General features: G+C 42.8%; 4 protein-coding genes and 2 long non-coding RNA genes across 9 annotated transcripts; 2 read left to right on the top strand and 4 right to left on the bottom strand.

Annotated features, from left to right (window-relative positions):
• Positions 1 to 4,197: 4,197 nt before the first annotated feature.
• LOC113027764 (NHL repeat-containing protein 3) lies at positions 4,198 to 9,007 on the bottom strand. The gene is made up of 3 exons (XM_026177552.1): positions 8,478 to 9,007; positions 6,332 to 6,534; positions 4,198 to 6,238 (listed from the first exon to the last, which is right to left on the bottom strand). Exons 1-3 carry the CDS (start codon positions 8,764 to 8,766, stop codon positions 5,639 to 5,641), a joined length of 1,092 nt encoding a protein of 363 aa, XP_026033337.1. The 5' UTR covers positions 8,767 to 9,007; the 3' UTR covers positions 4,198 to 5,638.
• A 2,467-nt stretch (positions 9,008 to 11,474) lies between these two features.
• On the top strand, positions 11,475 to 19,831 carry nrbf2b (nuclear receptor binding factor 2b). 2 transcript variants are annotated; one of them, XM_026177551.1, is made up of 4 exons: positions 11,475 to 11,584; positions 14,556 to 14,640; positions 15,195 to 15,235; positions 16,627 to 19,831. In XM_026177551.1, the coding sequence occupies exons 1-4, from the start codon at positions 11,516 to 11,518 to the stop codon at positions 17,326 to 17,328; spliced, it is 897 nt and encodes a 298-aa protein (XP_026033336.1). In that variant the 5' UTR covers positions 11,475 to 11,515; the 3' UTR covers positions 17,329 to 19,831. The 2 variants fall into 2 exon arrangements, with proteins under 2 accessions (XP_026033336.1, XP_026033335.1); XM_026177550.1 differs by having other exon boundaries at positions 11,519 to 11,725.
• A 1,407-nt stretch (positions 19,832 to 21,238) lies between these two features.
• LOC113027760 (uncharacterized) lies at positions 21,239 to 24,458 on the top strand. Its single transcript, XM_026177548.1, has 3 exons — positions 21,239 to 22,383; positions 22,661 to 22,943; positions 23,108 to 24,458. Exons 1-3 carry the CDS (start codon positions 22,154 to 22,156, stop codon positions 23,216 to 23,218), a joined length of 624 nt encoding a protein of 207 aa, XP_026033333.1. The 5' UTR covers positions 21,239 to 22,153; the 3' UTR covers positions 23,219 to 24,458.
• Positions 24,459 to 24,596: 138 nt separating this feature from the next.
• Positions 24,597 to 60,427, bottom strand: reep3b (receptor accessory protein 3b). Of its 3 annotated transcripts, none has more exons than XM_026177545.1 (8): positions 60,017 to 60,424; positions 47,426 to 47,498; positions 40,783 to 40,859; positions 39,934 to 40,054; positions 39,726 to 39,839; positions 33,113 to 33,275; positions 26,567 to 26,700; positions 24,597 to 26,440 (listed from the first exon to the last, which is right to left on the bottom strand). In XM_026177545.1, the coding sequence occupies exons 1-8, from the start codon at positions 60,046 to 60,048 to the stop codon at positions 26,369 to 26,371; spliced, it is 786 nt and encodes a 261-aa protein (XP_026033330.1). In that variant the 5' UTR covers positions 60,049 to 60,424; the 3' UTR covers positions 24,597 to 26,368. The 3 variants fall into 3 exon arrangements, with proteins under 3 accessions (XP_026033330.1, XP_026033332.1, XP_026033331.1); XM_026177547.1 differs by lacking the exon at positions 60,017 to 60,424 and adding an exon at positions 48,758 to 48,954; XM_026177546.1 differs by lacking the exon at positions 47,426 to 47,498 and having other exon boundaries at positions 60,017 to 60,427.
• A 5,828-nt stretch (positions 60,428 to 66,255) lies between these two features.
• On the bottom strand, positions 66,256 to 66,706 carry LOC113027762 (uncharacterized). Its single transcript, XR_003273127.1, has 2 exons — positions 66,471 to 66,706; positions 66,256 to 66,389 (listed from the first exon to the last, which is right to left on the bottom strand). It is a non-coding gene; the product is annotated as an uncharacterized LOC113027762 (long non-coding RNA).
• A 2,961-nt stretch (positions 66,707 to 69,667) lies between these two features.
• On the bottom strand, positions 69,668 to 70,177 carry LOC113027761 (uncharacterized). Its single transcript, XR_003273126.1, has 2 exons — positions 69,893 to 70,177; positions 69,668 to 69,811 (listed from the first exon to the last, which is right to left on the bottom strand). It is a non-coding gene; the product is annotated as an uncharacterized LOC113027761 (long non-coding RNA).
• Positions 70,178 to 71,059: the final 882 nt, after the last annotated feature.

The following is a 71,059-nucleotide window of genomic DNA, read 5'->3' as shown; positions in this document are numbered from 1 at the left end:
TAAGGTGTTTCTGCTGACGTGCTGTTCGGTTTCCTCCAAACATGCAGCCGTGCATCACGGACAAACTTTGGTGTGAGCTGTCCAAACAACATCGTTGCAGACGTTTGGTCCTTTGTTCAAATGCAACTTTGTGCTTTGTAGAGAGAAGTGGCAGGCCTTCCAAACACATCATACCTGTTCAGTCAGAACTTAAACATGTGGCATGCTAACTGAAGTCTGTTGAGTCTGAGACCTCTTGTGATTTTGCAGTTTCTCTGATCATTGCCGTCTGATCTTTGGATAGATTTACTGGAATGTCCACTCCTGGGAATTCTGAATGTTTTCCTTTACTGCTCATTGGAGAATAATAGACGTTAAAATGTTTAGAATCAGCCTCGTAGTCCCTCCCACATTGATGCGCCACACTGCAAAAACCTGTAATATTCTGGCACACGGGCCACCAGAATTATACTGGAAATGTACCATCCCATAAAAATAAAGAATTTTCTCCATGATCTAAAAACAAAAAGTTTACGTAATAATGAATAATGTAAAAGTTAATACAAATAAATAGTAAAATGATAAATAGTAAATGAAAATACCCTAGTTGTTTTTAACTGACATAAAATCTAATGTGTTTTAACATATTTTTTCTATATGAAATAAAATGTAGTTACATGTGTAAAAACAATAAAATGACCTAATAACATGGTCAGCTGTTCTAATATAATTAATCAGTGCTGTTATTAGTTTGGCTTTATTTTCTATTTCATGTGAAAATTCAACAAGTGTAATAATAATGTAATAATCTGATTCATTAAACCAAAGTCAGAACACTCACTGTTATAATTACAATATAATGACAAACACAGAGCTTATCAAGTGCATCCTGATGGAGGGGCTTTATTTTGTGTGGTAATGCTATAACACTGCTGCAGCTGAGAGACTTTATCTTTTTATATAATGACATAATTTAGAGAACGACGAGATTCATTTTGCAATGACAAATCTGAAACGGTAAAGACACACTTACTTTCTGTGCCTCAACTTTTAATTCTGTTAACAAATAGACAGAAACAGAAAACTTTAACCAGTTTGTTGTGAAAACAAACATGCTCTGATTTTAATGAGCCATAAATAACAGAGTTAAAATCAAAACTGCCAGTGATCAAATGAAGGGTTCCCTCACACAGAGCATGTTTCCCTGGTGCTTCAGACCTAAAGATGTTTGGATACGTTTAAACAGCAGAGTTACGTTTCAGTCTTGGTGCGCTTGACAACGTTTAGGTTCACTGTGAAACGCTTCACAGGAAGTCTATCAGGATGGCACGTTCAGAGGTGCAGTTTGCAAGAAGGTTTTCTGTGTCTCCAAGCACAGTTTCAACAGTGTGGTAGATACATGAGGAAGGCAGGACAGGACTGTAGGAGGGACAGAGCACACACTGCCAATCTATTAGTGGACTGCTCACAATCCAGCACCAGAGATGATGTAATAACATAGTAATAACATAATAATAACAATTAACACTGCGGACTAGGCTACATTAACTACAGTCCTTTTCATGTCTGTCTACAAAGAGTGTTACATTATGACACACAAAATGAAAGCTGATGGTGACAGTAAACAAGACAATTGAAAGCACTGTATATATACATACACATATACATATAATTTCATATACAGGGCCTTTTAGGCTTTTCAGTGAAACATCAAAGCCTGACAAGTGTAATTTCTGAAAATCCTAAAAAGCTCTTGGTGCAAACTCGCCTTTTTAATAACCGTTGACACCAACAAGTCATATAATGAATCTGCTTAGAGAATAAAAAACAAACCTGTGTGAGTTCAGAGGACGTGGCACTGATGCAGTCTTGGCTCTCTGGGAGGATTTTACCTAACACTGAACCAACTCTGACTGCTTTCTACCTGCTTAGTGTTTGTAAGAAACTGTGTAAAATTTAAATAAAAAAACAAGAAAATCAAACAATCGTACATTTGAATGTAATTCAATTCATATATTTACATACGTGGCCTTAATTTACTTAATAGACTGATATTTAAATTCTAAGCTTACTAAATGGTTAATGCGTGGTTTGTGTCTTGAGGGTTGCTGTAAAGTTTCCACTGATATTTAGAGTAAACATGTTAAAACAAGTAAAACTATAAACCAGCTGTGAACCTGCTGTTAGCCTGTAATGGTATTAATGGTTTGGGCTAAAATACGCCTTTGACAACATTAACCCTACACACTGAAACATCATGTTTAAGAGCTGACAGACAGCCATATTCACTGCTGCCCGCACTGGTGCATCACGTAACCAAAGGACACATCGTGTGCGCTGTTTTCCATGGACACGAACTGAAATCAGACTGTTATAGTGCAAGTGTGCAGGACGAGAAAAAGCATGTTCCCTTCTTTCTATTCACCCAGGGCACCGACAGCTGAAGAACCAGAGTAACACAAGTCGCAGCATAAGGGTAGCTTTAATGTAATTAGAATCAGAAGACTTTATTACTCGCTGAGGAAATTATGTACTATTACTATTACAGCTTAGTACATGTAACATGTAACATCACCACGTTACTGAAAATGTGCTGTGATTACAGAGCACCCACACACCGCATTTTTCATCTGCAGTTTGATCTTTATGAGCGAAGCTCCTGCAGAAATGACACCGTTGTCTCCGTCCTGCTGCTCGCCGGTGTGTTCTTGAGCATTGCACTCATTTTGGTCGGAGTTATAGCAGGTAAACATTTCCACCTTTATCTCTGCTCCTTACTGAGTAACTCACCTTCATCAGTGGGACTGGCATGGGATTTTTTGGTGCTCCTCAACTTGAATTTAAACCTGACAAAGTTATTTTCTTATCCCTCTGCATGATGTGGATTATAAATGGTTAAAATGACTCGAGAAGCCAAACAAACACACACAGCTATAAAATGTCATGTTTGTTTGTTGTCTGAAATAACATTTACTGTATGATATGTATATGTTGTATATACCTGTTTTATAAAGTATGTAGAATAAGTCCAGCCATGCAATGTTAGAATAATAGGAAACAACTCACTGCACACAGAAAAAGTTGGAAAAGAAATCTTTGTTTCTGTAATACAAAGTGCTCGTCTGTCAGGTGCTGCCCAGGCCGCCTCTTAGCGTCGCTCTTGCTTTTCTTCAGTGTTCCTGCCGATCTCCATCTGAGGAACGCAGAAAATGAGCGCAGAGCTCGAGGGCACACGACACACGATCGGATTATTCTCACAACTGAGTTTGAACAGGTGCAACAACACTAAGTGGTCATGGATGGGTTGCATTTTGAAGGCAAGTGAACAAAATGTGCTAAATGATGCAATTTGTGTTCAGAGATTTGCAAAACTGTGATTTAGAATATTTGACCAATGGTACAGTGCTTAGAGTTCAGCAGCTGGAAGTGATGTTGTTGGTAAGTCATGAAAAAGTTATGTGCAATAATGAGAAATCACATGAGGGGAAAATACTGAACACGGTTATTTAAATGTATTTAATACTTGTCAGTTTGAAGAGGCGTCCTGTACGGTGAAACTGTGAGACTGGCAGGTAGAATCCAAACACAGGACTCCACAAACACAAGGTGAAACAGTTTTATTGCTGATCTCTTCACAAGGAAAACCAGCGAGGAAAAAACCAAACGATCATTCTTCACAGGAAACACTCACAAGGAAGGACACAGCCACCAGGGAAGACTGAGACCACAGACACACAAAGAGAATAATGAGGGAACAGACCACAGATTCAAACACAACCGACACTAACTGAAGACTAAAGGGACAGATGAAGCACAAGTGGCCAACGTGCACGGCTTGACCCACAGAAGCTGAAACACAGACTGAGGGAACAGAATGGGATATAAAGGTAATAGAATAGAATAGAATAGAATAGAATTCAACTTTATTGTCATTGCACATGCACAGGTACAGGGCAACGAAATGCAGTTTGCATCCATCCAGAAGTGCTTTAGTGATATAGATATATTACAATATATATTAGCAATAATATAGATATGTAAGTATATTACAGAAATGGGTCTATTATGGTATGTTATAATGTACACGGTATGAAGTATGTTGTGAATATTCTATAACTATAAGTATGTACAGGCTGTAGTGAGTACAAGCTATGAACAGGCTATGAATCTCTCTCTTCTTTTTTTTTTTTTTTTCTTTTTTTTTTTTTTTTTCTAAAGCATGTCTCATCTGAGCAAAGCAGATTCTTGCACTGCACGGTGATGATGGTGGCGGGTGACTATTACCGTGCAAAGCACAGCATAACTCAAAGTGAATGACTGTGGAGAAAAGTCTTTCACAACATTTAGCCAAGTCAGAAACTACAGTTAGGAAACACCTTGATTCTAGATGTACAATCCTGTTTCCAACAACATGCAAACCACTCGTTGTGCTCAAGGAACAGAGGCCAGATTAGACTCTGACCACGTGATGGACACAGCTTTATGGCTGCTCGTGTTCAATGATGAGTGCTGACAGCATTAGGATGGATTTTAATGTAAATATTTTGCAGCATTTTACACATCTGCTGTGTCAAAAAACACAAATCAATCATACATGAATTAACAACATTATCAGATGATATTATCAGAACAGCTCCAGCCAAAACACACAAACTTAAAGTGTCTGCAGCAAAGAAGGAACACATCTCAGAGAGGCTCTGATCTGCTGAAACAGTGCAAAATCAGAACATTACAAATGGCACGTGACTACAGCGAGGACCGACAACAACAGCCTGATAAAACAAATCACCATGATACTCTGTTTCACCTTTATCTTATTTTGACAAAAGACAAAATCTGAAAAGTAGCTGAAAGAACAAGACGTTGTTGTAACGCAGGATCTAATCATCAGTGATTAACTCTGGCTCGAGTTTGTCTCTTTGCTCTCTTCTCCTTCAGCCGCCGGGCCGGAGGGGCCTGGTTCTGCCTGCTCAGAGGGGTTTCTGTCTATTACTGTCATATCGTTTTTACATCACAATATAAAACACTCTGAGGCAACTGCTGTTGTAGATTGGCACTATGTAAATACAACTGAATTCAACTGAAGTGAATCTGAGACCAGTCTTTGCTTAAAGGAGACCTCATTTCATCTCCCCTCTTCGTGCGTGTCTACAAGACTAAACTGTTTGTTCACATTTAATGAGGACAGGCTTCAACTAAGGAGGTAAAATTAACTCCACTGAGCAAAAGGCTGTGAAATTGTACTACTTTTCAGTTTTAAAGTTCACTTTAAAATAAAGGGCAGTTTCTTTAACCCTCTATTAGTGATTGGACCCCAAGTCTAGCCCTATATTCTAGAGAACGTGTTAGTTTGTTTTTGGTGAGTGGTTTGTTCCCTGATACTCAGCAGAACATTTTCTAAACCACAGAAATATCCGGACTGTCTCCGGTTAGAGTTTAAAGTTGGGGCTGTCATGGATTAAACTTGGGCCTCAGTGGGCTTACTGTGATCATGCAAAGCTGCTGTAGTGGAGTCCCAGAAAGAAAAAGAGTTGTAAAGTACACGATAGAGCCCCTTTTGATTTTTGATTCAAGCCAGCTAATTAAAAGGATTAAACATCCTGTTTGTTGACGCTCGATCATAAACCGTTTATGATCAGTCAGGCTGTTTTAGCTTGTGTCACAGGAAGTTTTCACCCAGACTAAAGGGGGTGAACTTCTGTGCTTGTTGAGCTCCGATCTCAGCCACATACAGAGCCCCAGTTTTCAGGTCTAGGTCTACCAAGTGGGGCTTCACATCATCAGCCAACTGGATCACACTGACCACTCTGCACTGGCCAATCATGCCTACAGGCGGCGCATCCAGCAGTGAAATCTGATTGGTGTTGAGCTGGACAACAACAAAGTACTTTTTGTCTGGGGTAAGGCGCACAGAATAGGGTGCATCTTCAGTAAAGCAGCTCCCCCACGTCCCCAGCCACTCCCCGGTGACAGAATTAAAAACCTGGATCCTCTTGTTTCCTCTGTCAGCCACCCACACCCTCTGGGCCGTGTCCACGGTCACGCTGTGTGGGATGTAGAACTGAGCTAGGCCTTGTCCTTTCTCTCCATGCATCCACATCACCTTCTGCTCTTTGGACAGCTTAATGAGGCGGTTGTTCATCCCTCCATCACCGTCCACAATATAAATTTCCCCAGAGTCGTGGACAAATATCTCGGCGGGCTGATCAAACTGCAGGGGGTCCAGTCCAGAACCTGCTTTTCCTGGCGTTCCAAGCACCTGAGACGAACAAATCGAGAATCAACAGGATGTTTTCTATTCCTAGAATCACACTAGATACTTCAGAAACAGCTTTACTTAGCACCAAATCACCTGTAGCAACTTTCCTGATGGCGTGTAACGTTTGATGCAGTGACCATACGGGCCGTTCCCCACATCTGTGATCCACACGGTGGGGTTCGATGAAGCTGCATCTGCTAGAAATATTCCATGAGGCTTCTCCAGGGTGGTTGTATTCCAGGACATGAGGTAATCTCCGTCTGTAGTGAACACCAGCACCTTCGGGGCGTTGTCACCTAAAGGAAAGTAAATGCAAGCACAGTGACATATATGCTGCACTGCATCAGACTCCACATGCAGCCAGCATTTAACAAAGCTTGGTGTCCTTTAGTTTTAGTCCCTGCTGAGGACGTATGGCTGTAAAAGGTCAATGATGTGAGCTGGTGTTTGTCCATGAGGAGCTCTACAAGTCAGCTTGATGCAGCGACTCTCTTACTAACAAGATCTGCATGTGAACTGTATGATGCTGTGCATGTGTGAGAGAGGGAGAGGTCGCAGCGGTGTGGGATAAAGATGTGCTGACATGCTGGGTTAAATGGACTGAGAGCTGACATGTGCTTCATTTAAAGGAGGAGAAGAGAAATAACTGCTGATTATTACACGACTGACTCCTGACCACAAAACTGTGACACTGCAGAATTTGTTTGTCCACAAACTGATGCACTTGTTAAACAGAGAACTGCAGCACAATGTCAAACCCCTCGTGTGTACTGACGTTTTGTAATTTTCTGAGTGATTTTTTCTTTTTTAAAATCATCTTCTTCTTTCGGTGTATCTACTCAGATTACAGATACCTTGATAATACATTCACAGATTCAAAACTGCGCTGTATCATGTACTAAATACCACACACAGATGTCCCTCCACACCACAGCTGACCAGCCTTCGGCCGATGGTGATTTTTCGTTTTTATGGGCCAAGGTTTTTTGGTTTTTGCTTATTTTGTAATGGCATAAACAATGAAAGGTGGTTGATTGGACAATGTGCCATGATCAATTCTGAAATGGACCAATTACAGCCGAGGAGGTCAGATGCACCCGCCCCCTTGTCTTATCACAGATACACAGAAGAAAATAGTATTGATTCGTCCCAGACTTCAGCTACAAAGCTGGATTTATTCTGTCTTTACGCTGCACAGCTGCCTCTTCTCTTATCTCCCCCTCCCTCTCCTGTTGCTACTTCAATCATGAAACTGATCAATGATCAGCTGATCGGCTTTTCTCTCTTGTTTGTTTATCGCCCACTCTGTGCCAGAAAGAGGAAACCAGCAGATGTCGCGCTAAACAACAGCAGCACGTTTAAGCTTGATCAGCTGTTGTTAGAATGTATTTAATATTAATTTCTAGTATCAGCTGATGTTTGCTGGAGCCACAGCTGTAAAGCTGCTGGTCATGATGGTTTGGTTATCTGGTGAGAGGGAAACATGAAGATGAAACCAGGAGATGTCCTTACTGGATCATCAGAGCTGTGATGGAGAAACAGGTTTACCTTTTAGGTGACATGGATGAGTTGAAGTTATGAACTGTTTCTGAGAGACAAATAACACCAGGATCCTTTTCTAAGTAGCTGACAGCTGGTGACTGTGCAGGGGCGGGTCTAGCAAAGTTTTGCTAGGGGGGCAGGTAGGGCATTAACAGGGAGAGGGGGGCACAAAGAAATACTTTTCTGTCTTATTCTTATTTAAAATGTCTCACTTTTAATAAATATTTATCTGAATCTTTAAACTAAAGTGGTCATCTGATGTAACCTGTATAGAAATCATACATATACCAACAAGACTGTACATCACTGTCACTGCAGTGTTTCATTCAAAGGCTTTGTAGCTTTTCCTACAATACCTGGGGGCTCTACTCAAAATGCCTGGGCCCATTTTGTGTCCCAGTCCAGCCCTGCTCCACACTGGGTTGCGTTGGCAACATCTATAAAAGCATCGCTGCCACCTGGTGCCCTTACACTCTGATACAGTGAGCTACTTCATCTGACCTCAGCAGCACTGTTTTACTAGCTTTATTATATTTGTTGTGTTTAAATTAACTTCTGTAATGAAGCAGTTTCCAAATGTCGACCTTATCGTAACAGATAACAATTAAGATCATCTTCATCTGCACTGACACACTGATGACGCAGTCACCATTATGATGTTTGACTCTGAAGTACTTTACCAACAGAGTGTGATTACCTCTCTGAGCCACATACACCACCCCAGCATACTGGTTGACTGCCACTCCAAACACGTCTCCGGTGTAGAGCTCCGGGTTCTTGGGCCAGCTCAGATCCAGTTTGTACAGGGGTCTGCCCAGCAGCTGGTAGTCGTGTCTGAGGCTCGAGCCGCCCGGCTGCTGGCTGCTCATGGTCCCGTAAAGCACCATCATGAGCAGGACCAAAGAGGCCATGCTGGAAACTATCAAACACGTATGACTTGTCTTTGTCATCAGCATCAGTGGTTTTGCTGTTGGCGTGTACTTCATTTAACACTCTCGTTTTAAAGCTGCCAGGATGCTGCGTACGTGTCCGCGCAGGACGCACAGGCGGAAGTCGGCTTAGCTACACGGGCTACGGAACAAGCAGAACCTTCGTACGATACCTGCTAAGATATTATACGGTTAAAAGCTCGCGATTGTCTTATATATTTGAATCCCACCGACCAAACAGAAAGACACTTCCTCTTCAGCACTAAACGAAAACAAAACAGGCTGTCACGTGAGACAAGCACGCAAAGCATTTCTGTTTATTATGTCGCAATAAAACCGCGTGAAGAAAAAGAAAAGAAAAAACTAGATTCATTCGAGTTCAGAAATAACCACTGAATAAAGATGAATTTAAAAAATAGACCCATGAGATTTAATATATAACGTAGCATAAACAAGCTAACATATGAATATCGTTGAGGTTTTATTTTTACAGAAACATTTCTATTTCCGGTCGCTTGAATCAGCAGCAGGAGGAGGAGGATGCTCGGTGATGCCTGTGTTTCCCTGTCTGGTTTTATGTGTAATGAATGAGCTGTAGTCAGCGGGATTTACAGACAGCGTTAAAGAAATGACCTCTTTTGCGTGTATCTTTATGACTCTGCGTTATTTACATATCTGTGTTACAGCAACAGAAGACCACAGTGGGGCCCCCACAGTGGGGGGCACAACTGTCAGCTAAGAACAGGAAACTGACGCCACACTTCGGACTCACCAAAAAGAAACAGAAGATTGAAAAACACTCAAAAGGCCTCCGCAGTAAACAGATCCGTGGGATGTGCTCGGAAGAGCAGCTCTCACACAAAACTGTGACTCTGTTTGTTGCAAGGAAACCGGGTGTTACTGTATTTGCGGTTACTGTTTAAGACAGGAAAAAACAATACAATTATTATCTAAGGACTACACTGTGAAACAGTAGAAGAATGTTAAATTCCAGAAATACTAACTTTCTGTCAAGGTCTGATGGCTCTTCGTGTATTCACTGTGGAATTCAATGAGTCTTGAAGCCAATGGACAAGAATTTTACAAAATTGTTTCAGAATTGTTAGAAACGCCTAATTTAATATGTATTCAAGAAATATGGTTGAAATGACAGTTTGATTGTGTCAGATATTGGTATACAATCAGGAGTCACAGACAGACTAGAAAGGTGAAGAATAGGACATACATGTGGTATGTCTTATCCCAGAATAGGACATGGTATAATATTATGAATGTAATCAAGGTATGGACAGATAAACATAGTGTGACGATATCATGTCATTGTGTGGTCTATTATCATAATCCTAGCAACACACCGAGAACTGATATACTGAATGACGTTGGTGTCCCCATCAGAGGAAATGTGATGTGGGGAGTCGTAGCAGAACTCGTTCATGTGAATGAAGAGATTGAAAAAGTTCATAAATGATCATGATTGTGTGTATATTAGTAAAGGGCACAAGCTATCCCAATCCCCTCAATCAAACCAAGCAGTTATAGTGTAAATAGTCAATTCAGGTAAAGACCCAACAAATCTGTTAAGCATTAAGATCAGGGAGCATAGAGTTGATGATAACAGAGGCTCCTCATCAAATGTGGTGAGGGACTTCTGCAACTCAGAAAACAAGCAGTAAATAGCAAATTGTAAAAGTTGACATTAGAATTCCTGTTTGGTAGGACAAAAGAAGTAAAAATAGGTGCCGACTGTCGTATGATGTGTCGTATATTACTTAACATAAAGAATAATGACGTTTTTGAAAAGACTGAACAAATGTAAAGACTTAACTATGTAAAGCACTTTGTGCTACATTTTCTCTGTATGAAAAGTGCTTTATAAATAAAGATTGATTGATTGATTGAAATGTAGGAAAATTGCGTTATGCTAAAGATGGGGCGCACTGGGTAGAAAAATGGAATGTCTCTGAAATAAAATGCAGCCTGCAGGAAAGGAAGTAGAAGACTGTGCAAATAAGTCGGGATTTATCCTATATTTATTTATTTTATCAGTTAAAAAAATCATGTCTTTTTAAAAAAAATACTAAAAATCAGTACATTCATGGTTACAGGTGCACGTGGTGAGATTTCTACATGCTTGTTTGATGAGAAGCTAAACTGGTGTTAAAGAAAGTTAGACACAAGTCTAGTTTCTGCTTTGTGTGTGTCTCAAGTCGAAGTAGACGGGAGGAAAGAAGAGCTTATCTGCCCGTACGTGTATGTGTTCAGGGAATATAAAGGTGGACTTGTTGGCAAAAATGAATTCATTTTATAGAAAATTAGCACCAAAGGAAAAAATATAATTCATAATCATATGCAGAAGATTTGATATGAATGTTGAGATAGTGGACACACAAATACATCTACAGAGAATCCATTAAGTAGTAAGTAGTTTTGAACAGCATGCAGGGCAGGAACCCAAAGCAGGAGATCATATAGGACTGACCCATACACTACACCCATCAACACCCCGTCTTTACTCTATTATGACAGAAAGTGTTAAAAATGCAATAAGTGCGAGTGGGGAGAGATTTAGTAGCGTGATTGAAAGGATCGTAATCAGAACTTTACATGTTAGAGGAAGCACCACAGATTATGTTATTATTACAGGAGCATCTTTGAACTACAGGATTGAGAATACAGCTCGTTTCCTCTGCTAATCTGTCCACACGCCAGTGCAGGCGGTGATGCTGCTGCATGCTTTACCGACGCCGTTAAAATAATTAACAGAAGAAGAAGAAAGCCGACCCAGCACCACAGTTGACCAATCAAGATGCAAGCTAGCTGTGATGTCACGACGCTGCTGTGGCTGTGCAGCGAGGCGACTCTTGCTTCCTTTACAGTAATTTTCTTGTAATTATTTTATTCGAGCTTTTGAATCTCAGTGCGAATGACAGTCAGTGAGGGACAGAGGCGCGTTTCATGTAGTGTAAGCCGTCGAAGGATCGACTCCATGGAGGTCGTGGACAGCCCGCTCAACCTTGTAAGTTTGATGTTGCAATAAGAGGCTATCTTTACAGCAGCTAGGAGCTAGCGGCTAGCCGCTTTGTGGTTAGCTTTGCTGCTGTTGTGCTGCGACCCATTTGCTTCGTAAGTCAGATGTTGGAGCAGAGACTGGCGTTACTCTCAAGGCGTAAAGTCGGGAAAAACAAGAATATATGGATCTGTTTTACTCGTTAGCAGAGCCATTCAGGCATCACTAGCAACATAGCGCAATGCTTTTATGCCTCATAACACACCGAACAGAGGCTAAGCAGCGCTCTGCGCATGGTTTATTTAGTCGGTGACAAATACACAACCGTGGCCGAACAGACCGGCACGGTTGGGTTGCTGTTTACACTCATTGGTGGAGCTACTTCGACTTTCTGAGTTGGAAATCCAATTTATGGGAACGTTTCAGTTACTGTTGGTGTTTTTATAGACTTAAAAAAGGCGTTTGATACAATTGATCATTCTATATTAATGAATAAACTAGAGAGATATGGCATAAGAGGGATAGCATACAAGTGGATGAAAAGTTACCTGGATGAAAGATATCAATATGTCGAATTCAATAATGTAAAATCTAAGCAGTTGAAGGTAACTTGTGGTGTTCCTCAGGGCTCTGTGCTGGGCCCTAAATTATTTATATTATATATAAATGATATATGTAGTGTTTCCAAACTGTTAAAATGTGTATTGTTTGCTGATGATACCACTCTGTACTGCTCAGGTAAAAACTTAGAACAGCTTCTGACTACAGCGGAAAAGGAGTTAAATATATTAAAAAACTGGTTTGATGTAAATAAGTTATCATTAAATATAAAGAAAACAAAATAGATTATTTTTGGCACTAGACCAATGAAAAATGTATCTAAAATAAGGGTTAATGGAATTGAAATTGAAAGAGTGTACGAAAATAAATTTCTTGGAGTGATAATTGATGATAAGTTGAGTTGGAAGTCTCATATAAACCACGTGAAAACAAAAATGTCAAAAACCATTGCTATTCTCTATAAAACAAAGCATGTCCTGAACAAAAAAACATTATACACACTTTATTGTACTCTGTTGCTTCCATATATGACTTACTGTCTGGAGATATGGGGTAATGCATATAAAACGAACACTCTTCCTATTTTCAAGTTACAAAAAAGAGCTATAAGAATTATAAACCAATCAAACTATATAGAACCAACTAACATTTCGTTTATTAATCTGAATACCCTGAAATGTTATGATTTAGTTGAATATAAAATGGCACAGACAATGTATAAAGCACAAAATAACTTGCTTTGCCCCAGTACTCAGAAGCTGTTCAAAGTCAGAGAGAGTCAATATGACTTAAGGGGAACAGATTTCTTTAAAAAAAACAAGATAAGGACAAATATAAAGCAGAGATGTGTTTCTGTTAGAGGAGTTAACCTGTGGAATAGTTATGACAGTGATTTAAAAAGGTGTAGTTCATTTTCCTTGTTTAAAAATATGTTTAAAAATAGAGTATTAGAAAAATATATAAATCAAGAATGAAAAGAGCAAAAAGGAGAAAGAAAAAAAAAAAAAAACAACCTCTTGATTCTTTTGCTTTGATGTAGTTACTTATCTAAGGTGGAAAGTTTTTTTTTTTCTTTGTTTTTTTTTTTTGTTTGTTTGGTTTTTGCTTTGTTTTATTATTTTCTTCAAGCCCTGTGTACAGGAGCTGCATACAAAAAGATATTTTGTGAAAAGGGTTGGCGTAATAAGCAAATGCTTCAGCCAATACCTTTTGATTAGCCTTGTCTCATGCTTTCTTTCTTTATGGTAGATTTTTGTTCTGTTTTCACTGTTTGTTTGTTTGTTTGTTTTTTCACTGTTTTCACTGAGATTTGAATTTGAATGCTAATCAATAAAATCAAATCAAATCAAATCAAACCTCGGAAATCAGAACCAGAGCCGCGTCATCCCCATTCACTCCAACGGAACGTTTCGTTTTTTACAGCAATGGCGGATCATGCAATAGTTAGCAATATACGCTAACCGCACCATAGAGATGCAGAAGTGAAAGAGAAGATGTTTAAAAAATAAAGTGCACCCAGGTCAAATTTACTCGTGGGGCACAAATCATCAGGAGATGTAGGTGCTGTATGTACACAAAGGATATATATCAGGATACTGAAGCAGTGGACAGAGCCTGGTCAGTTTCCTTCGTATGGTTTATGTAGTGAGTCACAAATACAATAGTGGGATTACAGATTAAAATCTTTACCTTCATTGTCGCGATCCTTGTTTGTTAACTTAAGGTTCTTGTGGCTTCTCCGACTTTCCAAGTATAAATTGGTTGAGGAGGCGTTCCAGATGAAAACGGCACCTTCTGACGTCAGCTGGATGCTGACTCTGGCCCGCTTGTCAGCATTTAGCAGACACATAGGCCATCCATGTCAGCAATGCACAGTCAGGGTTTTAGATGATTGATCAGGAGCATGTCTGCGACACATGAAACCCTTCTCCATTTGATCTTAATATTTCCTCCTAACTTAGCTACAGCTCTGAAACTCGGTCATCCAGGATTACAGTAGAACTACCAGCTAGTGTAACATGTCAAGAACAAAAAACACAGTAAATCACATAAAATCCAATTTATCGGATCTGAAGACTTAAAGTCTTCAGATTCTATCGGATCATCAGTCTCATTTTCATAGCATTAATGTTCACGTATGACAAGAAGTTTTCTTACAGTAAAGAGGGGAAGCTAGTCTCTGTTTCGTATTTTTGCTTCATATATTATCCCTGGTTTCATTCCACCACCTCTTTAACATTCTCGTAACACATTGCATTCCCTGTCTTACGTTCTTCAGGCTCACCAGCAGTGCAGACAGGCCGACCGTTTGGTAGCTGCTGGGAAGTATGAAGAGGCCATCTCCTGCCATGGAAAAGCAGCAGGTAGTCTCAGTTTCACACACACACTCCTTACAGTCTTCTTCGACCACAGTCTTTCTCCTTACAGTCCTGCCATGTAGTGCATTGCTCCTCTGTAGATGCTCTGCAGAGCGGAGGTCGTTCACTGAATGTGCTTTGGACTCTTTCTGGACTTGATCTGCTTTTATGCAGAATCAGGAAGTAACCAAACAACGAGTAGAACGTTACAGTGCTGACTCCCCTCACATAAGCAAACTGCATTTCACTTCCTATATACTTTTATGTTGTAGCCATGGTAACATCTTATAAGAAAGCGTCTGAGGAAGGGTGGTGTTGTTGGGTTTGGGTTTTTTTACTACATCCACTTCACTCCAATCCAGCGCAACAAATACTGTCCCTGTCTTATTGTGATGACCATACATTAAACTGATGTTTAATCCAATATACTGTGTGTGTGTTAGGTGTGTATTCTGTCTCATCTCTCTCTCTCTCTCTCTCTCTCTCTCACACACACACACACACACACACACACACACACACACACACACACACACACACACACACTGTCTCACTACCAGATTTTCTGACTGAGGCAATGAAGGCACCCGTGTGTGAGCAGGTGAGACACTCAGTTTTATCTTTTTATCTCTCTGTGTTTGATCAGTGATGGAGTGAAACATATTCTCTGTCATGTAAACATGCTGATTCAGATTCACACACAGTTCTAACACCACCTGTAGCATGCTGTAGATCATCTAGACCAGCGGTCCCCAACCTCTGGGCCGCGGACCGGTCCGTGAGTCGTTTGGTACCGGGCAGCGAGAGTTGAGGCTCGGGTGTGAAATTTCTGGTTTTCAGGGTTTTTATCGTTAACTCTGTTTCCCCGGGTCTTTTCCCGTGTTGTAGTTGTGTCTTATTTTGAAAGAAATATTTACATGTTACCATAGCGACCAGAGAGCATTAAGGGGCAGAGAGGAGGATGTTACTCTCAATGTTGTTGGCGCATTTCAGGAGGACGCTGCTAAAAAAGTTACACAATTACACAGTGAATTCATGTTTATTATTATATTTACCAAATACCAGTTTTTGTCTCGGTCATGTCATTTTATTTTGTTCTATTTATCCGCGACACCTTGAAGGCCGATGAGTGAAAATATTGTCTGACATTAAACCGGTCTGTGGCCCAAAAAAGGTTGGGGACCGCTGACGTAGACCCCAGAGGAAAACTGAAGCCATGACAACTCAAGTTTGTTTGTTTTTTTTAAAGCAGCAGCTGAAGTTAAGGGTCACTTCCTCTAAAATGTCCATCTTATCATCAAAGAAAAATTTAAGGGGAAAATAAACTTAATGTAATGTTGAACATGTAACATCAGGAAGACAGCGAGACAGTGGGTGAGGTGTAAAAGCAGGAATGACAGACGGAGTTTCAGGCAGGAGTACATCAGTAGCTCTGATGGTCAGTGGTCATGTTGACAGTTGAAGAAGAGCAATGAAAATCAGTAGACGTGAGACAGAATGCATGTGTGAATGAGACGGGTGTAACCGCAGACCCTGTACATCACACTGCTGTGATGTATGGTTTGGAGACAGCAGCACAAACAAAAAGAGTTGAAGATGCTAAGACTTCTCATTAGGCCTGACCAGGACGGACAGGATTAGACATGAGGGTGTCAGAGGGGCAGAGCAGGACCACAGAGCAGATTCAGGGGTGTAGTGACAGAGGTGACCTGCACATGTCTGCTGTAAATAAAAACTACATTGACATGTGGTCTCCGTGGCCTCTTCTTGGTTGGATATGCTGAGGATTTTTTTTATTAGCACTACTACTGTTAATCAGTCTCTGTGCAAATCTCAATAAGTAGTAATCTGTAGTAGTCTTAAAAACAGACAAATCTTAAACGTAGGAAAGTCAGAAGTCACTCACCCACCTGCCTGATCGTCAGAGTTTCAGAGCTGATTGTTTGTGTATGTCTTGTATCAGGAGAGTGATTGTTTGTTCCTTGGCTGTAGGCTCGTTTGTCCATGGAGCTGCAGAGGGACAGTCACATTAAACAGCAACGGTTAATCCAAGAGCGCTGGAAGAGAGAAGCTCGGCGAGAGGCGGTTAAGACACGACTTGGTCTAGTGCAGGCTACCGGGCCAGGGTTCTTTTCAAAATCTCCGTCCACGGGCAGCAGCCGGCCCTATGCCTCTCCAGGCGCCTCAGCTGCAGAGCTTGGAAGCGTCGGGGAGAGGGAGTATGACACCTTACTATACCAGCTTCAGACTCGGCAGACTGGAGGAACACAGATTTTAACTCCAGTGTGTTCGGGATCTAAGACCACCAAAGATGACAAAACGCGCCTGGAAGAACAACAGACGACCATTGAGAACTTGCGACTCCTGGTTGACGGCCTGACGAACGAAAACCAGCAGCTGAGAGCCGAGAACGAGCGGCTACGACTGGAAAACATGAGGCTGCACTCGGAGGCAGCCGACTTTGTGGAGCGCTCCGAGCTCTGGGTGCTCCCACAAGCAGGTGGTCCTATGGGAACCGGAGTTGGACAGGGAGGGGAGAGTAAAAGGAAGGGAAAGGAGATCGCAATCCCTCAGCTGCCACCGTTGGAAATGCCAGCTCAGGAAGACCTGTGTCTGGATGACCTGCCTCCTCTGGAGCTGCCAGAGGACATCCAGAATGAACTGCAGGAGCTACTAGACAGGGATAAGCTGTAATAGAACACATCACACACACATACACACACATACATGTGGTTCAACCAGTACGACTTTGAGTTCAGATGCCAAAACGTTATACAGTGAAAGCTACCGGCTCGACCCACGAGGCCTCTGCTCAGGTGGAATCAGACGACAAACGGGAACATCAGCGAGGGAGGAAGTGATAACGCTACTATCACTGGTGCAAGGCAGTCCAAGCCACAGATAAAGGAAACGTTCACTAATCTGTGAGAACAGCAGCGAGGCTGTGTGTCAGCATGACAGGAATACGGGCAAGGTTCAAGGTTTTCCCAAAACTTTCACTTATGTCTCAGACTTCTACTGTGTTATCACATGACCCAGATCTCATACAGCATTCAACGACAGCTTAGTTCTGTCAGCAGCAGATCAGCTGATGTTTCCCACAGATTTAGACTTTATTTAAGGTGTTGTGGAAGCGGGGGTGTGTGCAAGTGTGTGCATTATTATGAAAGGACACACACACACACACAGCTTTCCTACAAGAGTTATGACATAATTCTGTGTATGTGTGCTTTGTGGCTCCAAACTCAGCTGTTCTCAGAATAACTGGTCCTGCGGATGAACTCCGTCCTGGACGTTTTGTTCCAGGTGTTCGGCACCGCAGGCCTGAGCTGGATTTTAAGTGACATGAGAGGTAAAGACTGAGTGTCGATTGTCTGGATGAACTGCTCCTAAAATTCTTTTGTATCCACACAGATGCATTCAGATCATGTGTAACTTAATTCTAAGAAAGCATACTGGTGTTAGGGAAAAGCTTGTAATAGACTCATTGATGTTTTTCTGAGCAGATACTTGAAGGCTTATAAAACAAACAAGCCTTCTGATGTTCTTCTTATTCCCCACCAGAAATGTAGAGACACACGGGTTATCAATGGGTGTCAGTGGGGATCAATAGGAATGAGGGCTGACGCGCACACAGTGTCATCAGCGAGCAGATATGTTGATCTATTCTGAAGAGTTGATACATTAAGGTTTCCAACAAACACCATGTGAATAATGACAGTGTTCTTCAAAGGTCAAAGGGCAGAGTCCATCAGATGCTTCACATAGTTCTTCAAAAACAAGTGTAGTTGTGGGTTGTTGTGTCTCAGGATCTTCATGTCTGTACTGTTTATGATGTTGACGTCATTCATCGTGTCTTGTTGACTCTGCTAACAAACTGTAGTCTGCATTTTATTTCCTGTTTTGAAACCAAGTAATTATTCATTAATGGAAATGTTTAGTCCTGAGCGTTTGCAGTACCATATCATCTGGTGGTCACGCATACATTAAACTACAGTGTGCTCTAATGGTAACATCAGCTGTGTTTACTGTAGACCACATGTGAATACAGTCAGAATACTTGACTTCTTGGACGGGTGCATCTCAGCAGGCCTGGTTTCCAACACACAAAGAGCATGAAGGCAGCAGAGCACTCAGCTCAAATAAACTCATCTTGACTGGGGTGAGCAGACGGTGACGGGCTGACTCTGTGTCAAGCCCCAAAGTTAAGCCTCACCAGTATCCAAATAGCAGAGGCATGAAAGGCTGCTCACCCTCCTTATAGCTGTGGCAGGGTAAAACTATTGTTTGAGGCCAGTGAACATGCTTTCTAATGTGGGTAGCTGGGCATTGTAACGTGAGTCTAAGGGGAAAGAGTCTCTCTTGGCGTGAGCTTCAAGTGGCCGGTGGAGGAACTACAATTTATGTCAGTTACACGTTTTTAGTCCCAAATGTGGCAGTTTGTACATTACCTGCAAAGCCAAAAGAAGCACCTTCGGTAATCTGAAGCTCTCTTAAATGTTTGGCTCACAGTCATCCCAGGATGTGACTTTGTGAATTTCTTTTTGTTTGGATGCCTCAAATAACTGAAGATATTTTGATCCACATCATAAAATCTGATCACAAACATCCATGACAACAGAAGGAGCAGAATGCAGCATAAACTGCAGGCAGGGCACGTTTATATTATCATAGGCCGTCAGTGAACATCCAGCGAGGCTAGTCCAGCTTAATCACAAAGCCATCCCTTTAAAAGATTCTTATTGATGGATCATTCACGTCCCGACACTCACCGGCTCCTGAACTGAAGCTGTGGTGCAGCTTTAACCGAGCTGAGCAGCGTTTAGTCCAGCATGTCTACGAGCAAAGCTGATCGTTTATGTCGGCACAACAGAATAAAGAGGACTCGAGGCAACTTGTTTACTGTGTTGCTTGCAGTCTAATGCATGCAGCACGTGCATGCATACTATCACATATTTCGAGGCACTTGTACAAACTCGTGTATTCACTTAAGAGAGTGCATTTCCTTCCTGGATCCACTATGATGAAGATGAAGACGTGGCTACACACAGGACACTTTGCTGCATTTCCCAGCTATGCAAAACTCATTCATTGTAAGCCACGTGTTTGGCTTAGCTGGCCTTTAAATCGATGGTGATGTGAACAGTTGTACAAAATGATGTTCTGTTTTTGAATAAAGCTAACTGACTGTCAGTCTCAGAGTGTCATTTGGACTTCATGTTATTCATGTGTTTTTGAAATGAGCTTTACAGAAGCTGCTTTATCATTCTCACAGGGCATGAATGCAGCATGACAAACCTGCCAGATGGTCAGCTATCAGAATCACAGCGGCTGAAAAAGCTTCAAGTTGTCTTGTTTTTGGACAAGTTTTTGACTCATTGACTGAAAGCAGCAGCTCTAAAACCACCTCAGTTCTTCCAAATGCCCAAGCGCTTAACTAAGGCCCACACATCTGTGTCCCAGCTCGCCACTTGTGGCCGGTTGGATCAGAGATTTGTTAAAACACCACTGAAGACATTCTTACTGCTGATGCTTCACTTTAAGGGTTTCACTTGCAAACCACCTAGAGCTGTCGAAGCAACTACAGGGAAATGTCAAGTAGTATTTGAGCAGTTCAGTAAGCACTGGTTCTGAGAATGGGCCACCAATATAGGTAAGTTAGTTGAGCAGGTGGCTCATATGCTGCTACTACAGAGGCCTGGGACCACACTGGGCCATTTTCCTGCAAGTCATTAAGCCCATCTATAAAGGCTTAAAGCCAGAAATAAAAATCTTATTTTAAATCTGGCTGATCTCCTTTTCAAGATCAGTGAACAGAAGCACATCTTCTAGAGCTCTGTGTGTAATCTCATTTGGTTCCATTGTTCTTGCAGCTTTGTAACTGATGTCATATAGAGGCAGTTCTGGAGTGTCGTCCAGGTGCTGCATGCTCGCTGCATGCTCAATCATCCAGGTAAGTAAATCCTAAAAGACTGATTCTGTTCATCTGGACGTTTTCAATGACAGAAATGTTTCGTCACTCATCCAAGTGACTTCTCTGGCTTTTCAACCCCAAAACACGCTGCACCAAAAGCTGGTCCACCCCAAGGATCGGGTCCCCGACACAGACAGAGTAACATAGTGTACGCTGTTAAGTGCCAGGATTTATACATCGGGGAAACCAAACAACCTCTGGCTAAGAGGACGGCACAACACAGCAGAGCCACCTCGTCAGGCCAGGACTCTGCAGCCTATTTACACCTACAGGCCAGTGGACACTCGTTCAGTGATGAGGATGTAACATCCTGGACAGGGAGGGACGCTGGTTTTAGGGCGGAGTCAAGGAGGGAAAGACCATCTCTGAATGGAGGAGGGGCCTGAGGGTACATCTGTCACCATCTTACAATGCTGTGATTGCAGCCATTCCCCAACTCTCTGTGAATGGGACTCATGGCCATTGATCAGTGGTTGTTGATCAATGGTCATCAATTTGCATGATTAAGATTAAGGACCTGACCTCCCAGCCCATTGTTCCATCAGTGGGCTGGTTTCAGTCATTATGCAAATGTCCTGTTTATAAGATTGGAACCTGCAGTCAGCTGAGACTGAAGACGTCACCTGATGATGAAAGTTTCTCCCTCTGAAAACGTCCAGATGAACAGAATCAGCCTTTGGGATCAGACTCTTGGCTTTACTGCTGTCAGTGACGGGCAGTGTTCTTATATTGACAGAACCACATTCATGTGCTGTTGTCAGATTCATCTTAGCCCTATACAAACTCTGTACTGTGTGATTTGCACACACTTCTAATTGCTGTTGATGTGAACTCTGAGCAGAGCAGCTCTGGCAAAACGGGTTTTTCTGGCAAAGGGAGAAGTCCAAAAGCTGCTCTGTGGGCGGCTTCAATCATCAGCTTCTACGTAGTTTATTACAGTTTTTCTCAGTTGCTTTGGTGCATTTCTCACAACAGAATTAAACTTTGCACAATAGTCAGTTCAACCTCCACAACATGTAGTCGTTTTGGCACAACCTTGTGGCAGTTTCATGTTCATTTCGTCCAAAGGCAAATGCCTTTGGACATGAAGCAGTTGAATAAGTACAAATATCTAAAGAATGGTCACTTTTGACTTGCTGTTCATCACCATCTCCTTGCTTTGATCATGAATGTCACAATTATTTATACTTGTGCCGGCTGAATAGTCATTGTCCTTACAACTAATAGTCTTCATTTCATTGCTTGTGTCAGTGCACTCAAAATTGTTGAACATCTTGTCAAACAATTTGTACACCCATTTTGAAAACCCTATTTTTAAGGAGTTTCCATGAAAATCTCCATAAATTACTTTTCTCAGGTGAACCTTATCTCACACTAGTGAATATTGGTGTGTGCTACTCTTACTTGCAACCAATGAAAAGCCTCTTCTACCCAGTCACAGGTGAATCGCGTTACAGGATCCCCTACTCTACAAGTATATATATAATGTAAACCAACAGACAGGATTGGCATGAGGTGCATACTGAATCTACAAAACTGCAGAACATGGAACGTCAGCTGTGTGGAAGAGGGGTGAGGATCGGTGGAGGACGAGGACAAAACCGGGTAAGAAGAGACCAACCACATAGACACGTTCCTGACGAAATCAGGGCAACACTTGTGGATCATGTGATAAACCATGGCCTCACAATGGCCGAGGCTGGTCGAAGGGTGCAGCCAAATGTTGGGAGAACTACTGTAAGTTCTATCATCCAGACATTTCGTCGGGAAAACAGGTGAGCATACTGTAATGTAGTTATTCAGCACAAACTAATTTGCTCTGCACTTTCATAGACATACAGGAGACTTGCATTAGGACATGACCTTATAGATCTTTACATATAGACGTACTGTAACTGAAGCGCAGACTTGGCCCAGGTGTGGCATAGTGTGCTGTGGTACAATACAGTAATGCTGTAAAGAAAGGAGTTTAGAATGATAGTCCTGTAACCATTACTGTAAGCATGTTTGCGCTTATTTATGTTTGTGTTTTTTCATCTGCATCTCAAAAAGGACTGCCCGACAACCTAGAAGAGGTGGAAGAGGTCCACTTTTGACTCCGCAGCAAGAGGAAAGAATTTGTGCAATGGTGGCTGCAAACAACGCTTTGAGACTGAGAGAAATACAAAGAGCTGTCGTAGAAGATGACACCATCTTTGGAAATATTCAGTCAATATCAATGCCCACCATAGACGGAGTCCTGAGACGGAATGAAATGTCCATGAAGCAATTGTGCAAAGTACCATTTGAACGGAACAGTGATCGAGTGAAGGAGCTCCGTCACCAGTATGTACAGGTAAAACATGTTTGCATATGTACCTCTGTTTACTGTAAAAGTTTAGGCCATGTACTGCACTTACATTTATGCATGTTACTGTAGTCCTATTCACAGTTCAAACTGTACAATCTGTTGTGCCAAATGCACCATTACAGACTTTTTTATTCTCATCCTTTGGATAGCGTATCCTGGAATTGGAGGCCAGGGAACCCCTGCACACGTTTGTATATCTTGACGAAGCTGGATTCAATCTTACAAAAGGCAGACGGCGTGGACGAAAGAGCCACCATTGATGTCCCAGGACAACGAGGAGGAAATATTACAATGTGTGCAGCAATCTCAGAAAATGGCGTTCACACCCATATTCCTCACATTGGTGCATACAATACACAACACCTGTTGGCTTTTCTGGACGCTCTTTATCGGGCCCTAATCCCACAAAATGAAAGGGATGATCCTGGTGACAATCGGACAATGTATGCAGTGGTTTGGGATAATGTTAGATTCCATCACTCTGCTGTAGTCAGGCAGTGGTTTGCAGCACACGACAGGATGCTTATGGAGTTTCTTCCTCCTTACACTCCATTCCTAAATCCAATTGAGGAGTTTTTCTCTTCCTGGAGGTGGAGGGTATATGACAGGCATCCACGTACCCAAATGACCCTGCTAGCAGCTATGGATGCAGCTTGTGATGACATCACAGCAGAGTCCTGCAGAGGGTGGATTCGACACTCCAGAAGATGCTTTCCCCGATGCATCGATAGAGCTGACATTCGCTGCGATGTTGATGCAAATATGTGGGCAGACAGACGGGAGCGTCTAGATATCAATGATTGATATGCAGCAGTGTCTGTTTTTCAGGTTTTTGTTTCATGACTACTGCAGTAAGGTTTACTGTCTAAGTGAGTTTGTTTGCTGTAAAATGTTTGATTTGCTGTATTTCCCCAGTTGCACAAAGCTGTGAACAGTTTCAATTAAATATTATCAAGAGTGCAGAGGAAGTGTCTTGATTTTCCTTTACAAGTTATGGTTTTCAACATGCCGTGCATGCTGTCCAGACTTGACATGTCATTGGGAAGCACCTACAAAGAACTCCGTCACAATGAGAACATGTTCAAACCATTTGATTTTGTGAGCAAAGGTGCTGGTGTAGTGACTTGTAATTGTGACGCCCTGACACTTTGATATAAGTACTTGCTTTGGATGGATATATTTGTTTTGATGAAGTGACTCGCTTTTGCAAGTTATCCACCATGTTTTGCAGTTTGCACTAATTGTTTTGAGAAGAGCCTTAGTAGTGGTGCAGAGATCAATTCTGTTGTGAGAAATGCACCAAAGCAACTGAGAAAAACTGTAATAGTAGCAAATGAAAAATGATCTGTCCACACTTTGCTCCTGAAAAAGCCCGAGTGGCACCACACACTGAAATATGAATTATGACCATGGGCCAGAGTACTGTTACAGCGCCCAACACCACAGGAGTACAGTTCATACATTTGTATAATTTTGTAATAAAATGAATTGTCTGTTTCACCTGCGGTTCTTCTGTAATATTAACACTGTACAGTATTGTTTCATAGTCTCACACAAAGATTTGAACAGGAAATATGGGCGCTACATCAGATCCACTGCAAACTCTCAGAACTGAATAATAATGGACAGACCACAGGATCTGTTGGCCTGACTGCAGTCAGACAAACTTTCTTTTATTACACCTCCACACACCAGGTATCTTCCCCACAAAGGTCATACAGCCACAGTGCTTTGTGTGGATACATAAAGCTTTGGTATCATTAGTCAGTTACAATGGTTACATGGACCCGCTGATGTGAATACGTTTGGCTTGTTGTTGCATCAAAGCAAATAAAAACAGGCTGAAAATTCCTCTGCTTTAGGACGACCTGCTGAACCAGGAGCACGATGACACATCGACATCGTTTCTGCCAGAGAAACGCAGAAATCACAACGTCGCTCAACCAGCAGTGTGCGAGGAAACGAATGCTACGAGCAGCTGTTATCAGCATCCATCAGCATCCTCTCACAGCTAGTTACATTAAAATTGAGATGACAAGCAAGGACAGCATAAAGATAAAAAAGTATAAGAGGAGGTATATGTGCAAAACATGTGGTTGCATACAAAACACCTTTTGATCACCTCACAAAAAAAAACACCATTCAGAAAGCAAAACTTGAGTAATAGCACAAAACACGACTTGAAATTTACAACCAGGGAGTGATCGGGACACAGTACAAAGTGCACCAATAAAAAACAGAAAATAATCATCAAGAGTGGGAGCTGCAGGCCTGCACAAGTGCTGACACTCTCTCTTATTCACGTTGTTTCCCCCCGACAGAAGAGTCTGAATATCAGCTCTGTCAGGCCTGCTCTCCTCAAATGTTCATGCTTTCACATTGCTCTCCACTGGTACTGTAAGTGGGTACCAATTAGGCCACAAGTCCAGACTCCAACAATAGTGGTACGAGCAGGTAAAACAGCTAAAAGGCAGCAAAAGCAGAACTAATGCCAAACTTTTCGAATAGAGTTTGAAGCTGAACTGCTAAATAAATCATAAAAACATATATAATAAAAACAACTTTGGTTATTCTAAATGCAAGTTCAACATTTTATATTCCACCACGAGAACAGTGATTTTTCACTCTGAGCTGAAAGTTGGAATGAAGTTCAATCCAAATCAGGATGATTTACTCCTGAATGCACTTAGTAACACAACTGTGTTGTTGTTGTGTAGCTGAATGTGCAGCTCGCTCATGTTTGCTAATAAGACAGACGTGTTATTAGACATTCGCCCTTCTTCTGCTGCTCTTACAACAACTGCCTGATAAAGCTTTAATTAAGATTTTTAACAAGCTATTTTAAAAGCAATGTAAATGTCTATGTAGAGTATGAGTGTTAGCCATTAGTGTCACGTGACTCCAGCCAAGCACACAATAGTTGAAGGTTCACTCAAACTTTGAGATTTTGGTCTTTTGCACAAGAAAAATCATTGATGCAAAAAGTTGACAATAGTGGAGAAACCAAAGCTTGTGCCTGTTGAGGGGTTACTGTTATGCTGTGATGCAACAGCATGAAAACTAGTGAAGCATGACTTTATGAACTCCTCACAGAGGACGCCTTAGGTGGCATGTGTCCTGTAAAATTACAAACAAATCAACAGCTCATCTAAAATCTAGACACACATAGAAACATGTCTACAATGCTAACGAAGAAAGAAACAAATCACACGTCCCACAACAAAGTCAGCCCGTGTTCGCTGAGAGCGAGCGCTCTTTGAGCCACTGCGTGTAATAAATATGTCAGCAGAAAGGTGATCGTCAAAGAGCTCAGCAGAGTGAAAAGTCAGAGCTAAAAACAAGCTGACAGTACCATCCACCAACCAGCAGCCTGCTCAGCTGTGTGTATGTATGTGACAGCAGTAATGTCTTCAGACTCCGTAGTTAACGGCGCTCAGCGCTGGTCTCTTCTTGCCTTTAATCTTCAGTGATCCGTAACGAGCCTGGTGACAACGTTTAAGAAAAACACTCATCAGTGTGCATGCAGTCCAGAGATTCAGCACTACTGACTGTGGCAGAAGGATGTATCGACACACTAATGTGCGTACTCAGTGGAACAGAACACTCACGTCTTTGCGAACTCTGGATCGAGACAGTTTGACGCTCTGCGATCGCCTCAGTCCTTTCTGACTCACAGCCTCGTCTTCAGAGAAGGTTGGCTCGGCCTCTTCGTCCGTCCTTTCCTCCTGATCATAATAGTACTCTGGAGAACAGAAACACATACGTCAGGAATCACCAAGACACACAATGTTTGCATCCATCTGTTCTCCTCCACTTAAGAGGTTCACCCTGCACAGGTGCCCAGTGCTAACACACAGAGATTAAGACGCTCACATTCACAGCTGTGACAGACTCAGAGTTGCATGTTTGGGACTCTGGGCGGAGCTGGAGTGCCCGGATTTGAACCCAGGACCTTCCTGCTGTGAGGCGTCCGTGCTGACCAACACGTCTGAGTTTCAACAATGATCACCAAATTCAACGTAAGACTTTTTATACTGTTCTTACTATTAAAAGGGCCCACAGTCAATAAGCACACTCAAACTGAAATATTCAGTACAGTAATATAAACAGGAAACAGAAGCACAAATCAAATACACAACGATACTAAAACAACAACGAGACACAAAACCATCAAACTGGTGAGGTCCTGTGAGGACCAACAACAGGAAAACTGTAACACTGAAGAGTGTGAGCGATGACTGTGAGGCGCATGTGTCCCAGCAGAGGGCAGCACACACCAGAAGTGCCGCCTCTCTCTGGCTCCACTGTCATAAACACACAACAGCACAAGCTCATTATTAATAACATCTGCAGCTTCACTGCACTGAGCTTATCATTACGAGCTCGTGGACATCACATCATGGACAGGACTGCCTCACACTATCGCAGGGATAAATATCGATACATTGGAATATTGCGATGTTTCGTGTTACGATACTGAATCGATATTCAAAAGCAGTGTTATCGATTTTTTTATTGAGAATTTACTTGCATTTACTGTGTAATTTCTTTTATGTGTAGCAATTCAAACTCCGGCCGCTAGTGTTTACCGCTTTCACTATGATGGAAAAACAAGGTCTCGCGATAACACTGGATGTGCCGTAGAAGCGTCTATTTTACCAAACCTAAGAAGTGGACCAGCGGACGTGTGGCAAACTGTGCTAGCTCACTGATGACAGAAGAGGAGAGGACACAGCAGCTTTCAAAGCAGATGTGTGGACTTCTTTTGGATTTAGGACAAAACAAGGCAGTAAAACTTTGACAAGAGCTACGAAGTCCGTAAAATCTGCACCGCCACAGTCAAATACTCGGGTAACACAAATTTACGAGTACCATAGCAACGTAGCATCAAATGCTAACCTTAAAACTACCAGCAACTGACTCGTGCAACAAAACCAGCGCAGTCAGTACTTGTTTCTATTTGCGCTGTCTGAGCGCAGTAGAGAATAAAGGATTCGGTGATATGATTACAACGCTGGAGCCCCGTTACACCGTTTCTCCGGACAACATATCGCAGACATCGCTCTCCAAAGTTGTACCAAGAAGTCACAGCGACAGTCCTGGACTCCCAGCTCAGCAGACAGCTGCTTGGACTTCGAGATCACAGCTCATCACATACTGATCCGTGGAACCTTCAGTCACAGACGAACAAACTCCTTTTCAGGTTGCACAAAAAGTGTTCCACTGGTGGACATGGCAGGGCTTCTTTTATTAGCACTTTATATTGTTTACTTGGATGAATTCTTCAAGCAATTTCATTTTTCATGTATAGTTGATTATGTTAAGGTCACATAAAAGTGCTTCTTTTTGATGCTGCAGAGAGCAGTTTTTGGATTAGTATTTTAAAATGATAGTACTCACTAAGTAAGACCTCAGTGTTACATTGTTTACTTCTATCAGTAAAGTGGTTTTTGTTTATCTTCTGATAAGACATTTCTCCATTCATTTTGAACTTGGAGAGTGAAACGTATCCCTCTGTTTTAGTTAACAGCTCATTTAACACTTTGGACTGTTTACTGTGAGTTCTTGTTAGAGATTTTCTACATTATACATTATAACCAAATCTCTATAATACAATATAATCAAGTAGGCCTTATATTCTAACCAAGTATGCCTTATATTTTGTGTGTTCATATATTTTCACATAACCAAACCTATTGTTGAAGAATTACCTAATCAAGTCTATTGTTAAAGGAAAACTGATGCATTCCTTACCTAAGTGTCTGAGATGTTTGACAGCATGATATAATGATGCATTCTTTTCCTATAGTGTCTGTGATGTCAGATAAAGCATGATATACTTCTGTATTTTTATCCCAGTGTGTGAAAGATCAGATAAGCTGATTTAATGTTTAATCTCTTCCCTGACAGTTAAAAAGAGGAAGTACTATGTAACCCATTTTTGCCTTATAAATAAAGCAAGCGAGCCTGTGCTCGGTGTGTGTGTGTCTTCTCAGAGGCATTCACCCGTGCGCACGTTTTCTAATTACTCTCTGAGTCGGTCTGCAGTTGTCTCATTTCTCTTACTTGTGTTTTGAACAAATGTCTAAACCCCTGACAGTTCTCATACAATCAACACAAACACAAATATCGTCTGGCTTTTAGTATCCCAATATATTGTATCGTGACACATGTTGTATCGCCAGATTCTCGCCAATACACACTCCTACTTGTATCAACTGTATGCACTATACTTGAATATTAGTATGACGACAAAGTTGATTTGGACTGGATGAATGAATCGTTACCAAACACACTCACAATCAGTTACTAGCAGAAAGAAGAAACCACATCATGTGTTGTGACAGAGAACGACACTCACGACTGCACAGCACGGCTCCGGCGCTCGCACAGAAACATCCTGCAGAGCCTTCAGTTTTCAGGAACCAGCTTCCAGTTTGGATTCGGGAGACAGACACTATCTCTACTTTTAAAGCTTCAAACTTTCCTTTTTGCTAAAGCATATAGTTAGGGCTGGACCAGGTCACCCTGAATCCTCCCTTAGTTATGCTGCAATAGGTGTAGACTGCTGGGGATTCAAACACCCTAACCCTGTGGTCAGTGCAGATCCAGAACAGTGCACCATGCCTCAGCAGTGCTCTGATCTGTAGACTGTCCAGTGGAACATGTTCCCTGCTCTTCAATTAACTGACAGCAATTTTCATAGCAATGATGTCATCCTCAATTCTTCTTGTCGACCTTGTTGTTATTTCTATTGTGTTTTTGTGGCAAAGAACCACAGACAGTACAAACCGAGGCTGTGACTTCTGTAACCTGCATTCTTCCATAAAGACGATGGTTACACAAAGACTTCCAGTCATGAAGACGTCAGTGAGAAAAACCTGGCTTCTTATGGTCTCAGTCACTATTTTGGGTCATACACAGTTTGTGTACAGTTTACAGTCACAAACCATCCCTCCCCGTCCATATCTTTGCATCCTTCCAACAATGGAAACCAGTGGGTGATGCCACAGAAGCTCCACCCATCTTTTATACTGTGTAGGCTCTTAACACAGGACTGAAAGCTTTCAAAGTATGGACAGCTACATGCATTTTCCATCTGGGTGGGTCAATGTGAAGAAGGTGAAAACAGGTATTATTCATCGTTAAAGCAAAATTAAGTGTTACATAGCTGGTTTAAACAAACTACCACAAATCTTATGTTTTGTTGACTTGGACAGTGCAGGACCAGCTCTGGTAGTGTTCTCGTTTGTCACCCGATGTCGGGTAAACTGTTCCTATAGTTTACATGAGCCGCCACTGACAGCCGGGTCGCTGTGGAGAAGCAGGGATTGGTGCGAGCCTATAACGCAGGGTTAGGGGAGGTGTGTTCACGTGCTGGTACCGTACTCGACGCTCTCGTGGCAGCTTTAAGTAAAGGCTGATTAGTACGTCTCACACAGCAACTGTCTGGTATTTTGCTTAAGGTAAACTCAAAGATATTCAAAGGATGGCTGGAAGGCAAAGGGCCGCAGTACCGCAGCTCTCAAATCACGTGAAAACTATGGCTCAAGGTATTCAAGCTCATTCACCTCTACATCCCCGACTCTGTGCGTCTCATCCACACGTGGTCGTAACAACACAAAGGTTCTATGCAGGATTTATTAAGCATCAGATCTGTTAATAGTAAAATGAATGTGCAGTAGGGCTGTGCCCTTTGACCACAGTCTCATATCCTGATATTAGACATTTATCGTCCCGACAACGATAGAAATCACAAAAACATTTTCAATTCTGTGAATCTCGGGCAGCTGAAGTGTTTCCAGCCGGGCGTCGTGTACCTGGAGCTGAATGTTTTGACTGATGCATGAAACTATATATTTTTACACATAACTTATAACGGCCGTCATTTTCTTTGTGAGTATTTATCAGATGGCCTGCTCTAACGTTTAGTCTAAGGTTTATGTTGAGCACCTGACGGCTCTTCGTTGCTTCTCATCTGTAAACTCTCTCCACACTGTTTCACGTGATCCTTGCGTGGGTGGTAGAGGTTTGTCGTGTTTGAGTCTGAGGTGGGGACCTCAGTACGCTTTTCTGGTCCGTGTCAGACTTTTCATAACCAAACCATGTCCATGCTACAGAGGTAGCCACTCGTTTTCACTGGTCCTTCTGTTTGTCATCACTTCAGTTTATTTTGAAAAATCTCAACAGGATCTTCAGCTTTATTGTGAAAGGTTTATGTGGAAAATAAACAAGCGGAGCCAAATGCAGGGTTTACCATTGCTGTGGCTAACGACAACGCGTAAAAACAGTCGCTTATCTGTCCGTAGTGTGGTTATTTTAAATATAAGCGAAAGAGAGAACCTTAAGAAATTAATACAGTCACTATAGCGACCATCAAAACCATGAGAAAATAAACCATAAACAGTTTATTTTGTGACACCACAAAACAAACGATAGTAATATTAAACGATAGACGTTTTCATATCGTCATCAGATATACACCGTTATATCGAACAGCCCTAATGTGCATCATCACCAGTCATTTTTAAGTCTGTTAAAAGGATGACAGACATATGAAGCCTCAGAGGCAGCGAGGAGCACACAAGAGAGTTGTTAGGCATAAACATCTCCGTCTTCATCTCTCTGTAGCTCCTCCTCCTCGTCTGAGCTGAATACATAATACAGTCTCTCTCTCTCAGTATCCTGATGCTGTGTAGCAGCCTTTCTCCCTTACATCCACCCATCCGTCTCTACATCTCCATTCATCTTTGTCCTCGCCTCCTTCATCTCACCCCCCGTTCTGTCTCTTTCCACACCTCACCTACTTGCTGTGTGTGTGTGTGTGTGTGTGTGTGTGTGTGTGTGTGTGTGTGTGTGTGTGTGTGTGTTTGTGTTTGACATTCCACTGGCATCCCACACAGCCTTATCTCATCCCCTGTGTCTGCTGGGAAGTCATCTCACACTCCAACCAGCCTGCAGTTGTCATCACGCTGAGGACAAACACACACAGAGAAGTGCAAAGGTAACAATGTAGCTGTCTAACAAAGTCCTGCTCATGTGTGCCTTATTGTTCTCTTCTGACCATCATCATCATCATCATTATTTATGATGGTTGTCATTATTCTTAATTATTATTAGTCAACATTGTAATAAAATAATGTTCTCTCATTCATCACCAGCGTCAGTCTTCATGGATTACTGCTTTGGCGTTTTTTGCCAAACTCATAATAAAATAAAAACGTAATATCACTGGAAAGAGTTTCACTGATATCTTTCCAGGAGTCATGTTTGGGATTCATCCCTTCATGGCATGTGTGAGGTTTGCATGTGCTTACATGACTGAGTGTTGAGCACATGTGCTCACTGCGCACATCGTTGCTCACACAACAGTCTAAACGCTGAGCTCAGGCTCTTCAGGGTCCTGGTTGGTTTTGAACTGTGCACAGCAGGGAGACACTTTTCAGGGGGAACATAAAGGTCCAGTCACCGGCTCACTGCAAAGCTCCAAACCCCAGCAGGCTTCCTCAGATACGAGACGTTTTGTAGTTGTCATGGAGACTGTGGCGAGAACCAGTGACAGACAGAACGACGCCACCTTCATCCACCACGAAGGACTGACCTTTGGCTGGAAATCTCATCTTAGCATTGTTTAGAAAAAGCTACCATATCAAACATGTTATCAATCAGCTGTCAGGGTTCTAGTCAAACCTCTAATCACAGATTTTATTCTTTTAGGTTTCTGTTTACGAACTGTTTTCTCTTTCTGTTTCCATCCATCCATCCATCCATCTTCATCCGCTTTGTCCGGGGTCGGGTCGCGGGGGCAGCAGCCTAAGCAGAGAGGCCCAGACCTCCCTCTCCCCAGCCACCTCCTCCAGCTTATCCGGGGGAACACCAAGGCGTTCCCAGGCCAGCCGAGAGATATAATCTCTCCAGCGTGTCCTGGGTCTGCCCCGGGGCCTCCTCCCGGTAGGACACGCCTGGAACACCTCACCCAGGAGGCGCCCAGGAGGCATCCTTGTCAGATGTCCGAACCACCTCAGCTGGCTCCTTTCGATGTGGAGCAGCAGCTGCTCTACTCTTTCTGTTTCCTTTACCATGAATTGTTGTGATTGAGAAGTTGTGTTACGTTTATGAGAGAAGCGCACGAGTGTGTGTGAGTGTGTGTGTACCATCTCCATCCGGAGCGTCACTGCTGCGAGACCTCCTGACAGCAGGGTTGGAAGAATGGGAGCTGTACTGGTACAGCTGGTTTCCTCTGTCGTCCTGCTGGTCTATCTGTGTGAGGTCATGCATACTCAGGCTGCGCAGCTTCTCAGTAATGGCCCCCTGACCCTGCAGCACACACAACACTCAGCATTACACCACAAAAACATCTCAGAGATCAGCAGTGCTGATGTGTTACAATCACAGAAAGAGCCTGTAGTTTATCAATAATCTGAATCATGTGGTGATGCTTTTGTTTCCAGGTGTGGCAGTCATCTTTCACGTGAATGGCTACAGTCATACAGGTGTCCTGTTCCTGATCCCATCAGTTGTTATAACAGACACTGTAGACTTTAATTTGTCTAAATTAAAAGCAGACGTATTTGTGTGCTTGCAACTAGTGTCAGATATCTAGAGTTCATTACTCACCAATCAAAATCCTCATAATAACTATTTTGTATAATTGGAAATATTTCTTTGCTTATCTGTACCTTAGACACACGTCACATCTAAACAGCTACAATTCAAATTTGATGCATTATAATTCCACATATTTATGCATCATTGTATCCAGAATGTCATCGTGTAGCTGTGACTGATTAATATCAACACTGAGCTGTTCAGATTTTACTAGTTCACTGGGAACACTATGATATATTAATACAGGACAGATATTATTGGAACGGCAGAAATCTGACAGTAAAAACAGACACTGCAAACTACAGCACTGTGAGCTGCTGTTGAGCAAGCCTTCACTTCTGGAAATAGATCCAAGTTTACTGAAGTATGGAGGTGGAGGAGATCGTTCATATGTTGGACTATCAGTATCTTACATGAAGAAGAGAATATTTACATTAGAGAAAACTAAACTTCAGTCCGCACTGCTGCGCTGTTACTGTACAGGGCTTCATGCAGCTTTAAAGACCTGTGAGACAAACCGACGGTGGAGCACAGAAATGCAAACATGTCGTTTAAATGACTTTGCTGTGACAACATTTTTACATTAAAAAGTTTAAGAAGCATTACGTGTTTTTCCACAACACTCATTTCTTGTTGTGCTGCCGATCTGTGTTTGTCCTTCATCATTGCTGTATTTTTAGAAACATGAAATACTGGGAGCCATCATGAAAGGAACCTTCTGCATTAAAGGATTAGTTCACTTGTTTTTCAAGCCTCAGGAACAAATAAAGCCTGAAACAGGCTTCGTTTGCCTTCATGATGCCTCTCATCCACACTGGACTCTCAGAGAGGGTGCAGAGTCATTAACAAGGCCCAAAGCCACAGTCACAGCACCACAGCTTCAACAGCAACAGGCTTCAGCACTCTGAAGCTGCATTTCCACTGTAACTAGACCCACTAGTGTAAATGATACCTAATGGAATTGATTAAATGATACCGTCTGCTTCAGATCTGGGAATTAAAGCTTAAATCAATTAAACATATAACGAATAATTGATGATGACAAGAATACGCTAACTGAATAACGAGGTACAGAATACATTCAGATCAGGGATGCTACTGAATGATGATGAAGATGTTACCACGGAAACACTTCACAAAGAACATGAACAGCAGGGGGGGGGGGGTATTGTTGTAATGTACAGCAGTATATTTGGGCTATTACAGGTAAACGCTAATACGAACAAAATGATGAAGTCAGACATTCACAGGGACATTTTCACCCTGTAGCACCAATGTAAGCTCATTTATTATTATTCTTAGAGCTTTGTGATTTAGAAGGTTTTGATACATAATTCTTAATTTCTTTTTGTTTGTTGTTTGTAAACATAAAGCCCCGGCATGCTGCTGTAACAATGAAATTAATGTCAAACACATTAAGGGACATACAATGAAAAACAAACGTGTCGTAAATAATGAGTGACATGTATCTGCAACACCACCAAGTCCATGTCAAAACCAAAACCAAAAAGAAGAATCAAATTAAAACTGATGTTCTCAAGCAGCGGGTCTGGACACAGACGATAATCAAAGGGTGGATGCTGAGCTGTACGAAACAGAACATTCTGTCCATGCTGCTTACACTGACTGGTTTTTACCTCCCAGAGCAGCCTGCTGAACCACCGAAACCCTGAAGACACAAGGATGTTAGTGCAGACAGAAAAGAAACAAACGTCAGAGGGAAGACAGGAGGCAAGTTGGTGCAGATGCAGAAAACATCATCTCAAAAGCAAACGTCCAGCTGAGATCTGCAGTGTTCCCCCAGGATCCAAAACATTCACAACCCTGCATGCTGATGACCAACAAACACACAATATCAACTCATATTTAGTCGAGTTTGTTACACTTGCAATCAGCAAATTCTTAAAAACACAACCACAGAGGAGGACGGTGGTTGGGTTTCTCTGGGGCACTCCGAGTTAACAATAATACAGTGAAGCAATTATTCTGCTTACATTTCGGGTCAATGATGCTACATTTTCATACTACAGTGTTTTCAACTTAAATGCATGTTTACTGCGTGTCTGCACCATCCGGATAGCAGTGACAGGAACATCAAAATAGTCCCTGTTTATATTGTTTGCATCTGCTTAAAACTAGCAAATTGTTAACCAAGAGTTGCCTAGATGATGGTTAGAAAGTACTCGGATCTAATCTGCTGTGATGTGACCTTCATTACCTGTTCAAAGCTAAACTATGTTTATGTGATCTTATTAGCAATAAGTTCTTCAGTCCCGTAGTTACCAAGAGCAATGCAAATGTTTTATCAATTATCAGTGTGGATACAGACACATCTCACAAAAGGAGCACTGCGAGCTGTAATACTCATTTGGTAAACTGGTTGGTTACCAAACCAGCCAGGACTGCAAGCTTCCACATTACAACACATTTTAGATTTTACTTTGTTTGCTATGACTTCATTTATTGAATCTTGGTCCCATGCTGTGAGATGGACAAAGAAGCAGCTTTGAACTGTAAACTGGACGGAGGAAAAGCTCTGAAATGTCTTTTCTTCTCAGTCTGTGACAGCAGGTACATGTGGTGTAGGTGCCAGGTTTGCATGTCTAACCACAGCTCTAGGCTCAGCTAAAACATTTCAGACAGATTGATTTTATGTGCATTTCAGATGGTTTTACTGTAAAAGCCAAGGTCAATCAAATTCCTAGTAAGATGCAAGCCTATTTTAAAGAAATGAAAAACTGCTACTAACCCTGTGATGACAAAACATGCATGCGGAGAAAAGAAGAGAGACTGTAAAGACAAACGGGGAACACAAAGATGAAATATGTAAGAAGATCTTCATGTCAAGGAGGAACCATAGGAGACTCAAAGTGAGGCAGCGAGAGAGAAGTGAGATGCAGGGCAGTGACAGAGGCATCGCTTTGATTAACAGGGTGTTTCAGGTAAGTGGAGACAGGAGGCTGCACTGACACAGCAAGGACACAAAAACAACCAGACCTGTCGTTGATCCTGCTGAGTGCTGCCTCTTTGTGTTAGAATATGCACACCTGACCTCGTTCATTATGTGAAAAAGCAGGTGCTCTTTCTCTAAAACAGAACATAACACTGTTACTCAGCTGAAGTCAGCCACAAACTAATCCCACTGAAGAACTTCAGTTACGCTTAAATGAAGTATGGCCTGTTAAAAACTCCATTCAGAGTCGATGGGTAGCACGGTCAGCAGAACCTTGTTCAATGCAGTCGTGGAAATACCACTCAAGAACTCAACTTCCTTCAGTTTGAACTCATTAACAACATTCAAGTTGTTTAGTTTGACACGGCCGACACCGCTCCACAGGCTAAAGTGTTAGCAAGCACTGGATAAATGCTTAGGCTAAGGTAACATAGCTAATGTCATCTTATAGTAACACTAACAGAGACCATCCTAACATAATGTTAACATTTTCTGATACTTGAACTTTGCACCTGCTAAATCCTGGCTGAGCGGTCCAATCAATTCAGATTAATTCTGCGTCTTTATTTATTTACACACACAAACACACAATAGAATTGTATTATAGTTCGATATTATAATAACTACATACTATTAATCATTAATAATGTACTAGTTAGTCATTATTCCTCCATTTCTGAACATGGGCTTCAATTGTTCAGTCTTGCTTAATAAAGCTGCTTTCAGCTGCTCCCATAAACAAATAAAATTACTTAATACCAGACTAATCCTTGATCATCATCAGCATCATAATAATAATAATGTGAGCAGTTATTAATTTGTTACAGGGGTTCACTGTTTTGTAGTGTCTCACAGTTAAATACTGCTGTACTACTGTGGATCTAACCTGACACCATTCGCTTTTTCTTTGTAGTGCATCCCCACTGCTCAGGTGCTGTGAAGCGTGAGATCAACTGGGCGTATCTGAATCACTCAGGTATTCAAGAAATGCTGAAGAAACCAGTTCAAATGTCATTTATTTATACTGGCTCTGCAGGAAGACCATCTGAGGCACAGACATGCACAGAGGATGTGTGAGCATGTGCAAAGGCTATCAGACACATCGTCAAGTGAAGATCTCGTACAGGCTATCGATTCATCTCCTATGCACTCAGTCATGCACCAATGCCACAGTGACTGTCTATATCGGGGTCAGCAACCTCAACACCCAAAGAGCCATTTGGAGCCGGTTTCCACGCAAAAGAAAATACTTGTTGACATCTAAAATGAAGATAACACTGTGTATATTGTTTTTTACCTTTATGCTTTGTGTGAACAACTAAGGCGTGTTGCTTATGACATCCATGAAGTGCTACAGAGAAAACTACATTTTATTCATGTAATGAACACATTTTGAACTCTTAAAGAAATACAACAAAAGCTGAACTAAAATAATCCAGCAAACAAAAACTGTTGTGAGCCGCCCCCCTCATATCACCTTTGTGCTTTTGGAGCCTTGACCTGACTTTTAATAAATAACTGGGGAAATAAGCACTATGCTGCTAAAAAATGAAAAATATATATTTGCAAAATTCTGCCTAAATATGTATTTTACCTGGTTAATGTGTGTGGCGGGGCGTGGTCTGCAGCGCCGCTGCAGGGGAGGCGGACGCACCTGAGCTGCACCCACAATCACGCCTCGCCGCCTTAACGTCTGGTGGTATGTGTGGGGCTGTGAGCTGCAAAGCTACAGCCGGCTGTGTGCGTCAGCAACTGTGTGTAAGGTGGTCAATAAAGAGATGCTGAAAAGCGTGTTCATGCAAACATCGTCGGGTCTGCTGTGATATGTTTACAACGGGACTTCTGCTCCTGAACCTCTGCGCACAGCGTCTGCAGGTCGGTGCTGTACGAAGTCAGTTTATCTTTACAGGACTGTAAGCTGTCGTCTGTGGGGCGTGAGCGTGTTTGTTTTAACATAGTTCACGGTGGAGCTGCTGACATAATGTGGATCCGAAGGTCCATAACTGGCCTACGTGGGGCTGAAAGTCTCGATAAATGCACGCCGTTTCAGCTTCCACGAGTGTGACGCTTATTTTGAGCGATGAAAAAAATAATAGAATTTTATTTTTATATTTCAATATCACAATAATCTTCCAATTTAGAACTACAAGTTAAAAAAGAACTAATATAAATAAAATACACTTCATCTAAACACTTCTAATTTATTTTCCCAAACCACGCGGAGCTGCACTGTAAGGACTAAAGAGCCGCAGGTTGCCGACCCCTGGTCTGTATGCTCTTACGTCTGATTTAGCACGCTAAATAAGGACATTCAGTGCCCACAGGCGCTACTGTAGAACACAGACAAAGGAAGCTGTTGCAAGCAAAGAGAGCTGAAGCCGCAGACTGGTATTTTATTCCTCTGTAGTAGGGCTGTTCGATATAACGATATATATCGGATGACGATATAAAAACATCTATCGTTTCATTTTACGCTATCGTTTGTTTCGTAGTGTCGCAAAATAAACTGTTTACAGCCATATTTGTTCATGGTTCTGATGTCACTGTAGAGGCTATGTTCATTTCTTAAAGTTCTCTCTCTAATATTTAATATAACCACACTACAGACGGACAAGCGCCTGTTTTTATGCGTTGTCGTTAGCAACAACGACGGTAACAGCATCGTGTGTCCGTTTGTTTATGTTCCACTTAAACCTTTCACAATAAAGCTCAAGATCCTGTTGAGACCTTTCAAAATAAACTGAATCACATGAAAGAGCAGATTATTTACGGATGAGAAGTAAAAAAGACGCCAGGTGCTAAAAAATAGATCTTAGACTCAAACGTTAGAACGGGCTTTTCCTCGCAGCACGCCGTGTAATAAATACTCAAAGAAAACGGCGCCGTTACAACTTATGTCTAAAAATGTATCGTTTCATGCATCGTTAAAACACTCTGCTCCAGCTACACGACGCCCAGCAGGAAACACTTCACACAAGTCGAGCTGCCCGAGATTCACAGACTTTACAGAAAATGTTACATTTTTGTGATTTATATCGTTATCGGACGATAGACGTCTTATATCGGGATATGAGATTCTGGTCATATCGCACAGCCCTACTCTGTAGCAACGTAGTGAGAAAGAAGATGAAAACTGACTTAGCCATGCTATCTAACATAAAACTGTAGTGCACTCACGTGAAAAATTAAAAAAAAGAATAACTTGCCTTGACGGCTGCAGTGACCGCAGCGGTGGCTGCAATGCTCAGGCCCTGCTTGCCAAAGTTCACCATGGTCTCATAGCTTCTCTCTTTGGCCTGCACAATGTACTCATCTATTTCCTAAAGGAAGACAACAATTACATTTTAGAACACAGTTGAACTGGGCACAAAGCAGTGTGACCTGCATTACACGTGGATGTACGGATGAATGTACCCTTTCTCTGGAGGACAGCAAAGGATGCAGACACTTCCTGTAAATAAGACTTGCTCCTCTGGTGTAAGGGGACAGCAGCCAGACCACAAAAGCTATCTTTAGCTCGTAGTAGAGAGGAAACCTGGATATGGAGACACACACGGTAAGTTTAACCCATGGTACATAATGATGCTTTCCACTGCAGAAAAACAGGTTAAGAGATATGCACCCACTCCCACTCCTGTTGTCAAGTTTTTGTTGCACACAGCTCTGAAGGTTTATTATGGTTTTTTGGACTGCACCGACATGTTCCAGCACTTTCTGTGACTGTCTGATAAAACATCAGCTGTAGGGCTGCAGGTATCGATTATTTTATTAATGGACTAATCTATCGAATATTCTATCGATTAATCGAGTAACCGGGTAAGAAATTATTTTCTCTTATTAATGAGTAATAATAAATATTCAAAAACTTCTCATTGGTTTTAGAAATGTCAGCGTTTTAAAGTTTAACTGCATATAACATCTGTAAAAAAAAACATCGTTCTCCATCAATTCCTCAAAATCGTTACATTGTTCCTTCGAGCTAAATGTTGCCACATGAGAGATTCATAAAATCACTGAAACTCGACCTGAAGTTCCTGCAAATGTGACTCTGTTCCTACACAGTGCACATCCACATTACCACAAGTTTATTCTAGTTACACTAGGAAAGAGTACATTTCTATCATTATTATTCAGGGTAGCGAGGAAAACAACTTCTTCCACTCACACAGTCAGTGTAGATGTATCTGTACGACATGTGAGTTCACGAGGTTTACATAATGTTTGATTCACTGCGTTTGTGTTTAACATTCATGGCAAACTCACCATGCCAGTGTTAGGTCAGTGATCGTCTCCACGACAGTGTAGAGGGCAAATACAATCCAGTACATCATCCATCGCACCTACAGGCAGAGAGACATGAATCATCGTTTAAAAGGCTGGCTGAGCATTAAACCATGCATCACCTCTTAACATTACTAATATTAACACTAACATTAAAAATCTTTGTTATACGAGGAGGACAGAGAGGGAGCATGTCCACCGAGAGCAGCAGCGTCTGAACCAGCATGCTGATCATGAAGAAATGATGACATCATCCGTTTGTTTTAATTCAACTGTAATCTAAGCACCTCTGTCTGTTAGGATTTTTGAGATTTACTAAAATAAAAATAAAATCAGATTAACATCTGATTGTGTGGGGCGTGCTTTTTTATGTCACGTTACATTTCACTGTTAGAAACTATGAAACACATCACACACTTCCAGAAGGAAACTAATACGACTGAAGGCAAGAAGGATACGAGCACCTACAGACTCATATCACAGTTTATAATACAGCCTCGCAGCAGCCCAAAGCAATGGGTGTGACTTCAGCACTAACCCCGCCCCTGACTTTGATGGGCTGAAATTCATTCATGAACAGCCACAGGGCCAGGACTGCCAAAATGAATGACATAAATACGTCATTAAAAACCGGAATAATTAAATGTGTAAATAATTAAGCAATTATATAATTAATTAAACGTGTCATTAATAAAATAGGAAATAAATAATTCAATGTTTTAAATGGAATGATCGTGCCTTTAATTAATTATTGATAGATTTATTCATTCAATCAATTCCAATTTTTAATTAATTAATGACACATTTAATTAATTACTTAATTTGTGTATTTAATTAATTCATTTTGTCACTCCTGGCCCTCCATAACCGTGAGGATTCATACTGCATCCCTCGTTTCCTGCGCACAGGAAGTTAAAACCAAAAGCAGCTCATATTTTGTATATTCTGGTCTGTCGGGATTAGGATTCCACTTTATTGTCATTGCACATGAATGAATACAGAGTAACAAAACACACTTCTGATTAGATGCAGACTGCAAGAGCAGCAAGTGCAATAAGAGCAGAGCATATCCAGATAAGTCGAGTAGAGATGAATACAGGTGATCTGTACAGCACACAGATGTTCTATCTGTGCAGACGGGCAGATATACAGGTGTACTATGAACAAATATAAAGATATGCTACATATATACAGATGTGCCGGTGTGTGGTAAACAGATGTCCTATGAATATATCTACAGTAGTGGAAGCGTAGCTCTGAACAGTTAGAGTTAGTTAGTTATAATAAGCGGCTCTGGAGTGCCACCATTTTGCATCATCGACCCAGAGTGCATCACTTTGTGTAATAAACACAGGCACACTTCCTGTATTTGTGACAGCGTCCTTCAGTAGAAGACGTTTATAGCATAGTAATGCCCACAACGTGACATACTTGGGGTTTCTTTTGACTTACATTACATGCCCTGAGGCATAATGGGTGCTTCTAAAAAGCTGCATTTTGAAAATGGGTAGAATTGATCATTTTTGATGATCAACCACCTCAGCTTTGACTGAGCAGAGCATTCAAAAGTTATTCTACTAAGAACCCTGCTCCACACTGGTGTAACAAGCGAACATGGTCACGAACCCCAGTGGACAGCTTTGAGCTAATAAACTCGTTTTTAAATGATGTTGTTCTTTCTCTAAGCCTCTGCCTCCTTCACAGGCTGGCAGCAGTGAAACAAAGGTTGAGGACATCTGTGAAGGTTCTCAGTCATCCAGGTCATCGTAGTCAAAGAAGCTTCTTCTAAGGTCTAAGTTCTAAGGTCATTTGCCCTTAGAACTGAAGAAGCTTCTCGGATGAGAGGTGAAACGTCTTCAAGCAACTTAAAGAAGTCCAGACGCTTTTCTTTCCAAGCTCCTTAGACAAAGGTCCCCCCCCCCCCGGCGGTCTGGCTTCCTTCGTCCCTCTTTGACGGCTTTCCAGTCCCGTCTGACTGGATTTCCATGTTAAACCAAGCAGTAGGTGTGTGTGAGTAAATAAGTGATGCTTAATTGTGTCCCATTTGCCCACAGAGGGGGGTTTTCAGCTACCACTCCGTCATGCTGAACAGCTGTTCACCATGAAAAACATCCAAGATCAAAAAATGCAGATTATGGAAAGTCAGCCAAGACTTCTCATCGTTTTTAATGACATTACTTCACTCATCTCTGTGAGAGTGTGTTTGAAAGAGAAACAACAGGGAAACACATTCACCCATCTCTCACACTCACACTAAATGTAAAGAGTGAGCTGACACTGAGAGGTTTAATTTATACGTTCAGTCTCCCTCTGCTTCAGACATTTCAGCTCCCAGCTTCCTTCTGCTTTCCATTTCTGATAGAATATTTGCTCCTTTCCTCCTTCATTCATTTTATCAGTACAAAGGACATTAAGATGTAACCTATACACCAGCCTTTTAGCTTCCTGGGGCTACAGTAGACATTTACTGACCCTGTCTTTGAATAACTGCCTTCCAGGGGGGGGGAGAAGAAACATTACATTAGACTTGCACAGCCACTACTGCTAAGGTTAAACTTGGATCAAAATTCTGGTGGCCCGACACCTCAGCCTCCTAGTAGATGCTCCACACTGCCAGCCCCACTGTGTGATAACACCCACGCTTACAGCTAAGAGGTCAAATGCTAAAAGGTGGGCAACAGTTACGACCACCCGAGCTTCAGTTGTGCCTCTGAAACAAACTCAAAGAATTTTGAGCAAACTTGCATCCAAGCAGCTGATTAACCATCCATCAATTCATCCTGACTAAATGAAAGAAACACTAAAGTTTTATCGATTAGTCATCAAATTGTCATCTATCATCTGTCATCTATCATACCAAACTCCTAAGGTGCACACAGAGCATCACAACACTTTTCTCAAGCACTGACCCACATCTTATGTTCCTCAGCTGCAGAGACTAACAAGCTTTTATTTAAAGTGTGTTTGCATCGCTCATAATGTTTGGTCTTAATTTATTTAGTTCTTGGGCTTTGCAGACAAACTATGATTCCTTATACGGAGGCTTTATGGCGGTTTTGAGTTCAATCCTCCGAAAAGGCTCCAGCATGTTGGCAATGACATTCAGTCCAAAGAACGCTGACTGGTTGAAAAGCCTGTAAGTGAAGCACAGACAGCGACTGCAGCTTTTTCTTTTACATCGGTGCTAAAAAGTTCTCTCTCTCTCATGACCTGTGCTGGAGCTTCTCCCAGAGGTTTTTCTCCCCACCTCACCAAGCAGTGCTGACAGGGCACCACTCGATCAATACGCTGATATCTAGGGATTAAAAAGAATCTGATGTATGTAGTTAGTTATGAGATTTGTGGATTACTTGTTTACACTCTGCCAGACTATACTTGGATCAGCTGATTTCTTTTGGTGGTATTCCAAACACATGCTGCCAAAAGGTAAGTTGCTTAAAACCATGCAACATGATTTAAGGCCATCTGTCACATCTCTGCTTTACTATGTTCATTGATCAGCCATCAAAAGTGCAGATACGCTGAACTGGCAAATAGCTGATACTGGCCGATATACTGGCCCCACTGAAGCACCATAAAGCAACATCTCATGTGCTCAGGTCTTTAGTCATCCTTCATTTCATCCCAGACCTTCTTAAAATGATTTAAGTGGTCTTGAGCAACAGCTCTCCAAGCTTTCTGGAGGTCTTTGAAAGCTGTTATTTGGTTATTGGCTGTTTTTCATACTCATTTACAGTTCAGTCCTTGTACCGGAGGACTGTTTGGGTTTTTGTAGCCACCTAACACCAACCTTTCTGAAAGTACAGCGTCTACAGCCATCTGTAAACCACAGAGTCCAATCCACCGTGTTAGAGATTTTGTCAAAATTAATATAAATTTAAATCAGGAAACACCATCTGGAAAGCATTTGATGCACAACAGCTTAAGTTTTCCAAAACACACTGCAAAAGATATGTTGTATGTACTCACATGGTGGAGCAGACAGGCCTGCTCAATCATGGCAGGGATACACACGGCTGATCTCAGACCTGTTTATCTACAACTGAGTGTGGTCGACTGTACATGGATGGACAACTCCGACTACAACGCTGCTGGAAACTGAGCGACATCACTAACATCAGTCAGTGAGCGCAATGGTACGTGTACGTTTTCATAAGCAGTGAACAAAGAAGAAGGCTGGGACTTGAATCTGTTTCAAGTTTGTCATGAACTGGAGTAACCTCTGCAGGGTGAGCTGTAGCTACAAACAAGCAGCAACGAGACGCAGAATAGCTGCTGCGCTGCACACAAAGTATTTCTCCTGGTCAGCTTAAGTACAGCTTGCTTCATGAAACAAGAAACAGTACTGATCTTCATTTCCAACCATTCCTTTATGAACCTCTGCAAAAGCAAAGTAAAAGCAGAGGTCTAACAAGAAGAGCAGATAAGGATAAAGTAAGTGGGTGAAAGACGCAGCAGTCTGAGACAGGGTGTGTTAAAGCTGTATGTGAATGTGTTACTAACTCAGCAGACTGGAATGTCACTCTCACTGGTATTAGTTACATCACCCGACTCCTTAGCCAAAACACCTCTAGGGCATATCGTCTATATGCATCCAGCCGTGCTTCAAATGTGTAATCAGTCCCAAGACCTGTTTAACATTCTGCAAAAGACTTAAAGAAAGCAAGTTGGTATCTACCAGAGGGGCTAGTCCCTAAGACAAGGACAGGAATGTCTGAATCGAGATGAAAGATCAAATCATTCGAACCATCAAACGCATTTTTAAAACTGACAGAGAAGAAAATATTTCAAAGGATGGAGGACTGTAATCACAGATGAAAGTGAGCTTTGGTAGGCAGGGTGACTCTAAAGTCCTCTAATGGCACAGGGGAGAAATAACTCACTTCAAAAGAACTATTAATCTACCAATAGATTTAATAGTTAAGCAAGTCGGCTTGCTTAAGTTCAAACTGAGGTTCAGGCTACGTCCACACGTACACGGGTACTTTTGAAAACTGAGATTTACCGCTTTCTTTTTTTTTTTTTTAAATCCCGCCCACACGTAAATGCAAAAACGAAGGAAAACGCTGCTAGGAACATGCCAAAGCAACAGGTGGCGATATATTCCTAACCGTGTAGAAATGTTGGCCAATCAGAAGTCTAGAAGCCTGGGTGGGAAAGAGTAAACAAAGATGGCGCAGAGAAGCAGAACTGAGCCCTTTGTGTGGAGGGACTGAAACTGTGTTGTATATGTAAGCATGTAAACACTGCAGAGAGTCAAGTTAAAGGTCCGCCATTGTAGAAATCCATTTCTACATTTCTGAGGACTGCTTCCATCACCTCGCTGAATCTGCGTCGATGCAGTCATGAAGCAGTTCTGAAGTCAGACAGAGGCACACTGAATGATCGATTCATACCTAATAAAGTGGTCAGTAAATAGGAGAATGTATACGGGAGAACATCATGAGCGCTGGCTGCTTTCACACCGCTAACCAGCACAAAGATGCTGTTGTGTAACGAGTGGAAGTTGTCAAGTCAAAATAAACAGCATCAGCAGCCTGAATGTAGAAAAATGTGACACGAGCTCCTTTTTCCATCAGTACCTCCTCGGATCAACTCCCCACGGATTGACTGGTCGCCCAATCCAGTACTACCTAACGAGGTTGTTGTCATAGCAACACGCCCGAGCATCCTGCAATGTAATTAATATGCGACACGAACGCTACAACAAAGTTGGACGTCGACACAATACCTGGTGTTTGGCCCGTGGCGTTTCGTCACTCTCAAAGATCATGGCCTTGTTTTTGTTGGGGGTTTTTGCCATTTCATTCAATGCAGAGTTTCAAAAATGGCCATTTTAATTTTCATGAAGGAGACACTGTCCGTGACTCACCGAGTGACGCTACTGACCAGCCAATCAGTGGCATGCAGTCTGATGACCTCACATTTTAGTGCCTGCTTGGATCGCCTGGAACCCCGGGGCAAGCAGGTACTTTATTTAAAAAAAAAACCCCACACCTGGTACCAGGTACTATGACCTAATGGAAAACTGTGGCACACCATACCGAGTCGATCCCAGTAGGTACTGATGGAAAAGGGGCTGTGCAGTCAATGTCACTAACAGTGGATACACAGCCTGCTCTGCATTAGTCCAACATAGTCTATTACTGTACTGCACATATCATCTCTGAGTTAATATCACCATTCAGGTTATTTTGAAAAAGGTACATAATGATGAAAATAAGATATATATTTTAAACTTACAACATCATATGTTCAGTTTCACTGACATATGCAGACAGCACATGAAGCACATGAAGCACGACGGCTGTGTCAGCAGGACCATGCTGGACGCATTCACATACAAAATGACGTCACTTGATGATATTATTCATTTGCATGCCTGCTGGAATAATTACTCATTAAGTGAAAAAGCTATAATCATGCTCCAGATCATTTTGGCCCACGTTACCTCCTAATTTGTCGAAGTTGTTGAAATGAAATGTTTTCTAATGTTTAAAAACAACATTAACAAATGTTAATAACTTAGACCCCCCCCCCCTCACCCCCCCACAGTGTGTCTGTGTGTGAGATGAAGTCATGCAGGAGAAGAGAAGTAAATAAAAAGTAATATTTCTGAACTTACATATTCCTTAACATTTTTGGTCTTGACAGCTTTGTAAGAGTAGTACGCAGGATACAGAGTCCCAAACAGCAGCCTGCATGGAGACAGAACACATGACAACTTCTCTCAAATTTAATCAACACAAATACAGTTTAACAGGAAAGTTCTCTGCACTGTAACATCGCTGGTATGTGGAAACACAGCTTTGCCTTTAAACCCACACCCTATTTCAACACGCTGATCAGCAGGCATACATAGCGAAGACGGGCCCGTACATGGTGTATATGATACAGTAGATACTGAGTGGTGAACCAGTGCTGCAGGTTTATACATTCTGTTTCACATGTATACAAGAAATTATTTTTATGTTGGTTTGTTTGTACCAATGCATACACTGCTGAAAGCCTGCAGTGCCACCATGCAAGCTAAGGCAAACGTCCAAAACTGCGTTTTTATTGTTAAAAACCATCATTTCTTGCATCTGAACAATGTGGGGACTCATTTATATCCCACTTTCCTCTGTCATATAATGCAACAGTTTGGTTTCTATGCAGTTTTCAACACTACCCCAAAATACTGCACTGTTCACTCAGGACTGTGTGCTAAGATTCAAGCAGAGAAAATCATATGAAGAATGTGAAGCTGGGTTTCTGAAGCTGAGGTGCTTTTGACTGTGCAGGCCTCGTTTTTTTAATTATATACTGAATTTCACCTGAACGAAAGAGAAACTGCACAACGAGCAATAAAGGATCAAGCGTTTCAGATGACGTTAGGAGAGCTCTCGTTACACACAGCAAAACAATGAACATCTACACACCCACACTAGGTAAACACCATATACTGTTCATGGTAGAAGCCTGTGAAGGAGTGACTCACAATGCAAGATAAGCGACTCGATAAATTTAAAGTGGGACACTCCTTTCCTCCAATCCCTCTTCCTTAAGCTCCTCTTGCACTGAGGTTACTCTGTCTACAGCACAGTGTGCAGGTCTCTCCAGTATGCACAAGCTAGATATACCCTGACTGTGCACCACATAAGAACACACAGCTTCTTGGGCGGCATTCAGTTTGTCAGCTGCCATCAACATTACTCAGCTGCACAGATTACAGGAAACACTGACAGACAGGAGAAGCACAGCATGGCTACAGCACAAAATAAGTGCTTTAGTATCATTGCAGTTTTTGTACGTCACATTTAACGTAAAAAGTGTGGAAATTGTCACCAGTCTTTTCTTAAAGCTGTCTGACTCGTCGATAGGACAGAATAAAACCAGTAAAGAACTTTTACTCTTTTAGCTAGTTAGCTAGTAGCCATCAGCAATGTTGTGGGTTACCTTGTTTTACCCTGCTTACCTTGTCTAGTTTTACTGGACTGTTTGGTTGTTCTTGGGGGTTTTTCACAAAAATGAATAAATAACTAACTTATGTAGTGGCTGAGAGGTCGAGCATGGACCAGGATGCAACAGTCTCACCACTTTTGATCACAAAGCAAGGTTTAGGTACACAGCTGGAACATAGCTGTCTGATTGCAATCACTCTCACACAGATTGGCAAAGGTTTGCAAATAATGTCTGTCTAATTGCAATCAGCAAACTACTGCAATCTGGCTGTCCCAGTACCTGCGAGCGCCTCTCTGGAAGAGGAGACTAAACTAGTCGCGCTCTTTTTCTTCTTTTATAAAAGTGAATTTGCTGACATTATGTAGACATTTTGTAGCAACTGCATGGCTCTTTGTGGGGGCATTTCTGTTGTAAGTCTGAAGGTTCTGGCTAGACTCTGAATGGAAGCAACTACATTTGTGTAGTTGTATTTTCTATACATGTAGATGGAAACAGAATTGTGATTTTGTTCATTTTAATGGTTAATCGCTGTATTATAACAAACAGAATCGATGTAATTGCCAAACTAGCCCCATATCAAACAAAAACCAGACGAATGATAGACTCGCCGTGTCTTACTGCTGTCGTCTGAACGCATTAAAGTTGCTTTGAAGACTGCAGCTGACTGGGAGTGGTCATGGACCTGCTCCCTGTCTTGCAGAAAGTCCCAACATTTTTGTGGTCTTCAATTTGTGCTAACTGTGTGTTACGGCCCTAGCTGGGCCTCCTGATACTGCCCTTGTGTGGGTGTGGTGTTTTTCTCCGCCTCCTCCTCTTTTGCTCCACCCCCCGTCTCTCTCTTGCTCTTCTCTCTCCCCAGGACACAGCTGCTGCTCATTGGACTCATTTACCACCTGGGCCCAGTCAGCAATCACCTCTCGGAGGTCATATAAGCTGGGGATGAGCTGTGAACAGGGTGTGGGGTGTTCTCTGGTGTCTCTGCGTCGTGTGTGTGGTTAACCTGCTCAAAGTGTGGAGTTGTGGAAACAGCATAGCTGCTTTGCGTGAGTAGTGTGGGCTTGTGAGCCTTGGCAGCAGCAAAGCCAACTGCTGTTAGTGACAGGGTGAGCTTGTGGGCCCCTGGAAGTACCTCCTCGTGGTGTGGAGTTTTTGTTTGGCAGCAGCAAAGCCAGCTGCTGTTAGTGACAGGGTGAGCTTGTGGGCCCCTGGAAGTACCTCCTCGTGGTGTGGAGTTTTTGTTTGGCAGCAGCAAAGCCAGCTGCTGTTAGTGACAGGGTGAGCTTGTGGGCCCCTGGAAGTACCTCCTCGTGGTGTGGAGTTTTTGTTTGGTTGTTGTGTTCTTTGTTGTTGCAACCCTTTTTCTCTTTTTCCAAGTGTTATTGGTAAAACGGCGTTGCCGGCTCTTTATGTTAAGATGATCTATAATAAAGACTATTTTATTTACTGAAAACACTGGTCTGTTTTCCTTTCATTCTGTTCTGGACTCATTTGTTACTAGTCCCCTCACTCACATGCCTAGACCCTTTCGGGGGGAACGTAACACTGTGAGAATGATTCATGTTAACATCATAAAGATTTCAGTGCTTTAATTCTGCGGATGTTCACGGGAAACGATTAAAACACACACGTTAGAAAGACGGGCTTCATGAGTTTTACCGGACTGCCGCTAGCTACCATGACAACAGCAGCGGCTACAGCGAGTCCAGACATGCTCGCATAAGCGTGGGACGATCCTCTCCATCCAAATCAAATAATCCTGATCTTAATGCTGTAGTCTGTTTGTGCCTCCACTCAAATACACCTGACCAGTCTCACAACAGCACTGCAAACACCAGAGAAAACCAAATGATAAGAAGCCTGTGAGAAACTCTGTACAGAGGAAACAGCCAAAGCAGATTAAATGGTATCTGCTAAACACAGATTTGGACTAAACAGAATCTCTCGTACCCAAGTGTAGCCTGGATCCAGAGAAATACCATCATCCATATCAGTGCCATCTTCAACTTCTCCAGTTAGCACCCAACACAATACAGCGCTGCAGCCACAGACAGGCACACAGCCTCCTCTCACGAGCAGCTGGAACAGGAACTGATGTTCATAATACCGAACACGCCTCACAAGGAAGCAAGAACAGGCCGGAGACATCGATCATTCTAATCATCCAGTATTGGATCAGATTAAAAGAAAAACAAGACTCCGCCTTCCAGTGCCCGATCACTCTGATCACTTACATCAACAGCAGTGATGGGATACAACATAAATACTTTCATGTTTGCAAAATGTTTCGACATTTATAAAGACAAAAATATCAGATAATCTCATGATGGTGTAAGAATAAAGGAGCTGATTTAACCCTTCTGCTACATGTTGAGGATTTTACCAAGAGCTCAGCAACCAAGAACGGATCCTTTGAGTATTTACTGCCCCGTGGCTGTAAATAATCGGCTTATTTACTGATTAGTTATGAACAACTTTCAGACTTCTAGGAAACATGGAAGCCTTTAAATCATTTTTGCACTATAAAAATCTCTAACCACAGACTTCACGGATACAGTATCGTACACAGACACACCGCCTCGGACCACAGTCCCCTCAGTAACCAGCGAGCTGCCAACAAACAGAGCTGTTTATATTCCAGCTGTCGCTATAGAAACATCGAGGTAACCAAGACTTCACACGCTCGTCACGTCTCTGCGTCATGTCAGTGCAGGTTCAAAAATGTGCTTTTTGTTCGATAAAGGGCAGAGAAGCACACAGCCGAGCCACCGACGGAAAACAAAACTCTGTACCTGAATCCTGTTTCTCTGTTCTGGTGCTGAATGGGTTTTGTGTGAGCGTTTAAAGCAGACAGGAAAGCTGCCAAGATCAGACCCTGGACTACCCAGACACACAGGGACAAGAGCCTGCAAGGACGTCCTGGTCTCGCCATACCAAGGGTGTCAAACATAAGGTCCAAGATTCAGAATCAGCCCAGAAAACACTGCAGTCAGGCCCACTGATTTCTTCTTCTTTTAACTGTATTTTCACACATTTTACAGCCTGTCCCACTGATAAAAATCTCCACTACAGCTATTGATGCTATACGAAAATAATTCAATTAAATGACTAGTAAATGGACTGGTTCTTATATAGCGCTTTTCTACTCTGAGCACATGCTTTACACAACCTGCCTCATTCACCCAGTCACACAAGCACTCTTCCTGCATGTAAGATATGTTCTATAATCTGACGGTGGAGCAGAGACACCTTGGGGTTAGTATCTTAGCCAAGGATACTTGCCATGCACTGGAGCAGACGGGGACCAAACACCAACCTTCTGATTAGTAGGTGACCTGGGGTCGTTCGCGAACGAAATGGCTCTTAGAGCCGGCTCTTTGACGTGAACGACGCGAGCCGGCTCCTTATCGCGAGCCGTCACGTGGGTTTTTTTTTTTCTTTCTCTCAGCCTCTCTCTCGCACTTTTTTCCCGCTTCACTCTGCACGCGAGCCTTGTGCTTTACGCTGGGCAGAGGGGGGAGGGGCGGTAGTTACACTCAGGAGCACAGGAACAGAGCCAGAGAGAGAGAAAGAGAGGCAGGGACAACAACGTTAGAAAGGTATAGTAATCATCCACAACTATTTTCGGTTGCAGATGATAAAGGATTGAGAAAGTTTATTCATGCAGGTCCATATGACAGAGAATATGCATGTTCTTTTAGTTTTCATATTATAATTTATATTTAATTGTGTTGTGGTTTGCAGTGTTTTGTGTTCTTTTCACTTTAAATTTGTGAAAGGAAAAAGCTGAAAATTTAAATAGTTAAAACTTGAAATGTGAATAGTTGATTTAGTAATTGCTCTACCGCCGCAGCTACAGCCACGCCTTGTACCGACTCCTGACAGCAGCAACGATTAGACGACTCGTCACACACACTCTTACTCAGAGATTAAATGTGCAGTTAAATGTTTTTAGTTCATTGGGAATTTACTTTCCCAATGAAAGTCCAGCCCACTTAAAATCAAAGAGCTGTATGTGGCCGAAGATGTAAAGTGAGTCTTCCACATCTGCTGTCACGTAGGCAAAGATATTACTTGGTAACAAATCCATGAGTACCCATATTGGTGGTGAACGCTGTTAAACTTAAAGGACGGTATGTTATGCAGGAAAGTGAAGGCGGGTGTGGAAGGTTCCTCCAGGAAAGTAGGACAATCACAGGCAGGAAAATCAAACCTCAAGAGTGGATTTGTCTCAGCAGGAGTCACCTGAGCTATTTCATACATTTTATTATAAAAATATTTAAGCCACACAAAATCAAAACATCAGCAGCCAATCAATGCCCATTCCAAGATCAAGAGCAATAAAGCTTTATTTCAAACTTTTTTTAAGAACTGGAGGGAAAATAGTTCCCAGAGATTTTCTGGACAGGTCATGCACATACACTGTACTGCATGTCTGTCTATAAATACATGCTGGCCCACCCTTTGCAGCTATATCAACTTCAAACTCTTCTGGGAAGGCTTTCCACGAGGTTTAGGAGTGTTATTGGACATTTCTGACCATTCTTCAAGAAGCACATTTGTGTGTTCAGGCACTGATCCCGAGAATTCCTGGCTCATCTCAGAGAGGTTATATTGGATTGCGCCACAACTTCTGATAAACAACGCCACACCATAATCCACCTTCCAACAAACTTCACATTTGGCACAGTGCAGTCAGACCGCTAACCTTCTTTTGGCAACTGTCAAACCCAGACTCATCTGTTGGCCTGACAGAAGACGTGTGATTGTCACTGCAGAGAACATCTCTACTGCTCTCGAGTCCAGTCACGACACGTAACACTGTGGATGCAGCTGTTGAGCTATGGAAAGCCACTCCATGAAGCACTGTTCTGAGTGACTGATGCTTGGCAACTCTGCACACGCTGTGTCTCCACATCAGCTGACCCCACTTTGTGACTGAGTTGCTGTCATTTCCCAGTTGCTTCCACTTACAATACCACCAACTGTGGAATATTTAGCAGTAAGGCAACTTCACAGCTGTACTTGTTGCACAGGTGGCATCCATCATGTTTGTAGAAGCAGTCTGCATGGTTAGGTGCTTGATTTATACACCTGTCACAATAAGGGCGATGAAACAGCTGAATTTGATGACTTGGAAGGGTGAGTGAATCCTTCTTAATGCACTTGCAGCTTGTTTCTCAGCACACTGTCTTACATTATTAAATTAATGCATTTTAATCTGTCTTTTCTGTAATTCTCTGCAAACTATTTATAAAAAAATAACTGAGTAATATACTCAGCCAATTCTTCGGGCAGTTTCTCATTCTGCAGAGTCACTGCTACTTCACCCTTTCAGACTGCAGCAGCCACAGTAGTCTTTGTTCTGCTCTACAACTACACTGAGCTCAGCGCAGTCGCACCAGTCGTTTCTTCACCTGGTGCAGGTTCTGGTTGGTGATGTGCAAAACAAGAAACTGTGAAGAAGCAGCTACCGTACGTGCTGCAACAGCAAACCGGCCAGTGAATCTGGCCTCCATCCCCATAGCTATCAACTTTGATACGTTACCTAGTAAAAGTAATATTCTGTTCCTCTATCGACAGTTACTGTAAAGTGGGTGAATTTACTTATGACGCTGGAGTGCAGCCACTTTGATCTGACACGGCTCCTGACTTGGGAACTTTAGCCAATCGTCCTGTTTGAGGCTTGAACTGGACCTCTCCACTGTGTTTGCACCTTCTTCAGTATTTTTAATGGCATTTTAAAATAGCTTCTGTATGAAACAGAGCCTCAGTCTTCGTGAATGAAAGTCTAGTGTTAGCACTAATTAGCACATGTGTTTGTGTTTCACAGCTTGCTAACAACTTAATACTGTACCACATCATCCAAATATGGTCCCTTCTGGTTTTAGAAAACTAACATGCTAACCAAGACATTATTATTTACACTTAAACTACAGTTACTGTGCAGTCCTTTACTCTGTTTAGCCAAAGACCTGTGCAAACTAACACCAGAGCAGAACCTGGCATAAGATGAATTGAGGACAAATCTGAAGTTTGAAAAAAGTATCAAATGTCCTCCTGTCATCGAGCTTCACATGGCCTAATTAGATTACTATGGGTCATGTGACTGTGCTGATTTATGTACTAATATTTATTTTAAACTGAATCATTCAGGATCAAAGAGATTCCTTTAGACTTTCAGCTGTGTCCCATCTACACGGAGGTCTATCGTTCCCAGGCTGGACTCCTTGTTTTGTATGTCACACCCTTGGCATGCTTCTGGTACAGACTTTACATAGAGGTTTCATCTTTACTGATGCCATGGTGTCTGACCTCTGTGAGTACCACTTTAGTACAACAACAGGAGTGTCGTATATTTTTATATTAAAAAAATCTATTAGGAAACATTTAGATAGTTACTATGGTAGCAAGAGCACGTTGACATTTTTCGTGATCTTAAACGTATCCTGTGCACGAGGATAAGAAAGAAAACTACAAATACTCACAGAAAACATGTTGAATGTCATCATGCCAAAACTAGCATCTGTCCATTTCTTTATATTCCCTCTGATTTCCTCTTAGCTTCATTTCAGCACAGCCCCACCCCTTCCTCTCTCTGCATGCAGCTGTGAAAATAATGCTTTCAGATGGGTTTTGACTCTGGGCGACAGGTCAGTTTCCCTGGCTTCCTGACATCGTACACCACCAAAAACCAGATGGATGGAGGTGGAAGGAAAGAACAGAGAAACACAGAGCAGTGTTTAAAAAAAAAACAAAAAAAACCAGAAGAAAAACACACAGGAGACACACACACAATGAAGAGAGGAGGAGTGGGAGACCCAGAGATATCCAAGATTTTAGCTCCCACCATCTGGTTTGAGCCTTAGGAATAAGAACTTGATTACATGACTTTTCCACTAAAAACACAGTCAATGGCTGTTTCTGGGTCCAAACTCCTCTTAAGTTCCCAAACTCAAACACTGCTGAGTCAAAAACCGTCCAAATGATCAGTGTGGCTGCTCTAAAAGGTGTGACAATCCAGCTGAACACACAAGCATCCATGAAAAACAGGATTTAAGAAGTTTAACAGCGTTACAAGTTAGAAACTAGTGATCTAACTCTGTGCTATCTAAAGATGATGGACGTTTTCTGACTGAGGGAGTTCTGAAAAACTAAAACATACAGCTCTGCTATCACTGGATATAAATAAAGACACAACCACACAGCGGCCTGATTTGTAGGGTTACTGAAGTTGGCTAGCTGGCATGTAATGGTGCGCCACATGGTGGTTAGCTAGAGAGCTATGGTTAGGATAATACACACACATTAGCACAGTGAAGCTGGTGCATGAATATTGACTTTGTTCCCCTCAATACAAGTGAACGTGAGGGTCTCAGACGGGCAGAGACAGGCGAGCTTCTACAACAAAAACTTTCTTTTGAAGGAAAACTTTTTTGGACCTGTACAGCTGAGCATGCTGAAATCCCACTGTGTCTTTTAATCACTGCTTCCTTTGTTATCTTGAAGCAGGTTATCTCTGAAGCAGGTTACTCAAACATCTTTGTCGCTAAACTTAAAAGGACGCGGCAACTATGAAACAAGCTGAATACACAGACTTGAAGAAAGGCACAAAAATTTGGCACATTAACTTGCAGACTTGTGAGGGTGCTGCCTAAAATTAGAAACAGGTTGAAAATCAGCCTTTGATTTATTTTTCTACTGCGGCACAATCAGACGAGGGAAATAGCTGCTGAAAGGGAGATACACTGAAGTGAAAAGGAAACGCGTAAGAATGAGGTGCTGCTGCTCTTTTCCTCATGCTGAGTTTATCACCTTAAAATAGAACAATGTCAACTCTTGGATTCTATCCCTATGTTACGGTGACACTTCCAGGGTTTCCCTGTGCACTACAGAAACCGTTAGTTATACCTACATGTTAGGGCTGAACGATATATCGCATTTGCGATAATATCGCGACATGATCAAGTGCAATTTTCTAACCGCAAAGGCTGCGATTATACTGCGATTATAAGGCTGTCCAAATTACTACCATATCCCAGAATTCATAGCGCGGCCCAGCCAAACTCCAGTTTCCAGCAATGGCGGCCGCTACTAAGTTTTAAAATTACTCTTACTAATCTTTCTGGGTCACAAAATAAACTTTTAACATATTTTCAGGTGAGAAAGTAGCTGTGTAAACATCAAATATCTGCTCGGTTTATCAAGATATCCCATATTTGCAAAAGTGCTTCGACGTTTTCAGAGGCGTCTGCTACCCACCAGCTCGACAGCTAGCCGGGAGCTCGAGGGTTACTGATGCGGCCGAGAACGGCACAACTCCCGGCACATCATTTTCAGATCACCGTGGAGTTTCGCTGCTCGGGTTAAACGTGATATATAAGTCACTTAGACAACCTAAAAATGTTATTGTTGGGCTTTTTTCAGTGTTTTGTTTGTTCGTGAGTAAATCGGTTTGGCTGAGATTAAAGTTATTAGATTAGATAAAATAAAACTTTATTAATCCCCCGGGTGGGTTCCTCCTTGGTTTTCACACAGCTGACTAAACGTCAAACAGAAAACTTATTAAACAGAAGTATGAGACAGTCGAGAATTTACACCAGTGTCTGGTTATATTTTAGATAGCAAGAAGCAGACGGCCGAGTTTATTAAACTCCACCGAGACAGCGGTGACGCTAATCAGAACTAGACCGTCCAATTTCACGCCTTTAAACTTTAAAGGCGTGTTTGTGTGTGTGTTTATACAATTGCTATTATGTTTGCACTTTATGTGTAATGTTACTGACTGCAGAGATCAGTAAGATGTGTGTATTTTTTATTTATTAGTTTTATTTATTTCATATTATTTTTTAATTGAATGACTGTCTAGTAGTTCACAGATGTCGAAAAACTGAGTGTGGTAAAGCCACTGATTTTGTTTATGTATATTTCTGCAATCTGCACATTGTACTGACTTTCATTTTAATGTTTACACCAGGGTTCCTTGTCAGCACTTTATGCTCAGATGTTTGTAAGCTAAAAATAAACTATTGTGTATGTTCAAATATACTGTTGTGATTGAAGAAGTTAAATAAAAATGTCAGTCATCAATTCATGCATCACCTCATGTCATCATAACAGAGGTCTGTCTTCCAGGAAAGAACAGTTTAAAATTAATGTAATATAGTATTGGCCATACTATATGATGTATTGCTTGTCTTTGTTTAATAATACAGAACACAAAGACCTTAAAAAATAATCGCATATCGCATCGCAATCGCAATATTGGGGCAAAAAATCGCATGCTTGCCACGTCATCTGTGCTGTTGCCTTATTTCACAGTATTATATCCTTGTGTGCCGTTCTTTATGGCTTTAACATATAGATAACATGAACTCTATATGAAAATGAGTTAGAGCCAAATAAAAGCATAAGGAAAAAAACAGATAGGAAAATAGATGTGAAAAGTAAGCAATGTCCATAAAAATGGATATTCACAAGTAGGGACATCACAACAGCAAACATGTAATAGTCAGTACCAGTACCACACTGTTTAAGCTCTTTTACTAAAAAGTCGTTGTGAATCAGTCACATGCTGGTGCTGACTGTGGAGGAGGCAGTAGTGTTAAACACTATTAGATACATTATGTTACCTTTAGCATTTCTACAACATTAGCAACTGCAAACATTTTAAGCTGTGGCACAAAGCTGATTCCAAAATGGTAACATGCATCTGAGGATACCAACACAAAGTCCTTCTATACACATTTCTGACTACCTGTTATCAATGAGTCGAGGCAGAGCTGCTGTGGCAGCTGATTGACACAACGTGCAAAGGAGAGTCTGAAACTTCTGTCCTCTTTCTTCTCATTTAATGACTTTCAGCAATTGTTCATCTGAGATGTTGTCCTCCACTTTAGATATGCTGAATGTTCCACCAACAGCTTTTTGGAATCATCTTGTGGGAGCAAAAATACAATTTGATGCCTGTTAAACTGTTACCGCTGGCGTTTCTTTAGCAAGTTAAAGTAAAAATGGGGTCTAAGTACAGAACTTTTTTAACAACAAGTTGTCTGTTATGTGTAGACACAACCTTATTTATTTCAGCTATAATAAAATACACCAGCTATGAGATCGTGGAGAGATGCAAAAAGATGGTAACACTCGCCACATTATCTGTGTAGGAGATAACAGTCTCTTTGTGGCGATGCATAAGCATATAATAATGTGTGACTAAACAAAATTACACTGAATTTCAAACCAGCAACTGGAAAAGAGCATGTGGAATGGACCGCATGCTGATTTAAAGGCTTTTTCTCAGCAGGATTGGGATAAGTTATTGTCCAAGTAAAATGAAAATTATCACTCTAGCTACAATTTGTACAGGCGAATGTGGTTTGTACACTTGGCTATACAATTTTCCTTTTGTTCAAATGAATCTAAAATTAGAAGGAATGTGTGTGCATGTAATTATTGGTCTAAGACAATAACACACCTTCTTTCTGTCATAACTGCCCAAGTGCAGCACCGTCAGCCCATGACTGTGTTCATTATACAGTAACAGGCTGTACTAGTTAAAAATGAGGAGCATTTATTCTCTCCCCAGAGGGCTTTTGGTGTTCCTATCCGCCATTACCCTGTGGACGTACGCAGACACAGGGAGGAGCAGACGGGAAGAAAGGAATTATGTCGACTCCCAAGTTACTGTTTTCCTTACCAGATCAACATGTCTCTCATGCTCCCAACACATTAAACACCTGCTTTAATCATACGTAATTTCAACGTAATATCCAGTGATATGCCATTGGATATTTAATAACTATCCAGTAACCAAATCCGTCCCCCACTTATAGCAGCGCACTTCTTCATGCGTCTTGACAACATTGTGGATAACAGGTTGAACCGGGCATTGCTGGTTAGTTATATCTCCAGGCTGACAGCTGTACCTGACACTCCTTCACAGTGGAACATGTAAAGGCTTGTAAAGTTCCACTTCACAATAGTCACAGTTCCTTAGGACTGACTCACCAGCACCATGGATGGCTATGACTCTGTTAGCATTAGCTTCAGACAAGATTACATACCTTGCGTCCCCACAACACTAGATTTCATAAACAGAACAACTTTGTAGCTCTGCATGGACGTAAGCGATGTTGTTTTAGAGCGAATGTACAAGTTTAAATGACTCGAGCCTCCACTTAGCTTAAGCACGACAACGGGTTAGCCAAGCAGGCCAGGCAAACAGCGGCTGCTCATAAAACGAGGAAAGTTCTCCTTGAGCGGTCTCTGTACTTACACAACGCATCTCGAAATCATCCAGGACACCATGTCTTCTGTATCTGTAGGTCTGTTTCAGCAGTAGAACAGAGCCAATAATAATGTTAAACGCCGATCCCGCACCGCCGTGAACTTTTCAGCCCAAACTTCGGTAAACAGAAACAGCTAGCTAATCTCGTCGTACATCAGCTAGCCAACACACCAGGAACACCTCACTGCAGTGTCCTTGGAGTCATAGCTACACGACGAAGCGCGTATCCTAAATATTCCTGCTGTAGTCGCTCCCTCCCATCAGATTTCCTCCTTCCTTCTCTGCTTCGCTGCTCAGTTCCTGGCACAAGAAAGGTGCTGTCGTCATTAGGGAAAATAAACACCCTCCCTCCGCATATGCTATTGGCCAGTGCAGTCTGTTTACGACGAACCTGAAATTGTAATTGGCTGGCCACGTTTGGCTAGCCAATCACATCCATTTGGTTAAGCAAGTGGCATTTTAAACTCAGTTACTGTGCTCCGATTGGTCTGCTGTCGATTCGTGGCGAGCTCTAGCCAACCACGAGGGAAATATTTTTCAGAGCATGAAAACGGCAGGTGCGCGCCCTTTGACCTCCACCTTACGTTCAGTCTTCATGTCTGTAGCTGTTATTATACAAAATACATTTTGAATAACCTAAAAGTGAAAGCACGATTTTTTAAAATAAACAATGCCTTTAATCGCATAAACGTTGGAAAGCAAAGGGTTAGGTGGTTACTGTACATCAGGGTAAGTAATATTGAAGCATTTCATAAAGTCCAATGGGCCAAATAAAAAGTGTCTGTTTCTTGTTGTTATGCAGAAAAGTGTTTTGTCATGTAATGGTCAATAAGCACTAGTGACCTGACTCCATAGGCACTCGTGCATGCCATAACAGATCATCAGCTGTTCTTTTCTTTCTTCAGTCTTTTTGGTTCACCTGGTACCAAATTCATCTTGGTCTCATCTGTCCAAAAATATTTTACAGAACTGTGCAAGCTCTGTTTTCTGGCAAAGCCTAATCTGCCCTTCCCATTCTTGAGTTTAACCAGCGGTTTGCACTTTGTTGTGAAACCCTCTGTGTTTACATTCATGACGGCTTCTGAAGTCATTTTCTTAACCACAGACAGAATTCCACACGTTAGCTGTGTTTCATCATCTTTGTGGTTACATTCATTGTTGATTTGGCCTTTTTTTTAGTGATGGCCTTCTTCACTTGCACTGACATCTATGTGGACCTCATATTGAGAGTTCCAGTAAACAGCCTCCAAATACAAGTTCAACATTTGAATCAACCCCAGATTTTTTTTAATCTGCTTAAGCCATCCTCAACCATGAAACTGCTTTTCGGTCAAATGTCCAATTACTTTTGATCACCTGAAAATGGGGACTATGTACAAAAACACTTTTGCCATCCCTTTGAATTAAAGGTAAGAATCTGCAATTCTTGATTGTTTGATTTAAACTCTACCGTGGTAGTGTACGGAGGCAATATAACACAAACTGTGTCATCGTGTAAATACTCACGGACCTAACTGTAATCAGTACACACAAACCCCATCTGTCAGCTTTCAGAATGGCGCTTCTTTGTGTGTGTCTGCTTTAGGTAATAATAATAATTTAGGTAATAATAATCTAAGTAATAACAGCATCTGAGCTTGTACAATTGCAGCTATGAGCTTGTGCCTTTCTGTATCAGGATATTTGTAAACCCATGCAGACATGTTAGTGTATTGTGCAGGTATGTTCAGGCATGTGGGTAAGACTGGGAGGGGGGTCTGGTTTTATAGCTACTTGTTATTCATGAAGGCGGCTGCTACAGCGTGTAGCTCAGCGAGGAGATTCCCAGAGGAGCCTGTCTGGTCACACAATCCGTCTGGGAAAGCATCAGAGGCTCAGGGCTGAACAGAAAACACCTCCTCACCCTCAGCTGCTCACTGGTCTAATGTCATAGAGAGCAACAACATTAATTAGAAACATACACATTTGCAGACAAACCAAACAGAACAAATATGCTGTATTCTGAAGATCAGCCTCTGGTAAAAGGCAATTCCCATTACGCAAGGTGTTTGGGTCTTTCTTTGTGAGTACACTGCAGTGGTGGCGGTTGAATTTTTACTTCTGCATCCCAGTAATTACACCAGGCAACTTTAAAATGAAATGAAAGCAACAATCTCTCTTTGTCCCAATCATTCAACTGAAAGAAGTCAAAATAGAATCATAGACATACATAATACATATTGTTTAGTGTGTGTGTTTTTATTCAGAGTGTGAAGCCTGTAAAAATGAGTCAGGAAATATTAGCAGAGCTTTGCTGCTCAGATCAAAGTGTAAATTTCACTTTATCATTACAATAGTGACTGCCAGCTGTAAGTGTTTATTCATCACATTTTCTCGGTCTTAGTACTAATCTGGCCTGAACACACCCTCAACCAGCCATCGTGGCCCCCAATATACAGGAGATTGCATCAATCTCATTGATAATAATTAGAAATTATACTTTAATTGCGTTTAATCTTTGAATGGCTGTGGGGTAGAAACTCTTTTTTTAGCCTATTTGCCCTTGATTTTATTGTCCTGTATTGTCTGCCTGATGGCAGCAATTTAAAAGATCTTGATATGTGTGTGATGGGTCACACAAAATTTGGGGCCTTTCCTGAAACAGTGGGTATTGTGAAGTTTCTCCAGAGAGGGCAAACTGACTTTTCTCTGGGCAACTCTGATAACCTGCTGAAGTGCTTTGTGCCGCTGTGCAGCTGGAAAACCACACACAGAGACAATGCGTCGGTAATCTTTCTATTGAGCAGCGATATCAGGATACCAGCAGTTTGAGGTGGATGTTGTTGGGGTTTTTGTTTTTGTTATCACACTCAGGAAATGAAGTCTTTGCTGGGCCTTATTCACCACCTCAGCTGTGTTAACACCACCGGTCAAGTCCGCCGTGATGTGGACTCCCAAAAACCAGGAAACTGAAACCTTCTCCATACACTTCCTGTTAACGAGTAATGGCTGAGTAACCTTTCCTTCTTCCTGAAGTCCACGATGAGCTCCAATGTCTTTGGTGAATTAAGAAGGAAGTTGTTGTCTCTGCATGACACCATCACTGATTCCAAGTCAATCCTGTAGGTGCACTGATCTTCCCCAAAGATGAGCCGCATCATCGTGGACATTTTTTATTACAGTTTTTCTCGATTGGTTTGGCCCATTTCTTGAAACCGAGTTGACTTTCTCAAAATAACATGGACAAATCTCCAAACCACCTTCACAACAGAATGTCATTTTTCATTGGTTTCATCAAATTGCTAATGCTTTAGTACATGTCTCAAGTGACTTTGTGCTTCTTTTCAAATGATTATGTACAAGTAGCTACAGTTAGCACAATGAGCCCACATTTAGCACATTTTCCAAATAAATAGATCTTGGCGATCTAAACTGATTAGTTGATTTTTCAGTGAAATGGTTACTCACTCCAAAACATATCAGCATGGTTTCATTGTGTAAGTCATCATATGCACAATTGTCTGTTCAACTGTCAAAATTAGTCAAAGATATAATACCATGAAAGTATGTCTTGGAACATTTGATAAAGTTATGACAGTACTTGACAATCAATCAGGTGAAATTAGAACTAACGAAGGAGCAGTTTCCCACATCTCAGATGACCAATCAAACAGGTCGTTTAGATACCTGACAGGTGTTGTCTATGATTATGACTGCTGCCAAAAGTATATAGACAGAGCTTGGCCCGGGGCCAGTTTCATTTGCAGTGTGAACATGGAAGCACCTCGCCAAGTACAACAGCAACTTCCTGCTCGAGGAAGAGGAGGAAGAAGAAGAGGAAGAGGAGGAAGAAGAAGAGGAGGAGTGAGAATGCGTGGAGGAATAGGGGGAAGAGGCCAAGGAGCACGGAGGCACCATGATGTCCCAGATGAAATCCGGGCCACCCTTATTGACCACGTTATAAACCATCGCCTCACAATGGCAGAGGCAGGTCGCCGAGTGCAGCCTAATGTGCCTCGGTCTACAGTCTCCTCCATCATCCAAACCTTTCGCAGGGAAAACAGGTACAGAACTATGCTATTGAACTATTCAGTGTTGGTGTGTGTGTAGGCCTAGAGTACTGTAATATCTTCATGTCATGTTATATGATACTATAAAAATGACAAAGAAAAAAATGGAGAAAATACTGTGAATAGTATTCCAGTCACTGTGCAGTGCATCACACTTTTAGTACCATAAAACAGCAGTACAATTACATTGGTAACTCATTTTGTAACAAATTCACAGTGTTGACCTTTGACTTGTATGTCTAGGATTGGACGACAGCCTCAAGTGGGTGGCAGAAGAAAACTTCTAAATGAACAACAAGAACGAGAAATATGCAACATGGTCATTGCAAATACTGCCATCACACTGAGACAGATTCATAATGCAATCCTGCTAGACAATGTAATGTTCCAAAATATAAACTCTATCAGCATCTCCACAATAGACCGGGTACTGCAGAAACATCAGATGACCATGAAACAGATTTACAGGGTACCATTTGAGAGAAACTCTGACAGAGTGAAAGGGCTGCGGTACCAGTATGTGCATGTAAGTCAACTACTGGTTGTCTATCATTGTAACACTATTACAGTAAGACATGGTTACCACTGTTTTTTTGTTTTGCGTTATCCTTTTTACCTTCACAATCCAGCTTTGTGTGACTAGAGCATTTTGCCTAGAAATTGTCTTCAGTTTTCCACTCCCTGTTTTTACAGTACTTTAGATCCTCCCTGCAGTATCTGTCTCTACTTGACTGATTAGATTTATTTCTATTCTATTGTAGAGAATAATGGCATTAGAAGGCAACGAAACCCCTCACATCCTAGTGTTCGTTGATGAAGCTGGCTTCAACCTGGCCAAAGGTCGAACGCATGGCCGTAACATCATTGGCCACTGAGCCACTGTGGATGTCCCAGGCCAGCGAGGAGCAAATATAACAATGTGTGCCGCTATATCAGAAAGAGGTGTGGCCACACACATTCCCAGTTTAGGGCCCTACAATACACAAAAGCTCCTCAATTTTTTGGACCACCTTTATACTGATCTGATCCCAGAAAATGAGAGAGGTGAAGAAGGACCTCAGCTACCACATTATGTCATTGTGTGGGATAATGTGAACTTCCACCGCAGCCCACGCATCAGAACCTGGTTCACCACCCATCCCCGGATGCTAATGGAGTTTCTTCCACCTTACTCTCCTTTCCTAAATCCAATTGAGGAGTTTTTTTCAGCTTGGAGGTGGAGGGTGTATGAGCATCAGGCTCAAGACCAGAGGGCCCTGCTGCATGCAATGGATGCTGCATGTGAGGACATCACAGGGGATCAATGTAGGGGATGGTTGAGACATTCACGCCGTTTCTTCCCTCGCTGCATCGCAAGAGAAAATATCCGTTGCGATGTGGATGAGAATTTATGGCCTGACAGAGAGCAGCGCGTCGATGGCCAGGGGGATGAGGATGGTGGCCAGGAAAGAGAGGGTGACAATGGCGACCACTGAAAATATTACTGTACTATAGTTCTGAAACTTTATTTACAGTATGTTAGGCTAGAGTTTGTTTGTTTTTTGTTTGTGTTTATAACTGTTCACATTTACAGAATCCTGTATATGTTTTCTTTTCACAGTATGTTCTCTAATGTTAACATTTCTTTGTACGAATGAAAATGTTTACAGTTTCCTTGAGTATGAGTGGTTTATTGGAGGCTGATTTTACTGTAAAATCTTTTAGTTTTATTCATAGTGGTATTCTGTTGCTAGACCTGTGCCTCAGTGACAAAACGTCTAAGCATTTTGACTTGCAGTGCTTAAACAATGCCAAAGGTATAATGCATTTTGGGGGCATTGACTATTTATATGGGAAGGATATTTAGTTTTGACACATGGATAAACTCTTTTGGGAGAGATATGAGCTTTTGCAGGGGATCCATGGTGTTGTGCTAAACCATCCAGGTTATTTTGACAAAAGCACTAAATGAATGCACATGTGCCAAGGCAATTGAGAAGGATCTGTGCTATTTTGACTGTACTGACCTTTTATATGGGAAAGGAATATGCTTTTGAAGCATGGACGAAGAGTTTGGGGAAAGATATTTGATTTTGCTAGTGAGCTATAATGTTGGGCAGAACTGTAAGTGTCATGAACCGAAGTTCCGTGCGCAAGCTGGACCCAGAAGCAGAACACACACACCAGGGTAGAAGGGAATAAAGAAAGCAAATTTATTATAACTAAAGGTGTCCCGTGAGGGTAGCCGAAAAAACAACGTATGGAACCAGAAGAAACCGAGGGACTGGGGAGGTGAACTGCGCAGGGAACGCCGAGAGCGGGGCTGTGAGAAGCTGCAAAACAAAAAAGAGAAACAGATTACTGGGGTGCGGAAAAAAGGCAGCATACGAGGGAAGGTGGAGTATACGTCTTACGGAGGTAGCCGGGCTGAGTGAACCAGAGGGGGGGGACTCCAAAAGGGTCGAGACGGCGAGGCTGATAGTGCTTCCGAATCTCAGGCGGACAGGTGGACAGGCAGGTGGCTCGCAAAAACGCCGAGTTGTGATCGCTGAGAGGCGACTACGGACTGGCGTGGAGCAGCAGGTAGGGCAGGATTAAATAGTCCACCTGGTGATCGCCTGGGATGGGGTGCAGGTGTGGGGTTAGCAGCCACGCCCGTGGGCGTGGGCATCCCAACAGCACCCCAGACGCCGGGCTGCAGACCATGACAGTACCCCCCCCTCAAGGGTCGCCCCCAGGCGACTGGCCGGGACCCCGCCTGCGGAGAGAAGCATGGAAAGCAGAGATGAGACGAGGGTCCAGAACGAAGGAGCGCGGGACCCAGAGGTGGTCCTCGGGGCCGTACCCCTCCCAATCCACGAGATACTGCCAGCCGCGCCCGCGCCGGCGCGCATCCAGGATCTGCCGGACCGCATAGGCCGGATGGCTGCCGATGAGCCGGGCGGGAGGAGGGGGCTCGGAAGGAGGGCACAGGGGGCTGAGGCGGACCGGCTTAAGTTGAGACACATGGAACGTGGGGTGTACACGCCGAGAGGCCGGAAGCTGGAGCCTGACCGCCACTGGGTTGACGACTCGGTCCACCTCGTACGGCCCGATGAAACGGGGAGCCAGTTTGCGGGACGTGCCCTGGAGCGGGATGTTCCCAGCAGCCAACCAAACCTAACGTCCCGGCCGGTAGTCAGGGGCTGGGGCGCGGCGACGATCGGCGTAGTGCGCGTGTCGCAGGAGGGCGCAGCGAGCGCTGCGCCACACACGTTGGCAGCGCCGGAGGTGATGTGGAGCTGACGGGACGGAGAGAGTTAAGTCCTCTTCAGGGAACAGTGGAGGCTGATATCCGAGGGACGCTTCGAAAGGAGATAATCCGGTGGAGGACGAGGTGAGGGTGTTATGGGCGTACTCCACCCAGGGCAGGTAGGTAACCCAGGAGGAGGGGTTTTGACTAGCCACACACCTCAGCATAGTCTCCAGCTCCTGATTGAGATGTTCAGTTTGCCCATTGGATTGCGGGTGGAAACCGGAACTCAGACTGACCTTGGCGCCGAGAATGGAGCAGAAGGTCCTCCATACTTGTGAGGTGAACTGGGGACCACGATCGGAGACAATGTCCAGGGGAATCCCGTGGAGCCTGAAAACCTCAGTGATTAATGCTTGGGCAGTCTCAGCAGCCGAGGGCAGTTTGGCCAGCGGGATGAAGTGAGCGGCTTTAGAAAACCGGTCCACAACTGTGAGGATGACACACTTTCCACAAGAGGTAGGGAGACCAGTAACAAAGTCAAGGGAGATGTGAGACCAGGGCCGGAGGGGTGTAGTGAGCGGGTGGAGCTGACCTACGGGATGCTTAGTGGATGACTTATTACGAGCGCAGACGGCACAGGCAGACACGTAGTCTCTCACGTCCCGTGTTAGCGATTTCCACCAGAAGTGTCTGCTGAGGAGGCGCGCCGTTCTGCTCACGCCCGGGTGGCACATGAATCGTGCTGTGTGGATCCAGTGGATGACCGCTCCCCGGGCGGCGGCGGGAACGAAGCGCCGTCCTTGCGGTCCAGTCCCTGGGTCAGGGTCCCCCGGGAGCGCTCGGCGAATGGTCTCCTCAATCTCCCAGGTGAGAGCGCCCACCACGCAGGCGGCGGGTAGGATGGTGGCGGGGGGGGCGCCTCACTGTCGGGGGAATACTGACGGGAGAGCGCATCGGGTTTGATGTTTCGTGACCCGGGACGATAGGAGAGCGTGAAGTTGAAGCGGGCGAAGAACAGGGACCAGCGAGCTTGACGTGGATACAACCTCTTGGCGGTTCTAAGGTACAGTAGGTTCTTGTGATCTGTCCATATAAGGAAGGGCTGTTCGGCCCCTTCCAGCCAGTGACGCCATTCCTCCAATGCGAGTTTTACTGCTAGGAGTTCCCTGTCGCCGATGTCGTAATTCCTCTCCGCGGGGGAGAGTTGGCGTGAGAAGAAGGCGCACGGCCGGAGTTTATTCAGGGGCCCAGACCGCTGGGAGAGAACCGCCCCAACTCCCGCATCAGACGCGTCAACCTCAACAACAAACTGTTTAGAAGAGTCAGGATGGGTTAGAATGGGTGTGGACGTGAATAATCGCTTCAACTTAGCGAAGGCTGCATGGGCTTCAGGGGACCATGTGAAAGGCACCTTGGGTGTGGTGAGTTGGGTGAGAGGCGCGGCCACCTGGCTGTAGTTCCGTATGAAGCGGCGATAAAAGTTCGCAAACCCCAGGAAGCTCTGAAGCTTCTTCCGTGACTCCGGAACCGGCCATTCCAATCCCGCTTTAACCTTCACCGGGTCGGTCTTCACCTGCCCACCTGTGAGGATGTAGCCCAAGAAGGAAATGGATGAGACGTGGAACTCACATTTTTCCGCTTTGACATACAGTCTGTTTTCGAGCAGCCGTTGCAGCACGCTCCTCACATGGATGCGATGGTCCTCAAGCGTCCTGGAAAAAATCAGAATATCATCCAGGTACACAAAAACAAACACGTTCAGGAAATCCCGTAACACGTCGTTGACTAGGGCTTGAAAAACCGCCGGGGCGTTCGTTAACCCTAACGGCATCACCAGATATTCGAAATGCCCTATTGAAGGTGGTCTTCCACTCGTCACCCTCACGTATCCGTACCAGGTGGTAGGCGTTCCGCAGGTCCAGTTTGGTGAAGACTGTGGCTCCCTGGAGTGAGTTAAAAACAGAACTAATGAGTGGGAGGGGATATTTATTCTTGACGGTGATGTCGTTTAGACCCCAGTAATCGATGCAGGGGCGAAGCGTCCCGTCCTTTTTTCCCCACAAAGAAAAAACCCGCAGCCACGGGGGAGGACGACGGCCTAATACGTCCTGCAGCTAGCGACTCCTGGATGTAATTCTCCATGGTTTCTCTTTCGGGGCGAGACAGGTTATACAATCTGTTGGAGGGCAGCGATGCACCCGGGAGGTGCGGTCTTGGAGAGACTGGAGCTGCTGATCGTGGTGACCAAGGATAGCGCCCTGTTTATTAATAGCGGAGCGGAGTGGATCTGCTGGGTCCATACTGGCCAGTCCGTACTGTCATGAACCGAAGTTCCGTGCGCAAGCTGGACCCAGAAGCAGAACACACACACCAGGGTAGGAGGGAATAAAGAAAGCAAATTTATTATAACTAAAGGTGTCCCGTGAGGGTAGCCGAAAAAACAACGTATGGAACCAGAAGAAACCGAGGGACTGGGGAGGTGAACTGCGCAGGGAACGCCGAGAGCGGGGCTGTGAGAAGCTGCAAAACAAAAAAGAGAAACAGATTACTGGGGTGCGGAAAAAAGGCAGCATACGAGGGAAGGTGGAGTATACGTCTTACGGAGGTAGCCGGGCTGAGTGAACCAGAGGGGGGGGGCTCCAAAAGGGTCGAGACGGCGAGGCTGATAGTGCTTCCGAATCTCAGGCGGACAGGTGGACAGGCAGGTGGCTCGCAAAAACGCCGAGTTGTGATCGCTGAGAGGCGACTACGGACTGGCGTGGAGCAGCAGGTAGGGCAGGATTAAATAGTCCACCTGGTGATCGCCTGGGATGGGATGCAGGTGTGGGGTTAGCAGCCACGCCCGTGGGCGTGGGCATCCCAACAGCACCCCGGACGCCGGGCCGCGGACCATGACAGTAAGACTGTTTGGCCAAATGACCTTATGGTTTTGAGAATGTCATCTCGGTTTCAAGAAATGAGCCAAACCAATCGAGAAAAACTGTAATATGTTTAACACAATCTTCAAGAAGTAAGAGAACATCTGAGGAGTGGAGAAAAATGTGCTGGTAGCGATTTTCAGGAACAAGAGTAATCTATGGAACAGTAGTAACTACAGAGAGATTAATGAGCCATGCAGCTATGGGAAAAAGCTAAAGCTAGGATAAAAAGAGTGGTAATGATTAGTGAGCATGAAGCTGTACTTGCCCAGAAAGAGCACTACCAATGCAATCTAGAGAAGGTCAGATGGAGCTGATCTGTGTCTTTGTGGATCTAGAGAAGCCATATCATAGGGTGCCAAGAGAAGAAGTGTGGTACTGGATGAAGAAGTCAAAAGTGTCAGAGAAGTATGCGAGCGTGGTGGAGGGCATCGATAAGGACAGCGAGACAGTGGTGAGCTGTAGGGTGGAAGTAACAGATGGGTTCAAGATGCAGCTGGGATTATATCACAGATGTTCTGAGAGCCCCTCATTATTTGTGATAGTGTTGGACAAGTTGGCACATGAGGTCAGGCATGGACTACAGTGATCTGTAAGGAGAGTATGGAGCAGATGGAACAGAGCCTAGAGAGGTGAAGGTATGCACTGAAGAGAAGAGGGATGAGTCAAGTGTTTGAAAGTAGATACATTTAAATACCTGGACATTATTATCCAAAACAACAGACAGTGCACAAAATCTGTGAAGAAGAGAGCAGGCAGTGCGGACTGAGTGTCAGGAGGACAGCAGAAAGAGTGAAAGGAAAAGTTTATAAGCTGGTATGGAGAACTGCTATGATGTATGGTTTGGAGA

This window comes from Astatotilapia calliptera, chromosome 8 (genome assembly GCF_900246225.1).
Source record: "Astatotilapia calliptera chromosome 8, fAstCal1.2, whole genome shotgun sequence".
NCBI classification, from domain to species: domain Eukaryota; kingdom Metazoa; phylum Chordata; class Actinopteri; order Cichliformes; family Cichlidae; genus Astatotilapia; species Astatotilapia calliptera.
Note: the sequence above shows the minus strand (reverse complement) of the source record. Positions and strands in the feature narration are given on the sequence as shown.

Bases quoted from the DNA above. Each gene is read 5' to 3' on its own strand.
- LOC113027764 (XM_026177552.1), bottom strand. From the start codon at position 8,766: ATGAAGTACACGCCAACAGCAAAACCACTGATGCTGATGACAAAGACA. The intron at 6,535-8,477 runs GTAATCACACTC...ACTTTCCTTTAG, and splicing joins GGTGTATGTGGCTCAGAGAG to GTGACAACGCCCCGAAGGTG. The intron at 6,239-6,331 runs GTGATTTGGTGC...TGTTCGTCTCAG, and splicing joins CATCAGGAAAGTTGCTACAG to GTGCTTGGAACGCCAGGAAA.
- nrbf2b (XM_026177550.1), top strand. From the start codon at position 11,633: ATGACAGTCAGTGAGGGACAGAGGCGCGTTTCATGTAGTGTAAGCCGT. The intron at 14,641-15,194 runs GTAGTCTCAGTT...TCTCACTACCAG, and splicing joins CTGCCATGGAAAAGCAGCAG to ATTTTCTGACTGAGGCAATG. The intron at 15,236-16,626 runs GTGAGACACTCA...CCTTGGCTGTAG, and splicing joins AGGCACCCGTGTGTGAGCAG to GCTCGTTTGTCCATGGAGCT.
- LOC113027760 (XM_026177548.1), top strand. From the start codon at position 22,154: ATGGAACGTCAGCTGTGTGGAAGAGGGGTGAGGATCGGTGGAGGACGA. The intron at 22,384-22,660 runs GTGAGCATACTG...CATCTCAAAAAG, and splicing joins ACATTTCGTCGGGAAAACAG to GACTGCCCGACAACCTAGAA. The intron at 22,944-23,107 runs GTAAAACATGTT...TCCTTTGGATAG, and splicing joins TCCGTCACCAGTATGTACAG to CGTATCCTGGAATTGGAGGC.
- reep3b (XM_026177545.1), bottom strand. From the start codon at position 60,048: ATGGTGTCCTGGATGATTTCGAGATGCGTTGT. The intron at 47,499-60,016 runs GTAAGTACAGAG...GTCTCCATGCAG, and splicing joins ATGATTTCGAGATGCGTTGT to GCTGCTGTTTGGGACTCTGT. The intron at 26,701-33,112 runs GTACACACACAC...TCTGTTCTCCAG, and splicing joins TGACGCTCCGGATGGAGATG to AGTACTATTATGATCAGGAG.